At 44.5% G+C, this 72,089-nt stretch overlaps 1 pseudogene across 1 annotated transcript; it reads left to right on the forward strand.

The window, feature by feature from the left end:
• The first annotated feature begins 7,385 nt into the window (after positions 1-7,385).
• Positions 7,386-31,339, forward strand: LOC306938702 (annotated as a pseudogene). Its single transcript has 6 exons — positions 7,386-7,465; positions 8,065-8,475; positions 11,031-11,682; positions 27,036-27,142; positions 27,742-28,152; positions 30,643-31,339. The product of its transcript is annotated as an uncharacterized misc_RNA (transcript).
• Positions 31,340-72,089: the final 40,750 nt, after the last annotated feature.

Genomic DNA, 72,089 nt, shown 5'->3' on the forward strand with positions numbered 1-72,089 from the left:
ATTGTCATGTGAAGTGTGCACACAAGGTAAATTTGCTCAGAGCAGAAACAGAGAGCCAGGTCAAAAGGCAAACGCTGTACTTGAGCTTGTACACACTGATTTATCTGGACATTTAATTCCAACTACTAAAGATGGATTCAAATACACTTTAGCATTTACTGATTACTATTCAGGAGCTGTTTATTTCTTGAAATCTGAGAGTGACACAGTCAAGGCTACAGAGAAGTACATTGTTGATGTGTCACTTTATGGGAAAATTAAGTGCATCCGATCAGATAATGGTACAGAGTATACTTCTGGTCAATTTCAAGCATTGCTAAGTAAAAATGCAATCAGACATTCACCCCATCAGAATGGGACAGCTGAAAGAAATTACAGAACAGCGTTGGAAATGGTCAGATGCATGCCAATGAGATCACACCCCCCAATGTTTTGGGGGATGTCTGTCCCATTGTAAACAGATAGGTGATAATGGGTTAGGGTGTGTAACCCTATTGCTGAATGGATCGACCAACCAATTTGCATGTGATCCTTTTAGTATGATAAGTAGAGTGGATATAGCCTACTCCTACAGTATAGTGTGAATGGAGTGGAACATGTATAGGATTGATAATCATTTGCATTCAAATTATTTAGACTGGAAAATACTTAATCTCCTGCGAAAACTTCAGAAAGGTGACAACAACTGAATTGAGCTATTGGTCATCCCTACATTTGGACCTATGATCACTGTACCAACTGCACACAGCAATATATAGTCATTGTAAAGTCATTCTTTCATGGTCAAATAGACGCATGCAGTGTGAAGTTTAAACTCATGACAGGGTCGAATAGATTTTCTGTCCACACCTATTGTCCTCTCTAGTACTGCCAACTGCCATACAGAAAGATATTTCACCAGAACATGTTGAAACTACATGTGCAGAACATGTTAAAATCACATTTATTTAAAAAGATATGGCTTATTGCTCTTATTCATAATGTATATGCCTACTGTTCTGAGGCCAAATATTATTCATAATGTAAACTGTTCTGAGGCCAAATAATAAACCATAACCATATAAATAAACCCTTCCGTATTAGACATGTGCCATGTTATTCTGACAGTGAGTAAAAATGGCCTATAGGAAATTATTCTATACCTGATAGACTCAATGTTGCTAATATGTCAACATATTCATAAAACCTTACAAAAACCTTTTTTATATGTTCCTCTCCAAACTAGGCCTACTCCTACAACACCATCTGAAAGGTTAAATGTTTTTTGCAATTAGAAATATATTCGGGTCCTGCAGGGTTAATTATATTGAAACACAGGATGGAAATCAATCAAAGCCTTTTTTACATGTTGTGAAAAATCCTATATGTTTTGCATTATGTGTTATGATTGGTGAGATTAAACGCTCAAAATGTCAGGCCTGTAGAAATGGCGAAATATTAGGACTTCATTATTTATATAATATAGGAGAGTGCAAACAAAATGAACAAATTGTTTGTTTTTGGTAGTATTATGCCTATGTGTCATTAATAACATACTAAATGTTTACCAAAGTTTGACTACCCGGTGTTATTTTCAAGATGGTGTCCAAAATCATTACAATAGCTCCTTCATTATACACCCTCCTTCATTATTCACCCTAGCAAGTAGTCTTTTTGTGTCTATTGTCAGTTGATAGATAGTATTGCTTTTCCACTTCACCACTTTTGAGCCTACCATTAATTGGTCCTCCTCACTAATGTTCAAGATAAAATTACATAATTTTGTTCTACTCCTTTTCCCCCTCACATATCTTCCTGATTCCTGTCTCTAGTACACTCTATTATGACTAAAGCAAAAAAGAGGAAACAATAATTGAAAAGAAAACAGTACACAGTGAACACAGGGTATTTCTACAGTTATGTTGATTTGGATCAAGACAGCATGCTAGAGTATGTAATGTAATCATGCTAGTGCATTGGCTTTAAAGTTGTTACAAAACAAAAGGCTTTCATATAGTTCTGTCCTAATACAGTACATTGATGTTGTTGTTTTATTATATTAATAACTCCTGTAGTGTATTATTTTCAAATTGAGACATACAGCAACATCTCATTTTGTTTGATTGAATAATTGATTAGTCAAACATGTAAACATCACAGGATACAGTAAAACAATGAAGAAAAACTGATACTTAAACATGTATGTTTTGATGTATGCTTTGACTCTGACAGTGTCTGTTATCTTGGATTTATGCCCATTCATGCGTTGACTTCACTCAAGTTCAGACTAATAGGATGTACTTATTGTCCATACATCAATGTATAATTATGTATTGGATATAGTTTAGATGCATTAAATATGAAGCTTACAAAGCAATATCACAGTTAGTAGTTGATTTCTAGAATGTTGCATGGAGCATGTCCTGGGGGAGGAGAGAGGGGTGGAGCAGATGCAGCAGTTTGTTAGGTTCCGATTGGTTGAGAGATTGTTCTATTGTCCTCCTCTTTGGCCAAACAATCCCAGTTAGTGGTTCCAACTCAAGCTCTCTAGTATAAGAAGAGTTTGTAGTTGTCATTTGTCCACATCTCCTCCAGGATATCAATAGTTTCTGCTCACATCTGACTGACTGTGGAATCCAGACTTCAGGTGAAGATGACCTCTCTCAACCACACCAGGAACAAGTCTGCTCAACAGGATGATCATCAAGACCTCTGTAAGTTACTTACTATGTCTATATTGATATACAGCATGTCAATGACAACCTTACTTACTGTGCATGTAAGACCACTGTAAGTCAATTACTGTGTATTTGTTTTTGTTTTAATTAGCATAGACTAAGACAACCTGTTCTTTGTCTCTTTCTAAAATGCACAACAATGCACTTGCAAATAATCAAAAAATTAACATTTGTTTCATTACAATCCTATTAATGTAGAGTAAGCATACCCATATATACATGTAATGTTTTATAACAATTAAGCTTTCTTAACCCCGAGTATACTAACCCTATAACATATTTAGCAACGTTAAAGGGAGACAATAACTGTCTTCTGGGTGCATAGAATTTGTGCCATGACGGAGTGCCAGTCGAGATGAATGGGAATGATAAATGGCTGGTACATTTTTGTGAAGTTTGTTTTTTGTGAAGTACCTCTAAACAATATTTCCCATGTCTTTGTTTCCAATTCAGTGATGGAGGTGAATGAACAAAGGAGCTTGTCTAAACAAAAAGGCCACTGCTGTGATCAGTGTGGTAAATGCTTCCCTAAAATGTCCAAACTTAAAACCCACCAGAGAATCCACACAGGAGAGAAACCCTATGGATGTGATACGTGTGGACAACACTTCTCTGAATTGTCCAGCCTTAAAATACACCGGAGAATTCACACAGGAGAGAAACCCTATGGGTGTGATCAGTGTGGACAACACTTCTCTCAATTGGCCCACCTTAAAACCCACCGGATAATTCACACAGGAGAGAAACCCTATGGATGTGATACGTGTGGACAACACTTCTCTGTATTTTCCAACCTTAAAACCCACCAGAGAATCCACACAGGAGAGAAACCCTATGGGTGTGATCAGTGCGGACAACACTTCTCTCAATTGGCCCACCTTAAAATACACCGGAGAATTCACACAGGAGAGAAACCCTATGGGTGTGATCAGTGCGGACAACACTTATCTGTATTGTCCAGCCTTAAAACTCACCAGAGAATCCACACTGGAGAGAAACCCTATGGGTGTGATCAGTGTGAACAACACTTCTCTCAATTGGCCCACCTTAAAACCCACCAGAGAGTTGACACAGGAGAGAAACCCTATGGGTGTGATCAGTGTGGACACCACTTCTCTCAAATGAACACCCTTAAAAGTCACAAGAAAGTTCACACCGGAGAGAAACCCTATGGATGTGATCAGTGTGGACAACACTTCTCTGTATTGTCCAGCCTTAAAACTCACCAGAGAATCCACACTGGAGAGAAACCATATGGATGTGATGAGTGTGGACAACACTTCTCTCGAATGAACACCCTTAAAAGACACAAGAAAGTTCACACCGGAGAGAAACCCTAAGGATGTGATCATTGTGGACGACACTTCTCTCAAATATCCAGCTTTAAAAAACACCAGCAAATTCACACTGGAGAGAACCCCTATGGATGTGATCAGTGTGGACAACACTTCTCTGTATTGTCCAGCCTTAAAAGTCACCAGATAATCCACACTGGAGAGAAACCCTATGGATGTGATCAGTGTGGACAACACTTCTCTGTATTGTCCAACCTTAAAAGCCACCAGGAGGTTCACACTGGAGAGAAACCGTATTGATGTGATACGTGTGGACAACACTTCTCCCACATGGACAACCTTAAAAGCCACCAGAAAGTTCACACTGGAGAGAAACCCTATGGATGTGATCAGTGTGGACAACACTCTCAGCTGAATAAACTCAGATAAATAATTAGGAAATTATTAGGTATTGTGTAGCCTACATTTTGCAGATTTCCCACTACATATTTCCATCTAGTTTCTATATTTCTCTTTAATTAAATCTGACCATATTATTATCATCCTATTGTCTTAGTGGAATCTTAGCTGCAGGCACACATCACAATCGCAACATTCCTTTTATTCTCAATCTTATTCTTTGTTTCGCTGTAATTTAACCAGCAGATTTGCCTTTTTTGTGCATCAGTGGGCCACCCAGGAGTCAGCCCAGCTCCTAATCCAGACAACAGTCTTGTCAAAACTTGACTATTGTAACTCCCTCCTTACTGGCCTACCGGCATGTGCACTTAAGCCCCTCCAACTGATCCAAAATGCCGCAGCCCGCTTGGTCTTCAACCAGCCAAAATTCTCACACGTCACCCCCCTTCTCCGCTCCCTCCATTGGCTCCCGGTCGCTGCCCGCACAGAATACAAAACTCTGATGCTGGCATTCAAAGCAACCAAAGGCATGGCCCCCCCATATCTCACAAGTATGATCGTACCCTACAAACCCTCCCGCGCACTCAGATCAGCCAACGCAAGGATGCTGGAGGTACCTTCACTAAAAACGCCGGGACAACGCTCCACACGTCCCAAACGCTTCTCCCTTCTGGCTCCAAAACTATGGAATGCACTTCCCATCACTGTCAGAACTGCAGCCTCACTCCCAATCTTCCGCCGTAGTCTGAAAACCCACCTCTTCAGACTCCACCATGGCCCGTAGCACTTGCCCTAGACTAGCCCCTTAGATAGCACATTATGTTGACTTAGATAGTATTTTAAACAGACTTATAGCTTGTTACGTAGACAGCTCTAGAATTGCACTTTATGTAGTCATAGCACTTTATAGTACACATGTATAATATATTATATAGTATAGTATGTATAGTTTACATAGATACTCCACTGTTACGTTCTTAGTTTACGCATGATTCATGATAACTACTTTTTATATATGTGATGTATGCCATGCTTTTGTTATTGCCTAATGTAAATCGCTCTGGATTAAGAGCGTCTGCTAAATGCCTAAATTGTAATTGTAAAATTGCCTCCCCAGAGAGAGAGAGAGAGTCCCCCTATCTCTCTCCCTCCCTCCCTCTCTCTCTCTCTCTCTCTCTGAACAGAACTAACGACGAGTCGCGATGCGGCCCCTCTCCCCTCACACACACACACACACACACACACACACACACACACACACACACACACACACACACACACACACACACACACACACACACACACACACACACACACACACACACGCGAGGACTTATGTGCGCACTGGCACCGTTCCTCATCTCGCCAGAGAGATAGTCACTTAGGCTACTCACTTGTTGTGGAGGCTATTGTTTTCCATAAACATTTCCATGCGTCACAGTCAGGGACCTGCTGACGATTTGGTGGTTCACTATAGTTACCCTACTACTGCAGTCTGCTGCCTGCATATAACAGCGCTGCATTATCTCATGCAGATCGGCTACTTTGCCGTTGGGGAGGACGCACATATGCGCGCGTGTTATTACGCGGCGGAGCCGGGGAGAACATTGAGAGCCGACTTGGCTTTTTTGGCACATTATATGCCCCCCCTCGCCGTGCGTATTGTGCGTGCGTGAGAAATGGGAGGTGTGGCGTGGCCACATTGCGTGACTGTCACTCTCAAAGCATGAGTGTTGGCAGCATTGCCGTTTACAAATGTTGAACACTATACGATTATTATTGATGCTAAAAGTTTTAGTTAAAGCATTAACTATTGCATTAGTTAAAAATAGCATTTAATTGAACTGCAGTGCCATGATTGACGTCTGTCTGTCTGTCTGTCTGTCTGTCTGTCTGTCTGTCTGTCTGTCTGTCTGTCTGTCTATCTATCTGTCTATCTATCTATCTATCTATCCGCTCACAGCTGAATAAGATTTTAACAGGTGCAATCAAAAGTGTGCAAGGAAGCACATTTGGCTATCTATTATTATCATCATATAGGTTCATTACATATTCATATAGGCTATGAGGTTGTAGATCGGCTATCTGCACCCACACAGTGCGTAGCCATAACGCATCATTGAATAATGCGTTATTTTATCGATCAATTTAATTCTAAATTAATGATCTATTATCTTAGTGCTGAATCCGATTGCAATGTATGCAATGGCTATCATTGCGTCACACCCACACACCCAGCACTATATAAAGATATCGCTTAGAAATGTATTGTAAATAAATAAATTAAAACAATAAATTAATGTATTGTCTCCTCCGGTGACAATACACAGGACTGAAAAAAGATAGGCGATATGGAAACAAGGATAGGAACAGATATGATCAGGCACAAAGCATTAATTGTCTTGATGTTGTATTGTGTTTTTGTTTCTGTATAATAAAGTAGGCCTAGGCTATTAAAAAAAGGGCGATCATCATAATCAATAATCATAAATGGGGTGCAGCGGGAGATCCACGGCCGCGTCCGAGGGACCCGTCCTGTTCCGACGGTCCGTCCCGCACGCAAGATTGCTGTAGGCTACTATCTGTTGTCAATACATTTAGTATTAGTTTTAGTCAACATAGCTTAGTTTTCATTCAGTTTCCATTTAGTTTTGGTCAGTGAAAAAAGGTAGTCGACGAACATTTTTCGTCTTAGTTTTAGTCGACAATAACAACACTGCTGAGTGCATTGCATTGTTTCTGAACTGTTTCATTTGTCTAAAATTGTGATAAACGCAGATGTGTATAATAAAGAAGCAATTGCTTTTAATTTCATCCTACCCCTTTCCTTAACAAGCCACATGTTGGGAGGTTAGGGGAAGTTAGACCTATATTTTAATATATTTATTAAAACAGATTTATTGAACAGATTCCTTCAAGACAGGAGCCGTTGGTGAACACACACTAGACGTCACTTCAAGGTCCACCGTTAAAAATGAAGACCAAGTATGCCATCATCTTCATCTGCATCGTGGCCCTGGTCATCATCGAACAGGAGACCAACATCTTATCGAGGTGAGGGAGGTGGCCTTCATATTGAGATGCAGTGGAAGTTACGGGTCCATTTGGTTCCAGTTGTATACTGTTGTAAACATGTAAATGTCCAATCGGTTCCTAAACCTGTAAATGTCTAATTGGTTCCTAAACCTGTAAATGTCTAATTGATATGATATGATATACTACTTTATTGTCAATTCGCACTGAAATTTGTCTTGTGGCCCAGTGGCCTGGTATGCAACACATATACACACATTTGACATAACACAAAAACAGAAATAAAAATACAGTTACATACATAGAGACATAAGGGCACAGTTTTGCAGGTGCAATGAAATTACAATTTGCAGCACCCGACTCAACATAGACAAAAAGTAGAAAGAAATGAAAGACAAAAAATAAACTGCACAATTCAACCTGTCAAATCTAAACAATATAAAGTATAGGCCTCTACTGTATGTGTGATGAAGATGGAGATTTAAGGCCCACACATACCCCAGTTTTAGGTGATACGGTGACGACCGCGGTCACGGTGGTTGGGAAAACTACAACATTTGTTTGTACGCTGAATTAGTTTATATGAAATGTGAGCTAATCAATCCATCATGTCTCATCAGGGTCTCTGATGAGCTGATCCAGAGAGTGACTCCACATCCGACGCCACAAACCCAGCAGGGTCTGCCCTCCGAGGAGCCAGAGGAGGAGGAGGACATCATGGACGCCAACAGCCACAGCGGAGGCCACAAGCACATCCTAATCCTCGCCTCGACCAGGACGGGTTCCTCGTTTGTGGGGGAGTTTTTCAACCAGCACGGCGACAATATGTTCTATCTGTACGAACCCCTGTGGTACTTATAGGGATTGGCAGGGTTCCACAAGGACGTTCTCCAGGGACTGTTCCTGTGCGACTTCACCCCCCTGGAAGAATTAATTTCTCCACGGCCTCTGAACCATGTGACGCCCACGCTGTACGCTAGACATGCCAGCGCAGCTCTCTGTAAAAAGCCTGTCTGCACTCCAGGGGTCAGGTATGTGTGGTATTGCAGATTTTGATAACTTTTGTTTTCACGTAGAGCCAGTATTCGGCCAGTCAATCTATGCTACAAAGAGGCGTGACCCAGAAGATATTGCAATAGTAATGTGATATCGTTAATAATATCCTCCTACATCATATATTAAAAGTTTTCCTTCATGGATTTAGTGGAACATACTTTTTTTCCAGGTCAAAAGTTGGGGTACCGTACCATTAACAACCTATATAAGGCATTTAAATTCCTCATTATGCTTTAAGTAGCATGTGACGTGTCAAACTAGGGGTTTTTCATGATTCTGAATCCATTCCAAGCATTCAGTTTTGCACGGAAAAAAATCCTAAATTCGGCCATAGCCACTGATGACCTCATCACATTTGTGATGACGGCTATGGCCGTTTTTAGCCCCAAGGAGTGCAAAACGAATGCTTGCAATGGATTCAGAATCATGAAAACCCCCTAGTTCGTCACGTCACATGTTACTTAAAGCACAATGAAATTTAGAAATGTTTTGCCTTATATACAGTAGGTTGTTAACACTTAGCATTTATTGAAAAATTAGGATCTAATTCACGCCAGCATTTTTCCCAGTTGAGCTCTTATTTTGAAAAGCCACATACCGGAAAAAATATTATCCTAGGAAGTTGAACAGGTCCCGTTCAACTGTTGTTTACGATATGTACTGGGGAGCTCCACATCGCCGGCTCTGTGCCATCAAAGATACGCTGTTTTGACCAAAAATGCCATATGGGTCAAGGAATAGGAGATACAGGCGATTGAAATAAACGGATAGAATGGATTCTTATGGTGCCGATGATCTAAGATGGGCTCCGGAGTCTTGTTAGCTACCAGATGCTAACGTAAGTAGCATTATGGCTCGATCGATCGAATGCACTATAAAAGCGCAATTGCCATTAATCAACGACAATGGCGGTAAGCGTAGTATCAAACAATAGGCTTCAATTGACCTACATCTACGGCAATGGCGGTGAAAGAATTAATGGTACCCCAACTTTCAACGCCTGAATTAACCAAATATTTCATTTTTTAATTTTTAATTTTTAATATGTTCTTGAACGATTACTATTGCAATTTTATTTTGTGTCAAACCTTAGATTGACTGGCCTATACGGGCCAGCTGTGTAGAACAGGTTTGGTCTGTTAGTGTTGATTTTGACAGCAGTTTTTTCCGTGTTGGCTACAGAAGTGGGGTGTGGTTGTACTCTATGCTCAATCTGTACCAGCTCAGTGGCCTTGTGGTTAGAGTGTCCGCCCTGAGACTGGGAGGTCGGGGGTTCCATCCCCGGCCGGGTCATACCAAAGAATCTAAAAAATGGGACCCAGTGTCTCCCTGCTTGACACTCAGCATCAAGGGTTGGATTGGTGGGTAAGTCCCTGCGACATATTAGCGTCATGTCCAGGGGGTGTACTAGCTGCCTCATGCTACATAAACAGGAGATAAGCTCCTGCCCCTATGGGCCTCATGGCTACAGAAACAGGAGATAGGCTCCTGCCCTATGGGCCTCATGGCTACAGAAACAGGAGATAGGCTCCTGCCCTATGGGCCTCATGGCTACAGAGATAGGCTCCTGCCTTATGGGCCTCATGGCTACAGAAACAGGAGACAGGCTCCTGCCCTATGGGCCTCATGGCTACAGAAACAGGAGATAGGCTCCTTCCCTATGGGCCTCATGGCTACAGAAACAGGAGATAGGCTCCTGCCCTATGGGCCTCATGGCTACAGAAACAGGAGATAGGCTCCTGCCCTATGGGCCTCATGGCTACAGAAACAGGAGACAGGCTCCTGCCCTATGGGCCTCATGGCTACAGAAACAGGAGACAGGCTCCTGCCCTATGGGCCTCATGGCTACAGAAACAGGAGACAGGCTCCTGCCCTATGGGCCTCATGGCTACAGAAACAGGAGATAGGCTCCTGCCCTATGGGCCTCATGGCTACAGAGATAGGCTCCTGCCTTATGGGCCTCATGGCTACAGAAACAGGAGACAGGCTCCTGCCCTATGGGCCTCATGGCTACAGAAACAGGAGACAGGCTCCTGCCCTATGGGCCTCATGGCTACAGAAACAGGAGACAGGCTCCTGCCCTATGGACCTCATGGCTACAGAAACAGGAGACAGGCTCCTGCCCTATGGGCCTCATGGCTACAGAAACAGGAGATAGGCTCCTGCCCTATGGGCCTCATGGCTAAGCAAGGCTACTTACTTGAATCTGTATAGGCTTTTGAATGTCACCACAAAACTTACATTAGCATATTAGCACATTATTGCTGATGTACTGTATAGGCATTGTTCAGTCTATACTGTATAGGCTGTGCATAAAGTGCATATCACTGTATGAATGATGTAAAAGGATATATGGGAACGTAATTCTGTTTTGCCTCGTATTTGTTTCCGGTTCAAATTGGCTGCATGGAAATTAACCCGAACCCGAGTATGCAACCTTCTGGAAACCCTGGACTACAGTAATTCAGAGAGTCTTGTTTTGACTCCACACTAAGGACTTACAGCTAGATATGTCCCTCTCTTCACCCAGGTGTAATACGACAAGCTGCAGGCCTCTCAACCTGACCCTGGCATCCCAATCCTGCCTCACTAAAGAACACCGCGTCATCAAGACCGTCCGCCTGCGCCAGCTAGACATCCTGCGTCCCTTGGTGGAAGACCCTCGTCTGGACCTGAGGGTCATCCAGCTGGTGCGAGACCCCCGGGCCATGCTGGCGTCCCGCATGGTGGTCTTCCCCTTCTTCAAGAAGTGGAAGACGTGGGCGCGGCAGGGCAAGGTGCCCGAGGACGACGAGCAGGTGAAGTGGCTGAAGGAGCAATGTGACAGCGTCCGCATGTCGGCCATGGTGGGTCTGAGCCGGCCTCGCTGGCTGCGGCGACGCTACATGCTGCTGCGCTACGAGGACGTCACCCGCTACCCCATGCAGAAGGCCGAGGAGATTTACAGCTTTGCGGGGATACCGTTCAGTTCGCAGGCCAGGGAGTGGATTCTGAGGAACACGCAGACCACGCCGGCGAACAACGATCCTTTGTATCCTTGGAAAACCAATAGGAACTCCTTGGAGCAGGCGGACAAGTGGAGGTTTAGCCTGCCGTACGAGCTGGCCCGGGTCGTTCAGATGGTGTGCGGGCCGACCATGGAACTGTTTGGGTACAGCCTTGTGGACGATGAGAAGACGTTGGTCAATAGGTCCGTCAGCCTGCTTGACCCGTTGTACCTGATATAGCAAAGATTTAAGCAATATTACACGAGAGGGGGTGGTTTAACGTCATTAATGCACGCCTGCAATGCTGAAGGAACGAGCCCGCAAGGCAAGTTCCGAAAGCAACGCAGAAGTACATCAATGACGTTAAACCACCCCCTCGAGTGTAATGTTGCAATTATACAACAGTTACCCTTAAAACTAAGAAAATCACTGATAAAACATATTTTTTAATGACAGATGTAGTCACTATGACCACAAATGTCCCAATAAACTAGCTAGCCTAGCCACCGAGTTTGCTGCGCTCTGGGAGAACAGAGCAGCTGAATTCTTTGTTTTGATTAGGTGTGGAGTGGTGCTCGTTTGAACCACGGCTAGAAGGCTGTTTCAACCAATCAGATTGCTTCCTCGAAACGACCTGTTGTATAATGTGCTTTTAATTGTTGCTGGTGGATTGGTGGCCAAAAGGTGGCGTTTCCACACCCAAACTAAACGGGTCACGGGACAGACACGAGATGAGAATGATGCTTTACCAGTGATCAGACATTTGATCCACACACAATTATGTCAAATTATACACACTTACCAGTTATTTGCCTCAATGACACTTTTTTAGGATGTAAGGGATACAACATTCATTGTGCCATAATTGTATTGCATAGTGTGTACTGTGTATTGTGGATTTGCACAGTACTGCATGTATTGTTGTATGGGTGCATATAGGACCCCCTCTAAAATGAGATGCTGCATCTCAAGGGGCTATCCTCTATTCTGACCCTTATTCTCACCCTTATTATAATCCACAAGACAACCTGTTTATTGTAGAACGGATATATTTGACGATATGGCTTTAAATATTTGACTCAGGTGAAGTTGGCAGTAATGTGAAATTGTATTTTGTGACGTCTATGCTATTCTATGTGTTTTAACTTTGGTCTGCCTCGCGGGATACTGTGCCAAAATCATGTTCTTCATGTCATCAGACAAATGCCATCTATATTATTCTTTAATAATCATCATTCTTGGGCCATGCATTTTATGTAAAATATATACTCGAGCGGGGTATATTTTATACATAAATAATGTATGTAAGATAATCAGTCACATACAGCATATTATGTTTATATTGTTTGAACTATTCAACTTTAATTTTATATTAGAAGTCAGTGTGGTTCGGACAGGCCTTGCATGTCTTGTATGTAATGTCGACGATGTATGCAAATAAACGGAACTGAAAATACCCTCTACTTCTTTCACAATGACGGTTGCGTCATGACAAACTGATCGCAGATCAGATCTTCTACACTGGTGATGATCCTGTCTTGTCCATGTATGGCTATCCAGGGTTTGATGAGGTCAGTGTCGTGATCTTCATATGGAGACAGCCATATATGGAGCATGTTACGAGGCGTGACGGACTGACGGCCATACTGTATATGGTGGCGTGACGGATTGACTGACATGTTTTGCATGTTTCCATAGTAATCTGCGACCTAGCTATGTTAGAGCTATGTTACTCTCAACTTCCGCCGCTCGCATGAATGCAGACCAGCCTCTCCTCTTTAGCGTAAATAAAAAGAACGTTTTTGCTACTCACCAAAACAAAGGCGAGTTGTGTCATTAGAAAGCCTACTTTCCTTAGTGGACGCACTCTGAGCCCCCCACCACACGTATAAACTGTACTTTTTGGCCAAAAGGGGATTTTGTTTCCACCGGAAAACAATTACTTTTAGTTACTCCGCTGCGCCCTCTACCGATATTGCCCAGAGAACTGACTCATAGAGAATATTTTTCCTCCGGTGAAAAAAAATCCCTTTCTGGCCAAAAAGTACAGTTTATACGTGTGGTGGGGGGCTCAGAGTGCGTCCACTAAGGAAAGTAGGCTTTCTATTGACACAACCCGTCTTTGTATTGGTGAGTAGGTCAAACGTTTGTGAGATTTCCACAAAAGAGGAGAGGCTGGTCTGATTTCGATGTGAGCTTTAAAACTGAAAGACCCATAGCCTTATACTGAAGCAGTATAAAGGCTATGGACCAGAGCTATCTGCGACCTACAGTCGCAATATTTCTATTTAATCTTCTTGTGTTACATAACTGACTATTCTAAGTTAAATAAATTGTTATAAACGATTTCGGTGAAATATCATTTTTTGGGATCAGTTTTTTATTTTCCCTGAAAAAAAGATATATAGCACGCAAGCAAGCACGCACTCACACGCGCATGCACCAGTGGCGCAGCCAGAAATGCAGTCCAAGATGGGCCTGGCCACGGCTAGCTAGGCCGTCACGCGCGCGCACGTATTTTGGGGTCTCTTTCGGGTTATGTAGTGCTATATTGGATCACTCCAATATATGATAGTTCCTCCGCTAGGTGGAGCCATCGAGCGGACTTACCGATGATTCCCGTGCTATTACACGGGAAAGTGACATGCGAGCGAGCAGTCACTGCTGGATGAGGTCAAGGCGGCTAACACACTAAAGGTGTATGTTGCCGCTATCTCTGCATGCAATTCTGATGGCCCTGATGGACAGCTGCAAGGACCCGTTGCTGTCGATCTTTATGAAGGGAGTGAGGCACCTCCACCCAGCGAAGGCTCTTCAGGTCCTCGCTTGGGACCTTGGCTTGGTGCTCTCAGCACTCGGGAAGCCTCCCTTTGAGCCCCTGGATACTGCCTCTCTTCAGCACCTTTCATGGAAAATTGCGTTTCTCTTGGCAGTCACCTCTGCGGTTGGTGAGCTCCATGCGCTCTCAGTGAGAGCGGAGTGTCTTCAGATGGGTCCTGGTAAGGCCAGTGTGACTTTGCGACCCAATTCCTCCTTTCTGCCGAAGGTTCTGTCTGTGGGACATGTGAATCAGCCTCTTCACCTGTCAGCCTATACGTCCCTTCCATGAATGTGGAGGGCTCGGGTGATGCTCCTAACGTCCTCTGCCTGGTAAGGGCTTTGGACGCTTACGTTGGGATCAGGCTGACTGATCAGCTCTTCGTATGCTACGGTGATAGAGTCTTGGGCCAAAGGCTTTCGAAGCCATTGCTTGTGCTTACCGCTTGGCCAGGCGGGCTCTCCCGCCTGCGGTGGTGGCACACTCGGTTCGGGGCATGGCTACTTCTTGGGCACAGCTTAAGGGGTGCCCCTTTCAGACATCTGTGCCTCAGCCAGCTGGATGTCACCTAGTGCCTTCACCAGGTTCTACCGCGACAATGTGGTCCCTGAGAATCGGTTGGAACAAGCTGTTTTGGGGGTTGCCTCTGCTCCTTCGGAGACAGTGGGCTCCTCTCTGTGACTGAGCTGGGGCTGGCCGCTTCCACGTGGAGGGCTTGGCTCTTGTTCTCATTGATAGATGATTCTGACTGATGGACTGATCTGGTAGTGTACCACCATATATTGGAGTGATCCAATATAGCTTCATAACTAAGGTTACGTAGGTAACCACGGTTATGTGAGCGATTTGATCACTCCAATCTAGTCGCGGAGATCTATCGCGCCTCGGAGAAGGCACGAGGAAGGGGAAGTGACGTGCGGGGCAAAGTGTCCTCGGTGTAATAGCACGGAAATCATCATTAAGTCCAAGTCATCGGATGGCTCCACCTAGGGGAGGAACTATCATATATTGGAGTGATTCAATCGCTCACATAACCGTGGTTACCTATACGTAACCTTCGTTACGTATAGGTAACCAGAGTGACTGAACTGCCTAACAGCCTTGCAGTTACAGCACGCACGCACGCACGCACGCACGCACGCACGCACGCACACACACACACACACACACACACACACACACACACACACACACACACACACACACACAAGAATTAAAAGCATAATCCTTTAATTGCTATTGTCACCACCCGACCTCCTCCTCCTTCCACCTGTTCAATGGGCAGACAGAGCCAAGAACTGACATCATGTTTATTCATATTAAGCAAGACAACCAGAGCAGGTAAAAAAAAATAATAAAAAAATATATATATATTATAAATAAATAAATAAAGACATTATGAAAATGAATCTGATTCATGTGGTCTCACTGTGCTTGTTGAGACATCCATATTTAAATAGTTTATGTATTGTATTATAAACACAAGTATCACTACTGCACTGTAGAAATATAATTGACTTGAATAAAAGTACAAAAGTATTGCTATCAAAATGTACTTAAACCTGAGAACAGATTCTACAAATGTCTTCTAAATCCTGACAGTTTTCTGAAAAACCCTGTTTCTGTATCAGTGGATCTCAAACTATTTAATGTCAACGACCCCCAACAATATATGAAATTGGCCGCCGACCCCCATCTAAAAAAATGTTGTTCCAGGAACGCCTCCAGAAGCAAAGATTTGAGTTAAAAACGTTTGCTCTGAAAGAATATATATTCAAAGATCTGCGCCAAATTTTCATGATTTTTCAAAAAATAGCAGAGTGCTATATGAGCTTGTAGCTCTGCTATTTTTCAATAGCTAAAGTTATAACATAATGCTCAAAACACCAAAAGTCGTTCCCGTCCAGAATGGGTTAAAAGCACCAAAAGTAGGAAGTTCTCATCAGTGTTGTTTTTGTCGACTAAAACTAAGACGAAAAATGTTCGTCGACTACCTTTTTCCACTGATGAAAACAAAATGGAAACTAAATGAAGACTAAGCTATGACGACTAAAACTAAGACGAAAAATGTTCGTCGACTACCTTTTTCCACTGACGAAAACTCCATCAGGCGCCCCGGCTGGCCAGGGGGAGGCTGCGTCAAACTATTGTGACACTGCATTCCTATTAATCACGCCATGCCCTGCATTAAACACTCATCAATCATAATGATCTGTTTTGATAGGATCTGTTTGCATAGGTCCATTCTTTCTTCTTTTGAGGGCGTGACAAACTGACAACGACCTCAGATGAGCTCAGACACTCCACACTCCACACAGGTGTGTTTGTGAAGAAGCAGCGTCTTTTCTCCTGTGCAGAAGAAGGTAAAATGTCTATTATCTTCACCTGGATGTGAATTCCTATAGTGGGAATTTGACATGTTTGATCAATTTGTGTGCTTTGTATTAGTACCATTGTATAACAGTGTGACTTTAGATGTGTGAAATACTTGAATAAGTTGTTCTTTCTAAATCCATACTGCATGTCAAACTTACTGACAGATTATGTTGTATTAAAATAGTGGATCTACGAGCTAGTTCACAACGAGTTGCAGCGTTACACGTTGTGAGCTTGTAGATCTGCTATTTTCAGCATGCAGCGTACAATCTTGTATTACGGCGCTATCAAGGCCTGCCAACATATGTTTTGTTGGCAAAATCAACTGTAGATTTAGTTGACTTGCATCTTATGACATTTAGTCCACTAAAATTAGACTAAGGGCTATCTTGCGCCACCCCTTTAGCCTTATCCCTAGAATAGTTCAAATAGCTGATCTACAAGCTCACAGTGTGTAGATGTAGATCGGCTAGTTGAACTATTTTAAAATGTTTTTTTCAAAATAGTAAAAAATAGCGAAAAAGTTGAGGGATAAGGGCAGGCAAGATAAGGCCCTAAATCTACAACTTTTCAGATGACTAAAATGTGACTAAAACTAAATGACCTCAAAAGACAAAGATTTGTGTCAAAATCAACACTGCTGGACAATCAATATCTGTAGCCATCTTGGTGGATGTTAATATTGTGAGTATTGTAAGCCTGAGCGGTCTGTTGGGCATCTTGTGGTGCACAACACTATAATTCTGGTGTCCCAAAATTGAAAATCGAAAATTGGCTTGTTTTTCAATATCAGCTTTTTAACTACAGGGATGGAAAACGAAAATAGACTCAAATCGCGTTTTTCTTTTTTGTTAAACACAACTTCTTGCCAAGATAACAAGTATTCTGAAATCCAAAATCCAAAAATGCCCTTTTTCAATTTCCAATATCTGTCTTTCGTCTACATGAATGGAAAATGAAGTCCTCTTTCCGCTTGTAGTTCTAACACACCCGGAACCGATCCGGAAGCTTCCAATATGTTTTAGCTAGCCGACTGTAGGGCTAACAGATTAGCACAGTACTGTACTGTACAGTAGCCTACAGCAATCTTGCGTGCGGGACGGACCGTCGGAACAGGACGGGTCCCTCGGACGCGGCCGTGGATCTCCCGGTGCACCCCATTTATGATTATTGATTATGATGATCGCCCTTTTTTTAATAGCCTAGTCCTACTTTATTATACAGAAACAAAAACACAATACAACATCAAGACAATTAATGCTTTGTGCCTGATCATATCTGTTCTTATCCTTGTTTCCATATCGCCTATCTTTTTTCAGTCCTGTGTATTGTCACCGGAGGAGACAATACATTAATTTATTGTTTTAATTTATTTATTTACAATACATTTCTAAGCGATATCTTTATATAGTGCTGGGTGTGTGGGTGTGATGCAATGATAGCCATTGCATACATTGCAATCGGATTCAGCACTAAGATAATAGATAATTAATTTAGAATTAAATTAATCGATAAAATAACGCATTATTCAATGATGCGTTATGGCTACGCACTGTGTGGGTGCAGATAGCCGATCTACAACCTCATAGCCTATATGAATATGTAATGAACCTATATGATGATAATAATAGATAGCCAAATGTGCTTCCTTGCACACTTTTGATTGCACCTGTTAAAATCTTATTCAGCTGTGAGCGGATAGATAGATAGATAGATAGATAGATAGATAGAGACAGACAGACAGACAGACAGACAGACAGACAGACAGACAGACAGACAGACAGACAGACAGACAGACAGATGTCAATCATGTCACTGCAGTTCAATTAAATGCTATTTTTAACTAAAACTTTTAGCATCAATAATAATCGTATAGTGTTCAACATTTGTAAACGGCAATGCTGCCAACTCTCACGCTTTGAGAGTGACAGTCACGCAATGTGGCCACGCCACACCTCCCATTTCTCACGCTCGCACAATACGCACGGCGAGGGGGGGCATATAATGTGCCAAAAAAGCCAAGTCGGCTCTCAATGTTCTCCGCGGCTCCGCCGCGTAATAACGCGCGCGCATATGTGCGTCCTCCCCAACGGCAAAGTAGCCGATCTGCATGAGATATATGCAGATATATGCAGACTGCAGTAGTAGGGTAACTATAGTGAACCACCAAATCGTCAGCAGGTCCCTGACTGTGACGCATGGAAATGTTTATGGAAAACAATAGCCTCCACAACAAGTGAGTAGCCTAAGTGACTATCTCTCTGGCGTCTCTTGCGCGAGATGAGGAACGGTGCCAGTGCGCGCATAAGTCCTTGTGTGTGTGTGTGTGTGTGTGTGTGTGTGTGTGTGTGTGTGTGTGTGTGTGTGTGTGTGTGTGTGTGTGTGTGTGTGTGTGTGAGGGGAGAGGGGCCGCATCGCGACTCGTCGTTAGTTCTGTTCAGAGAGAGAGAGAGAGAGAGAGAGAGAGAGAGAGAGGGAGGGAGAGAGAGAGATAGGGGGACTCTCTCTCTCTCTGGGGAGGCAGAGAGAGAGAGAGAGAGAGAGAGAGAGAGAGAGAGGCAGAGAGAGATAGGGGGACTCTCTCTCTCTGGGGAGGCAGAGAGAGAGAGAGAGAGTGCCCACAGGTGTGTGGGCATGGGGAAATCATGAAATAAGAAAATGTAAAAAATAAGGCATTTTCCCAAATTTAGAATTTTTATTTCACAACATATTCCCCAATTTCCACTGAGGTTATGGGGTGAATGAATGTGCCAACACAGTGACATTGTCCTGCATCAGATCACATCAGAATACGTTTTTAAAAGTCTGACTTTTATATAAACCGATATGGATATTTAATAGGAGACATGCTGGGCACACATGGACACATGGACAAAATGTGGGTTATTATGTAGCATCATATGCAGATATCATTTTCTTTTGCAGTTTATAATTAAGCAAAAAAAAGGAAAAAATATCCACAAATATGTATGATTTTTTGAGTGGTCCAACCACTCCCTTATGGAGCTATGTGTGTGGCTGGCATGGCTGGCTGGCTGGGTCTGAGCACGAAAACATCATGGTTGTTTTCCACCACCTGTGCGCAACCTAACACACACACAAACACACACGCACATATTAACTGCATGTATTTATGATGATTTTGGGTGTGCCAGTACAGTACAGAAGTGGGACCCCGACACGGTAGCTCTGTCATTTCTCAACCGTTTCTGACTGGGTGGCACACCGGAACCGGCCCGGTCCCCCGGGCACGTTCCTGGGGGTCTGGATGTTCCGGGGACCCCGGGGCCCCTAACATGCATGGTAACTCTGTCATTTCTCTACCGTTTCGGACGCGGGGCGGCTCGCCGGAACCGGCCCGGCACCCTGGGCTCGATCCTGTGGGTCTGAACCCCCCCCCCCTCCCCCCACTCACTTCACATGGGTGTGATTTTATTTTCTAGGGTGGGATGTCTGTATTCCTCTAAATCAATGTTAAAAAAGGCCAAATCGACATTAAAAAAGGCATTTTTTTAAATAAATGTTTATAAATGCTTTATAACAGGTTGTTATTGTAAAGTGCTACCTTAAAATCTTATTCAGCTGTGAGCGGATAGATAGATAGATAGATAGTGATGCTTCGTTATCGTGCGAGAATTATCTGATAGTCCAATAAACAGGCTGTAAACATAAGTCATGGAATTATAAGAACTGGCATATTTTAATGATTGCTCGGGATACTTTATTCACACATCACAAATTAGATTGGATCATATCAGTCCGTTGGTCGGGGCGCCCCTTGAAGCAGGCCAGAGGGGTCGTCTGACCTGGAGAATTAGATTGGATCATATCAGTCCGTTGGTCGGGGCGCCCCTTGAAGCAGGCCAGAGAGGTCGTCTGACCTGGCCTGTCAGACGACCTCTGACAGGCCAGTGTGCACAGGGGTGTGCACAGGGGTGCACACTCTTATAAGTAATGGTAACTGCTTAAAATGTCTACTTTATCCCACCAACAGACAGACAGACAGACAGACAGACAGACAGACAGACAGACAGACAGACAGACAGACAGACAGACAGACAGACAGACGTCAATCATGTCACTGCAGTTCAATTAAATGCTATTTTTAACTAATGCTAATAGTTAATGCTTTAACTAAAACTTTTAGCATCAATAATAATCGTATAGGCTATTGGCCTACTTCCTCTTGTTAAACATTTGTAAAGTCATGATGGCACTTCTTTGAAGCCCTATGCTAAAAAGATAAGATTGCATTGCATTATAGAGAACAAGAAAAATTGTTTGCGTGCGTGCGTGCGTGCGTGCGTGCGTGCGTGCGTGCGTGCGTGCGTGCAGGTGTGTGTGATGTCGGCTTTGCCGCTTTGGTGTGAACTCTGACCGGTCTGTGTAATGTAATGGACTGCCAGGACTGGTGACGGTGTTTAAAACAATGTATCTGTTAAAGCTATTTATCTGTAAACATCTGTAAAATAAAAGTGGAAAGGATCGGACGACGACTTATCATTGACCTGTCAATCAAGGCGTGTGCAAATAGCCGTATAGCCAATAATCCTGTACCGCGGCGACAGAACATCAGGCGCAGTGCCGCACTGTGTAGGCCTAGGCCTACCTTGTGTTCAGCTGCAGCATCAGATCAGGATGTAGGCCTAATGTTTACAAAGACTGTAGGCATATAGCCAGGCATGACAGATGACATGCAGTTACTTGAGCTGAATAACACTAGTCTAAACCCACACTAATTATCCATAATATATAAATAAATGATGGATTAGGGGTCAGGACAGCTATGCCTTTTCGGTGTCAGAATAAATTATCGACTTCTTAGACTGTTATTTATCTCAACTGCTAGGCTTATACCAAAGATGTGTCACCCACGTTTGATTACTCTCTTGTGTTTTACAAAAATGTGTGAAACCAGAAATGTTTCAATGCAATAGGTGACTGACTGTGTATATGTGCTTGCAAATATAATGGCAAAACAGGATGTCATTGTGATTTGACAAATCAGCAGAACAGCAGAGGTTTGTATTCCTATAAAGTTGGTGTGCTTTTTATTCAAGTTTGGAGGAAGCTTTCCAACCATTAGGCCTACAAAGGCATGCATAGGCCTGCCCTAGACTATAGGACAGGTGTATAGGCAACCGTTATGAGATGAAGTGCATGTGTTTTTATTTACTTGATAGTCATATTAGGCCTGTAATATCAACATTAATGGCACTAAATAAAAAAACAACATGTCAGACTCAAGTGTATGACCTTGACTGATTAAGTTTATATGTGCATGAGTTGTTTACAGTCTATACATTCTGGACTTTTTTGGATAAACATTCAAGCACAGAGGCACATGAAGTATGTATTAACAGTTAGCTATCTATCTCCGCTCACAGCTGAATAAGATTTTAAGGTGGCACTTTACAATAACGACCTGTTATAAAGCATTTTTTTAATGTCGATTTGGCCTTTTTTAACATTGATTTAGAGGAATACAGACATCCCACCCTAGAAAATAAAATCACACCCATGTGAAGTGAGTGGGGGGAGGGGCTGTTCCGGTGTGCCACCCAGAGTCAGAAACGGTTGAGAAATGACAGAGCTACCGTGTCGGGGTCCCACTTCTGTACTGTACTGTACTGTACTGTACTGTACTGTACTGTACTGTACTGTACTGTACTGTACTGTACTGTACTGTACTGTACTGTACTGTCACTGTACTGTACTGGCACACCCAAAATCATCATAAATAAATGCAGTTAATATGTGCGTGTGTGTTTGTGTGTGTGTTAGGTTGCGCACAGGTGGTGAAAAACAACCATTATGTTTTCGTGCTCAGACCCAGCCAGCCAGCCAGCCAGCCATGCCAGCCACACACATAGCTCCATAAGGGAGTGGTTGGACCACTCAAAAAATCATACATATTTGTGGATATTTTTTCCTTTTTTTTGCTTAATTATAAACTGCAAAAGAAAATGATATCTGCATATGATGCTAAATAATAACCCACATTTTGTCCATGTGTCCATGTGTGCCCAGCATGTCTCCAATTAAATATCCATATCGGTTTATATAAAAGTCAGACTTTTAAAAACGTATTCTGATCTGATGCAGGACAATGTCACTGTGTTGGCACATTCATTCACCCCATAACCTCAGTGGAAATTGGGGAATATGTTGTGAAATAAAAATTCTAAATTTGAGAAAATGCCTTATTTTTTACATTTTCTTATTTCATGATTTCCCAATGCCCACACACCTGTGGGCACTCTCTCTCTCTCTCTCTCTCTCTCTCTCTCTCTCTCTCTCTCTCTCTCTGCCTCCCCAGAGAGAGAGAGTCCCCCTATCTCTCTCTGCCTCTCTCTCTCTCTCTCTCTCTCTCTCTCTGCCACCCAGGAGTCAGCCCAGCTCCTAATCCAGACAACAGTCTTGTCAAAACTTGACTATTGTAACTCCCTCCTTACTGGCCTACCGGCATGTGCACTTAAGCCCCTCCAACTGATCCAAAATGCCGCAGCCCGCTTGGTCTTCAACCAGCCAAAATTCTCACACGTCACCCCCCTTCTCCGCTCCCTCCATTGGCTCCCGGTCGCTGCCCGCACAGAATACAAAACTCTGATGCTGGCATTCAAAGCAACCAAAGGCATGGCCCCCCCATATCTCACAAGTATGATCGTACCCTACAAACCCTCCCGCGCACTCAGATCAGCCAACGCAGGGATGCTGGAGGTACCTTCACTAAAAACGCCGGGACAACGCTCCACACGTCCCAAACTCTTCTCCCTTCTGGCTCCAAAACTATGGAATGCACTTCCCATCACTGTCAGAACTGCAGCCTCACTCCCAATCTTCCGCCGTAGTCTGAAAACCCACCTCTTCAGACTCCACCATGGCCCGTAGCACTTGCCCTAGCCTAGCCCCTTAGATAGCACATTATGTTGACTTAGATAGTATTTTAAACAGACTTATAGCTTGTTACGTAGACAGCTCTAGAATTGCACTTTATGTAGTCATAGCACTTTATAGTACACATGTATAATATATTATATAGTATAGTATGTATAGTTTACATAGATACTCCACTGTTACGTTCTTAGTTTACGCATGATTCATGACGACGAGTCGCGATGCGGCCCCTCTCCCCTCACACACACACACACACACACACACACACACACACACACACACACACACACACACACACACACACACACACACACACACACACACACGAGGACTTATGTGCGCACTGGCACCGTTCCTCATCTCGCGCAAGAGACGCCAGAGAGATAGTCACTTAGGCTACTCACTTGTTGTGGAGGCTATTGTTTTCCATAAACATTTCCATGCGTCACAGTCAGGGACCTGCTGACGATTTGGTGGTTCACTATAGTTACCCTACTACTGCAGTCTGCTGCCTGCATATAACAGCGCTGCATTATCTCATGCAGATCGGCTACTTTGCCGTTGGGGAGGACGCACATATGCGCGCGCGTTATTACGCGGCGGAGCCGGGGAGAACATTGAGAGCCGACTTGGCTTTTTTGGCACATTATATGCCCCCCCTCGCCGTGCGTATTGTGCGTGTGTGAGAAATGGGAGGTGTGGCGTGGCCACATTGCGTGACTGTCACTCTCAAAGCGTGAGAGTTGGCAGCATTGCCGTTTACAAATGTTGAACACTATACGATTATTATTGATGCTAAAAGTTTTAGCATCTATCTATCTATCTATCTATCTATCTCTATCCGCTCACAGCTGAATAAGATTTTAACAGGTGCAATCAAAAGTGTGCAAGGAAGCACATTTGGCTATCTATTATTATCATCATATAGGTTCATTACATATTCATATAGGCTATGAGGTTGTAGATCGGCTATCTGCACCCACACAGTGCGTAGCCATAACGCATCATTGAATAATGCGTTATTTTATCAATTAATTTAATTCTAAATTAATTATCTATTATCTTAGTGCTGAATCCGATTGCAATGTATGCAATGGCTATCATTGCATCACACCCACACACCCAGCACTATATAAAGATATCGCTTAGAAATGTATTGTAAATAAATAAATTAAAACAATAAATTAATGTATTGTCTCCTCCGGTGACAATACACAGGACTGAAAAAAGATAGGCGATATGGAAACAAGGATAAGAACAGATATGATCAGGCACAAAGCATTAATTGTCTTGATGTTGTATTGTGTTTTTGTTTCTGTATAATAAAGTAGGCCTAGGCTATTAAAAAAAGGGCGATCATCATAATCAATAATCATAAATGGGGTGCACCGGGAGATCCACGGCCGCGTCCGAGGGACCCGTCCTGTTCCGACGGTCCGTCCCGCACGCAAGATTGCTGTAGGCTACTGTACAGTACAGTACTGTGCTAATCTGTTAGCCCTACAGTCGGCTAGCTAAAAACATATTGGAAGCTTCCGGATCGGTTCCGGGTGTGTTAGAACTACAAGCGGAAAGAGGACTTAATTTTCCATTCATGTAGACGAAAGACAGATATTGGAAATTGAAAAAGGGCATTTTTGGATTTTCGATTTCAGAATACTTGTTATCTTGGCAAGAAGTTGTGTTTAACAAAAAAGAAAAACGCGATTTGAGTCAATTTCTGTTTTCCATCCTTGTAGTTAAAAAGCTGATATTGAAAAACAAGCCAATTTTCGATTTTCAATTTTGGGACACCAGACAGAATATTGATTGAACACAAGATACACGGATTCCTTCTATCTGTACAGTAGGGCTGCACAACATTTCATATCTCTGTATTTATGCCAAATATTGTGATATCGATATGATACGGTATTACCGTTAACATTTCATATTCTATATTTTAAGTGTTGCAACATTGAAAATTAAATTATTATTATTCAAAAAGTGTGTTAGTGAGTTTGCTTACGCACTGGACCAGAGGAAACAACGTGATTCTGAATCCATCGCAAGTCAGCAGGGAGTCAAACATTCTGATATTTAATATACTGCGTGCTTGCGTGCGTGCGTGCGTGCGTGCGTGCGTGCGTGCGTGCGTATGCACATGCGTGTGTTTGGGCCAGTAGTTTTGGCTCTGTGGGCAGGTTGCCAAGTCCTGCTGGAAAAGTTAGATCAGCATCAACAAAAAGCAAGATATGGAAGCACACAGTGCTGTAGCTCTGGTCCATAGCTCTATAAATGCAACGCATTAGAGCTATGGACCAGAGCTAACAGTGCTGTAGCTCTGGTCCATAGCTCTATAAATGCAACGCGTTAGAGCTATGGACCAGAGCTAACAGTGCTGTAGCTCTGGTCCATAGCTCTATAAATGCAACGCATTAGAGCTATGGACCAGAGCTAACAGTGCTGTAGCTCTGGTCCATAGCTCTATAAATGCAACGCGTTAGAGCTATGGACCAGAGCTAACAGTGCTGTACAATATCATAATAGACGGTTGTGTTGAGACCCTGGACTTGATAAAACACAGTGATGATTTAGGCCATGTCATCTGCATGCTGTTGGTCCACTGACAGTGGAAGCCTTAGTATGTTGACAAGCTTTTATGGAGATGCTGATTTTCCTTTCCAGCTCGATTTGGCACCTGCCCACAGAGCCAAAACTACTAGTAACTGGTGTACTGACCATGGTATTACAGTGCTTAACTGACCAGCCAACTGGCCTGACCTGAACCCCACAGAGAATCTTAGTTTTAGTCACCTGGAATGTTTTAGTGTTAGTCTAGTTTTAGTCGACTAAATGTCATAAGATTTTAGTCGACTCAATCTACAGTTGATTTAGTCGACTAAAATGTATTTTGGCGGGCCTTGATGGCGTCGTAATGACTGATTTTACACTTGCTGAAAATAGCCGATCTACAAGCTCACAACTTGTCCCGCTGCGATGCGTTGTGTGCTTGTAGATCTGCTATTTTCAGCATGCAACCAAGTGTAAAATGACTTATACTGGATCTCTTGTCCACTAGTCCCTTCCTAACATGTTAGTCTAGTTTGTATCTGTTGTCAATACATTTAGTATTAGTTTTAGTCAACATAGCTTAGTTTTCATTCAGTTTCCATTTAGTTTTGGTCAGTGAAAAAAGGTAGTCGACGAACATTTTTCGTCTTAGTTTTAGTCGACAATAACAACACTGCTGAGTGCATTGCATTGTTTCTGAACTGTTTAATTTGTCTAAAATTGTGATAAACGCAGATGTGTATAATAAAGAAGCAATTGCTTTTGATTTCATCCTACCCCTTTCCTTAACAAGCCACATGTTGGGAGGTTAGGGGAAGTTGGACCTATATTTTAATATATTTATTAAAACAGATTTATTGAACAGATTCCTTCAAGACAGGAGCCGTTGGCGAACACACACTAGACGTCACTTCAAGGTCCACCGTTAAAAATGAAGACCAAGTATGCCATCATCTTCATCTGCATCGTGGCCCTGGTCATCATCGAACAGGAGACCAACATCTTATCGAGGTGAGGGAGGTGGCCTTCATATTGAGATGCAGTGGAAGTTACGGGTCCATTTGGTTCCAGTTGTATACTGTTGTAAACATGTAAATGTCCAATCGGTTCCTAAACCTGTAAATGTCTAATTGGTTCCTAAACCTGTAAATGTCTAATTGATATGATATGATATAGTACTTTATTGTCAATTCGCACTGAAATTTGTCTTGTGGCCCAGCGGCCTGGTATGCAACACATATACACACATTTGACATAACACAAAAACAGAAATAAAAATACAGTTACATACATAGAGACATAAGGGCACAGTTTTGCAGGTGCAATGAAATTACAATTTGCAGCACCCGACTCAACATAGACAAAAAGTAGAAAGAAATGAAAGACAAAAAATAAACTGCACAATTCAACCTGTCAAATCTAAACAATATAAAGTATAGGCCTCTACTGTATGTGTGATGGAGATGGAGATTTAAGGCCCACACATACCCCAGTTTTAGGTGATACGGTGACGACCGCGGTCACGGTAGTTGGGAAAACTACAACATTTGTTTGTACGCTGAATTAGTTTATATGAAATGTGAGCTAATCAATCCAACTTGTCTCATCAGGGTCTCTGATGAGCTGATCCAGAGAGTGACTCCACATCCGACGCCACAAACCCAGCAGGGTCTGCCCTCCGAGGAGCCAGAGGAGGAGGAGGACATCATGGACGCCAACAGCCACAGCGGAGGCCACAAGCACCTCCTAATCCTCGCCTCGACCAGGACGGGTTCCTCGTTTGTGGGGGAGTTTTTCAACCAGCACGGCGACAATATGTTCTATCTGTACGAACCCCTGTGGTACTTACAGGGATTGGCAGGGTTCCACAAGGACGTTCTCCAGGGACTGTTCCTGTGCGACTTCACCCCCCTGGAAGAATTCATTTCTCCACGGCCTCTGAACCATGTGACGCCCACGCTGTACGCTAGACATGCCAGCGCAGCTCTCTGTAAAAAGCCTGTCTGCACTCCAGGGGTCAGGTATGTGTGGTATTGCAGATTTTGATAACTTTTGTTTTCACGTAGAGCCAGTATTCGGCCAGTCAATCTATGCTACAAAGAGGCGTGACCCAGAAGATATTGCAATAGTAATGTGATATCGTTAATAATATCCTCCTACATCATATATTAAAAGTTTTCCTTCATGGATTTAGTGGAACATACTTTTTTTCCAGGTCAAAAGTTGGGGTACCGTACCATTAACAACCTATATAAGGCATTTAAATTCCTCATTATGCTTTAAGTAGCATGTGACGTGTCAAACTAGGGGTTTTTCATGATTCTGAATCCATTCCAAGCATTCAGTTTTGCACGGAAAAAAATCCTAAATTCGGCCATAGCCACTGATGACCTCATCACATTTGTGATGACGGCTATGGCCGTTTTTAGCCCCAAGGAGTGCAAAACGAATGCTTGCAATGGATTCAGAATCATGAAAACCCCCTAGTTCGTCACGTCACATGTTACTTAAAGCACAATGAAATTTAGAAATGTTTTGCCTTATATACAGTAGGTTGTTAACACTTAGCATTTATTGAAAAATTAGGATCTAATTCACGCCAGCATTTTTCCCAGTTGAGCTCTTATTTTGAAAAGCCACATACCGGAAAAAGTATTATCCTAGGAAGTTGAACAGGTCCCGTTCAACTGTACGATATGTACTGGGGAGCTCCACATCGCCGGCTCTGTGCCATCAAAGAAACGCTGTTTTGACCAAAAATGCCATATGGGTCAAGGAATAGGAGATACAGGCGATTGAAAGAAACGGATAGAATGGATTCTTATGGTGCCGATGATCTAAGATGGGCTCCGGAGTCTTGTTAGCTACCAGATGCTAACGTAAGTAGCATTATGGCTCGATCGATCGAATGCACTATAAAAGCGCAATTGCCATTAATCAACGGCAATGGCGGTAAGCGTAGTATCAAACAATAGGCTTCAATTGACCTACATCTACGGCAATGGCGGTGAAAGAATTAATGGTACCCCAACTTTCAACTCCTGAATTTACCATGATCCACTAAATATTTCATTTTTTAATTTTTAATTTTTAATATGTTCTTGAACGATTACTATTGCAATTTTATTTTGTGTCAAACCTTAGATTGACTGGCCTATACGGGCCAGCTGTGTAGAACAGGTTTGGTCTGTTAGTGTTGATTTTGACAGCAGTTTTTTCCGTGTTGGCTACAGAAGTGGGGTGTGGTTGAACTCTATGCTCAATCTGTACCAGCTCAGTGGCCTTGTGGTTAGAGTGTCCGCCCTGAGACTGGGATGTCGGGGGTTCCATCCCCGGCCGGGTCATACCAAAGACTCTAAAAAATGGGACCCAGTGTCTCTCTGCTTGACACTCAGCATCAAGGGTTGGATTGGTGGGTAAGTCCCTGCGACATACTAGCGTCATGTCCAGGGGGTGTACTAGCTGCCTCATGCTACATAAACAGGAGATAGGCTCCTGCCCCTATGGGCCTCATGGCTACAGAAACAGGAGATAGGCTCCTGCCCTATGGGCCTCATGGCTACAGAAACAGGAGATAGGCTACTGCCCTATGGGCCTCATGGCTACAGAAACAGGAGATAGGCTCCTGCCCTATGGGCCTCATGGCTACAGAAACAGGAGATAGGCTCCTGCCCTATGGGCCTCATGGCTACAGAAACAGGAGATAGGCTCCTGCCCTATGGGCCTCATGGCTACAGAAACAGGAGACAGGCTCCTGCCCTATGGGCCTCATGGCTACAGAAACAGGAGACAGGCTCCTGCCCTATGGGCCTCATGGCTACAGAAACAGGAGATAGGCTCCTGCCCTATGGGCCTCATGGCTACAGAAACAGGAGACAGGCTCCTGCCCTATGGGGCTCATGGCTACAGAAACAGGAGACAGGCTCCTGCCCTATGGGCCTCATGGCTAAGCAAGGCTACTTACTTGAATCTGTATAGGCTTTTGAATCCTCTAGCACCCCCTAGTGTCTATCTGTGCACGCCACTGTGTATAGGCATTGTTCAGTCTATACTGTATAGGCCGTGCATAAACTGCATATCACTGTATGAATGATGTAAAAGGATATATGGGAACGTAATTCTGTTTGTAAGATAAGATTTAGGCTATTATGCATAGGGGGATTCAACAGCCAGGCTAATTAATTCAGCAGTCTGAAAGCCATTGCAATTGCAGAGGGAAGCCACAGCGTTTTACAGTAGGCTCTGTGCGGGTTATCCAGAAAGTACCATTGTATGGTTAACTGATCCAGTTAACTTTCCCATAGCTTAGTTTGATTGGCTTATTGGCAGCAATGTAAACAAATATGACACCCCGGCCTCGTATTTGTTTCCGGTTCAAATTGGCTGCATGGAAATTAACCCGAACCCGAGTATGCAACCTTCTGGAAACCCTGGACTACAGTAATTCAGAGAGTCTTGTTTTGACTCCACACTAAGGACTTACAGCTAGATATGTCCCTCTCTTCACCCAGGTGTAATACGACAAGCTGCAGGCCTCTCAACCTGACCCTGGCATCCCAATCCTGCCTCACTAAAGAACACCGCGTCATCAAGACCGTCCGCCTGCGCCAGCTAGACATCCTGCGTCCCTTGGTGGAAGACCCTCGTCTGGACCTGAGGGTCATCCAGCTGGTGCGAGACCCCCGGGCCATGCTGGCGTCCCGCATGGTGGTCTTCCCCTTCTTCAAGAAGTGGAAGACGTGGGCGCGGCAGGGCAAGGTGCCCGAGGACGACGAGCAGGTGAAGTGGCTGAAGGAGCAATGTGACAGCGTCCGCATGTCGGCCATGGTGGGTCTGAGCCGGCCTCGCTGGCTGCGGCGACGCTACATGCTGCTGCGCTACGAGGACGTCACCCGCTACCCCATGCAGAAGGCCGAGGAGATTTACAGCTTTGCGGGGATACCGTTCAGTTCGCAGGCCAGGGAGTGGATTCTGAGGAACACGCAGACCACGCCGGCGAACAACGATCCTTTGTATCCTTGGAAAACCAATAGGAACTCCTTGGAGCAGGCGGACAAGTGGAGGTTTAGCCTGCCGTACGAGCTGGCCCGGGTCGTTCAGATGGTGTGCGGGCCGACCATGGAACTGTTTGGGTACAGCCTTGTGGACGATGAGAAGACGTTGGTCAATAGGTCCGTCAGCCTGCTTGACCCGTTGTACCTGATATAGCAAAGATTTAAGCAATATTACACGAGAGGGGGTGGTTTAACGTCATTAATGCACGCCTGCAATGCTGAAGGAACGAGCCCGCAAGGCAAGTTCCGAAAGCAACGCAGAAGTACATCAATGACGTTAAACCACCCCCTCGAGTGTAATGTTGCAATTATACAACAGTTACCCTTAAAACTAAGAAAATCACTGATAAAACATATTTTTTAATGACAGATGTAGTCACTATGACCACAAATGTCCCAATAAACTAGCTAGCCTAGCCACCGAGTTTGCTGCGCTCTGGGAGAACAGAGCAGCTGAATTCTTTGTTTTGATTAGGTGTGGAGTGGTGCTCGTTTGAACCACGGCTAGAAGGCTGTTTCAACCAATCAGATTGCTTCCTCGAAACGACCTGTTGTATAATGTGCTTTTAATTGTTGCTGGTGGATTGGTGGCCAAAAGGTGGCGTTTCCACACCCAAACTAAACGGGTCACGGGACAGACACAAGATGAGAATGATGCTTTACCAGTGATCAGACATTTGATCCACACACAATTATGTCAAATTATACACACTTACCAGTTATTTGCCTCAATGACACTAACAGGATGTAAGGGATACAACATTAATTGTGCCATAATTGTATTGCATAGTGTGTACTGTGTATTGTGGATTTGCACAGTACTGCATGTATTGTTGTATCGGTGCATATAGGACCCCCTCTAAAATGAGATGCTGCATCTCAAGGGGCTATCCTCTATTCTGACGCAATGCTCACCCTTATTATAATCCACAAGACAACCTGTTTATTGTAGAACGGATATATTTGACGATATGGCTTTAAATATTTGACTCAGGTGAAGTTGGCAGTAATGTGAAATTGTATTTTGTGACGTCTATGCTATTCTATGTGTTTTAACTTTGGTCTGCCTCGCGGGATACTGTGCCAAAATCATGTTCTTCATGTCATCAGACAAATGCCATATATATTATTCTTTAATAATCATCATTCTTGGGCCATGCATTTTATGTAAAATATAATGCCATAAAGAGTGTTGTAATGATCTGCAGGACGCGAGGGGATAAATACACATCTTCTTTCCTTCATTGTATTTGTCAGGTCAAGTGGTTTGTACAGTATGTAGCAAAGCTAAGTATCTGGGACTCTTAGTAGTCTATTGGCTATGGTGATGCCTATGATACTTAGTATCCTATTGGCTATATGGCGATGCCTATGATACTTAGTATCCTATTGGCTATGGCGATGCCTATGCTACTTAGTAGCCTATTGGCTATATGGCGATGCCTATGATACTTAGTAGCCTATTGGCTATATGGCGATGCCTATGATACTTAGTATCCTATTGGCTATGGCGATGCCTATGCTACTTAGTAGCCTATTGGCTATATGGCGATGCCTATGATACTTAGTAGCCTATTGGCTATATGGCGCTGCCTATGATACTTAGTAGTCTATTGGCTATATGGCGCTGCCTATGATACTTAGTAGTCTATTGGCTATATGGCGCTGCCTAACTTGTCAGGTATAATCGAGCGGGTATATTTTATACATAAATAATGTATGTAAGATAATCAGTCACATACAGCATATTATGTTTATATTGTTTGAACTATTCAACCTTAATTTTATATTAGAAGTCAGTGTGGTTCGGACAGGCCTTGCATGTCTTGTATGTAATGTCGACGATGTATGCAAATAAACGGAACTGAAAATACCCTCTATTTCTTTCACAATGACGGTTGCGTCATGACAAACTGATCACAGATCAGATCTTCTACAGTATCGTTGTTTCAACCAATACAAGCGAGGAGTCATGGTGACGGTGGCAGCGTACGTTGCCCAACGACGGCCCTCCATCGCCCACCAGATCAAATTGTCTTGTTGGTTCAGACGCTTCTCACTGACCACATGTGGGGCATGCCATGCAGTGGTGCTTTTGGCAGCACATTTTGATTTTAGTTTTAGTCGATTCTGACCCCTCCACGAAAAGGCCTCGTTGTCCTGACCCCTTATCTATCGTTTATGGGTGCATGTGTTTGGTCCGACATACCATTGGTCCGAAAAACGACAACCCACCTCAAACCCTAACCTAACCATAACCGCAAGCACGGGAGCACGGGCTAGTCCGAGGTGCGAAGCACGGGAGCAGGCGCTAGTCCGAGGTGCGAAGCACGGGAGCAGGCGCTAGTCCGAGGTGCGAAGCACGGGAGCAGGCGTTAGTCCGAGGTGCGAAGCACGGGAGCAGGCGCTAGTCCGAGGTGCGAAGCACGGGAGCAGGCGTTAGTCCGAGGTGCGAAGCACGGGAGCAGGCGCTAGTCCGAGGTCCGAAGCACGGGAGCAGGCGCTAGTCCGAGGTGCGAAGCACGGGAGCAGGCGCTAGTCCGAGGTGCGAAGCACGGGAGCAGGCGTTAGTCCGAGGTGCGAAGCACGGGAGCAGGCGCTAGTCCGAGGTCCGAAGCACGGGAGCAGGCGCTAGTCCGAGGTGCGAAGCACGGGAGCAGGCGTTAGTCCGAGGTGCGAAGCACGGGAGCAGGCGTTAGTCCGAGGTGCGAAGCACGGGAGCAGGCGTTAGTCCGAGGTGCGAAGCACGGGAGCAGGCGTTAGTCCGAGGTGCGAAGCACGGGAGCAGGCGTCAGTCCGAGGTGCGGACGCATGTCGAACCAATGCTCCGTCGGACCATAGTATGTCTCCCATCATTTATACATTATGGAGAAATAGTGTGGACTTTTCGTCTGTGGCAGTCTTTTAGTCTTAGTCACATTTTAGTCACCTGTAATGTCTCAGTGTTAGTCTAGTTTTAGTCGACTAAATATCATAAGATTTTAGTCGACTAAATCTACAGGTGATGGCTTGTAGCTTGTAGCACACACGCACGCACGCCACGCACGCCACACACGCACGCACGCACGCACGCACGCACGCACAGTGTATCAGAGTCCATCCTAATGTACTGTATGCCGTTGTTGGTTCTGTTGGTTTCAGGATGAGGTCGTTCTGCTCCGTGCTTCTGGTGCTGCTGCTGTTGGGGGCTCAGTGCTTCTGGTGCTGCTGCTGTTGGGGGCTCAGTGCTTCTGGTGCTGCTGCTGTTGGGGGCTCAGTGCTTCTGGTGCTGCTGCTGTTGGGGGCTCAGTGCTTCTGGTGCTGCTGCTGTTGGGGGCTCAGTGCTTCTGGTGCTGCTGCTGTTGGGGGCTCCGTGCTTCTGGTGCTGCTGCTGTTGGGGGCTCAGTGCTTCTGGTGCTGCTGCTGTTGGGGGCTCAGTGCTTCTGGTGCTGCTGCTGTTGGGGGCTCAGTGCTTCTGGTGCTGCTGCTGTTGGGGGCTCAGTGCTTCTGGTGCTGCTGCTGTTGGGGGCTCAGCAACCCGAGCCGGTGGAGGGCTGGATCGATGGGTCTGTTCAACTTCATTCCTCACGCCGTTAAGGGTAAGTCAACCACTTGGACAGCTCTTTATGGCTGTCTACAACCACATCACTTGGTGACCCACAATAATAATAATAATAATAAACTTTATTTGTATAGCACCTTTCATACATAAATGCAACTCAGTGCTTCACAGGGCAGTACATAAAAATAGCAATAAAACACAGGCAAGCAGTTAGACGGATAAAACAATGGTAAAGAGCAAACAACAAAAAAAGCATAAAAACATAGATGGACGAGAAACAAAGCACACCGCAAAAGGTCAGAATAGAGAACTCAACTAAAACTAAAACTAAAACTCAATTAAAAGCAAGAGTAAAAAGGTGAGTCTTGAGTTGAGCTTTAAGAATGTCTACAGAGGGTGCGTGTCTAAGTTGAAATGGAAGTCGATTCCAGGCTGTAGGCCCATAGAAGCAGAAGGCTGCCTCACCATATTTTTTTAGGCACTTCAAGCAGGCCAGCAGTGGAGGACCTGAGGGGGCGGTTAGGAACGTATCTGGGTAGGCATTCGCGGAGGTATGAGGGTTTAGGGATTTATAAACAAATAAAATAACAATCCTAAAAACCACCAGGAGCCAATGTAGTGAGTGTAAAACTGGAGTAATATGATCTCTCATCTTAGTTTTGGTTAAAACCCTAGCAGCCGCATTTTGAACAAGTTGGATTCTGTCTGTTGACTTCTTTGGCAGGCCCGAGAGGAGGGAATTACAGTAATCGAGACACGGAAAAACAAAAGCGTGGACCAATGTTTTTGCATCATCTAGGGACAGATTCTGGGCCCGATTAAGCAAGTCGAAAAACCCATGCGGTAATACAGATTTTGGCCTCGCTCTGCGCCTTTTCGTATTATGGAAGCCGTGGTGAACGCTCAGTCATATGGAATACCACGTTCCTGAATATTTTAGCATTGGGGGAGTGTCCATATGTTAATTATTTTCGCTTTGCGCTATTTGCTATTAAGCCCCTTGACCTAAAAACACTCAGCGCATACCGATTCCACCTGGGTCTGACCACGTCTTAAAAGCAAAAAGCACTGTTTGATTTTACACTTGAGCGGCTCTGGAGTGTTGCCATGTCTGTTTGCTGTTTATTATAAGCGGCTTCTTTTTCTGTAAAGTTGCTTGTAAATATTGGTAGTTGTGGTTGCTTTTCTTGTTTCTAAAGTGCTTATTTAGGCTTTTCTCCTAATGTTGTTTAAACCAGTGATCCTCACACAGCGACATTCCCATGTCAAGGACCCCCAGATGAATGCATTTGCCCAACTAAGCCAGTGACCCCCATGACAGATTTGTGTTTTTAAATGTTTCAATAACATTTTTCAAAAATATTCGACAATTGTCACTTTTTTCAAAGATTACTTTTGAAAATAGCAGATCTACCAGCTCACAATGCATCACATTCATTCATTAAAACTATGAACTCTGACTGCAGGGGGATATATATTTATAATGATCATTATAACAATGTGCAAGAAAATATGTAAAAAGAAGGAAGAACTTTATATTTGTGGACAATCAAAATATGCTGGAAATTGTAATGTGGTGTCATTAAAATGAATCTTGATATGGCAGACTCACTATCTAGAAAATAAAAACATGGCACTTCATTTAAAATAGGTTGCAGACCCCTGTTATATGCGATTCTTTAGGGAGTATGTTTATAGACCTATTTACTTGTTTCTATGGGACATGGCAACAGCAGGAGACCTTTCTGTCTTTCTGTTCAAACGTTGAGATTGTAAAGGGTCATATATCGCTCATTTCTCAACCTTTTTTAAAGATTAAAACATCTCCATAATCATTGGGAGTTTGCTTTCATACGCTGTATCACACCCGACTCAATTCTTCTTCAATAAAATGCTGCGAGCGAAGACCATAACATTGGGGCCGCAGCAATACGCATGGCGCACGTATGGCATTTCAACTCATTCCTTCGTCGTGACTCGAATGAAATAAAATAAAAATAAACGTTATTTTACTGGTGTTTTTCAATAGAAACAAATAAAGAGCGTGTGTGCAACAGTGCATATACGTGCAATGCACTATAGGCTATATTTCCTCCTTGTCGGGATGGTCACAGCCCGTTTGTCTTTCATATTATTCTTATAATATTTGATATTATAAACACTCATGGTTATCTGATTTCTCAACCGTTTTTTAAAATGTAAAAATCCCCATATTCCTTAGGAATCTTGCTTTCATTCGCTGTATGGTACATGGTTCTATTTTTATCGAATGAAACAATATCAAACGAACTTGTATGTTCGGGGGTTAGACGATTCTGCGGAACATTACGCATGGATTGCCAATTTGCCAGCCAATGCTGCGTATCTACTCGCAGTTCCATTCCGATCTGAAAGGTATAGGTAGGTGCCATTTCAAAGGCTTAGTTATTCATTTATGAATCAAATCAACTAGAATAAAGATTTTTATTGCTGCAGCTATAAGAAAAATTGCAGCTGTTTTTCATGCTTAGAACAGAAACAAATGAAGTGATGATATGCGTATATCTCCCTCCCTTAGCATATGGCTGCGCCGCTGTAATTACTTTCCAATTAACACGGCAGGTTACTTAACAAAATAGAGACATAGGCCTATAAGCTATGCACATCATGGCTGTGACAGCTTGTGGATCTGTTCTTTTGAGGCATAAAGGTGACAGCATGCAGTGCAATAGGAATAATTAACCCAAATGTGACAAAGTCATGTCATGTCTATGGTGCCAGTCTGCAGAAATGTAATACCACTTGCCGAAAAGGGCGCATTCCGTATGAGGACATCAGCTGACTCGTAAAGAGAATAGTACGGACATGTTCATTGGGTAAGCCTCAAAACTCCCTGAAAGACTCCCATGACTAATTCAAGGCCGTTTTGCTCACACCACGGGGTGTCAAAAGCGCTTCTTACCAGGCCCATTATTGTAATATGACATTGCCCACGCATCCACGTCTTAAAAAATGTAATATGATATGTAATTAGATTTCACCTGCTTAATCGGGCCCATAGGCTCTAATGTATATATATATATATATATATATATATATATATATATATATATATATATTTCCGAACGTGTGCCATAGATTGGTGATTGGTCATTTCTGAACCATTTTTTAATATACAAAGTTCTCCATATTCCTTGATAATTCTACTTTGCTATATCAGCCATCCTTCTATTATCTCCCAATGAAACAATATCAATTATTGAAGACCTAACGTTGGATGAATGCCACATTACATGGGGGGGGGGGGGGGGGGGGGGGGGGGGGGGAAGGGCCACTTAGGTGAATGGGTGCGTAGGATACTTGAGAGCTACACATTAGGTTATTACAGTAGGCCTAGATAGATAGATGGCTTCTCAGAGTGTTATTTGAGGACAGGAGGATTATTTGAGGACTTGTTTGTCAACATAGCTTAAGTTGTGGTTCCATTAAGGTGCGGTGCTGTAGTCTATGTTGATGATAAAGAATGAACCTATGCATGACGACCTGACAGTCAAAACAGATCATTATGATATTAAGTGCTTAATGAAGGGCATGGCGTGATTTCTAGGAATGCAGTGTCACAATAGTTTGACGCAAAGGTGCCTAACCCTGATCAGAGGTGAGGAAGAGGTCTGATGGTGAGCCTGTGGACCCTCCGAGGGTCTCCATGAGTTATGTTGAGCCCTTACCCGTTGTGAGATATTGCCCCCCCATAAATATCTTTAATTGCCGTTCATTAAGAAAAATACTTGCAGCGAGGGGGTACTGCACCCTGGGTGCGTTTTCGCATTTTTTATTCACTAATAAATTCATTATTAATTTATAATGTGTTAAATTGGAAAAAGGGCTTCGTGCAGACCTCCATGTTATTATGGTCAATGCCTGTGCCAAAAGTGGGAGCGATTGTTGCAGGCGGTGAGGAGATACGTGTTTCTGACATTCATTCAGACATTGAGTTAATTATAGTATGATAGTTAGTTGGCGGTCCTTCTCAACAGATGACATGCCATGTTTTCATCTTTTCCACTGTGGTCACATACCGTTGAGTTGACTCACACATACTGTACGACGTAGTGCTGCAGGTAGGTATCACGTACAGTACCACATACTGTACGACGTAGTGCTGCAGGTAGGTATCACGTACAGTACCACATACTGTACGACGTAGTGCTGCAGGTAGGTATCACGTACAGTACCACATACTGTACGACGTAGTGCTGCAGGTAGGTATCACGTACAGTACCACATACTGTACGACGTAGTGCTGCAGGTAGGTATCACGTACAGTACCACATACTGTACGACGTAGTGCTGCAGGTAGGTATCACGTACAGTACCACATACTGTACGACGTAGTGCTGCAGGTAGGTATCACGTACAGTGGTAGGTATCACGTACAGTACCACATACCGTACGACGTAGTGCTGCAGGTAGGTATCACGTACAGTACCACATACCGTACGACGTAGTGCTGCAGGTAGGTATCACGTACAGTACCACATACCGTACGACGTAGTGCTGCAGGTAGGTATCACGTACAGTACCACATACCGTACGACGTAGTGCTGCAGGTAGGTATCACGTACAGTACCACATACCGTACGACGTAGTGCTGCAGGTAGGTATCACGTACAGTACCACATACCGTACGACGTAGTGCTGCAGGTAGGTATCACGTACAGTACCACATACCGTACGACGTAGTGCTGCAGGTAGGTATCACGTACAGTACCACATACCGTACGACGTAGTGCTGCAGGTAGGTATCACGTACAGTACCACATACTGTACGACGTAGTGCTGCAGGTAGGTATCACGTACAGTACCACATACTGTACGACGTAGTGCTGCAGGTAGGTATCACGTACAGTACCACATACTGTATGACGTAGTGCTGCAGGTAGGTATCACGTACAGTACCACATACTGTACGACGTAGTGCTGCAGGTAGGTATCACGTACAGTACCACAAATCATCCTGACACTTTATTTAAAGGAGCATTCAGTGATTTGGGTGATTTGGAAACCCCCCCTTGTCCGCCCCGGCACTACAGTGGGGGGACCCACCAAGGCCCGCCCCCGCTCGATCATGATTGGCAGAAGGCCACCTAGCCAACAAAGGTTTTTTTTCACCCCCAGGGGTTAACTGGGGACAGGGAGGAACTCCTTATATGGTCAGCACACTCTATAGTAGGGAGGATGATCACAACAAAACAAAAAAAGGGGGGGTAGTACCCCAGTAGTGTCATTAGCTATACTGTATATATATACAGTAGATATACCCCAGTAGTGCCATTAGCTATACTGTATATATATACAGTAGATATACCCCAGTAGTGCCATTAGCTATACCGTATATATACAGTAGATATACCCCAGTAGTGCCATTAGCTATACTGTATATATATACAGTAGATATACCCCAGTAGTGCCATTAGCTATACTGTATATATATACAGTAGATATACCCCAGTAGTGTCATTAGCTATACCGTATATATACAGTAGATATACCCCAGTAGTGCCATTAGCTATACTGTATATATATATACAGTAGATATACCCCAGTAGTGTCATTAGCTATACTGTATATATATACAGTAGATATACCCCAGTAGTGTCATTAGCTATACTGTATATATATACAGTAGATATACCCCAGTAGTGCCATTAGCTATACCGTGTATATACAGTAGATATACCCCAGTAGTGCCATTAGCTATACCGTATATATACAGTAGATATACCCCAGTAGTGCCATTAGCTATACCGTGTATATATATACAGTAGATATACCCCAGTAGTGCCATTAGCTATACTGTATATATATATACAGTAGATATACCCCAGTAGTGTCATTAGCTATACTGTATATATATATACAGTAGATATACCCCAGTAGTGTCATTAGCTATACTGTATATATATACAGTAGATATACCCCAGTAGTGCCATTAGCTATACTGTATATATATACAGTAGATATACCCCAGTAGCAGGCGCGCCTGAGCCATGGAGCAAACGGAGCAGCTGCGACACCACATTCATGCTTTTTTATAAATGATAGAATACAAATTATTTTAGTCTTACTCGATGACTAAAGCAAACTGCCTATATATTTAGTTATACGATGTCTCTAATGCAGACATTTTTTTTTCTTCGACTTGTTACTTTCCTTAGTATATAATTAAAATGTACACTTGATCTGTGTAGTGACACATTATTTTGTGTTTATTCCTTTATGTCTTTGTTAAATGTAAATAATGGTTGTGCAGGTTGTGCAGTCACAAATAAAGATACACATTCAAAGTCAAGAGGTGTTTTGTGAGCTTTTTTTAATAACATGAAATACCCATTGGAAGGCAATAACACACCATGTAATGTAGGAGTAGCATAACAGTTTTGAAAGATCAATTAAGATGCTGCTATGAACACACAATATCACAAACAACTGTTCCTTAACCAAAGCTGAAAGGATGTCACCCCCCACCCCCTAAACCGGGAATATGCACTACTGCCTTCCGGCCAGTGGTTAAAGACCCCTGTCACTGCCCGGACGGTTAGCGCAACCGTCTGGGCACCTAGGCTGCTGAGCCAGCCTGACGGCGTGACTCCCGATCCCGACGGCCTTTGCCGCGTGTCACCCCCCCCCCCCATCTCTCTCCCCATTTCCTGTTGGCCTTATGTCATAAGTAGTCCTTATGATCCTATATACATGGTTGCCATATGACGTAATGTTCTACAGCTATGCATAGGAAACAGGGCCACAAAGAGCTCATGACACTGCACCACCACCACCTATCCTCATCTTCTCCAGCCACTCCTGAACAGACATGCCCCCCGCTTAGAGCAGAGGTGTAATATCTGGGTGGGGCATGCATTTCCAACTTGCAACGTTACAAGGAGGCCAGTGCCCAACAGGCTGTAGAGGAACCGCTGTAGTGTTGTCTAAAGCCACAGAGAGCTCATGAATCCTCACCACCACCTTTCCTCATCTTCTCCAGCCACTCCTGAACAGACATGCCCTCCGCCTTAGAGCAAAAGTGTACTTTCCTGCCATTTTGGGTAAACTGACTGTGGCCAAATTCCTTTGTCTTTGGCTGGTTACACCTTGAGCAGGAGTGGAAATGTACACTTTTTTTGGCCTGTACAGGAGTGAGGAGTCCCTTGAGCTGCTGCAGCCTCCACCTCCTTCCTGCGCCACAAAGTGGTTCGGGACATGTGTGGGAGGGACAAGTGGCGCATGGAGCTGGGGAGCGATGGGCTGGAGTCCTGGCTGGATAGGAGGAAGAGGTGTGGGTGTAGCAGGAGGCAGCACAAGGCTAGGCTGGTGGATGGTGAGCGGAGGGAGAGATATGGCAGCCATTGGACGGTGCTGGTGTTGCGGCAGCTGCACTGGCTTGCTCATAGCAGCTGTGAGAGGCGAGACACTGGGCTGGTCCACAGTCGGGTGAAGGACATCCCGCTCCTGTCTCTTCTCCCTGACTTAATTTGTACCTGCAGGTGAAATGCAGACAGGAATTATTACTCCATTTTTCTTTTTACTTTAAAAAAAAGTTATTTCAGCAGTTTTAAAATAATGTGTTAAAATTCACCTCTGCCTCAGTGTCACTTCATTAAGCTCATACAGCTGGATGTTGGTCTGGGCCTTGAGGGTGGGGTTGGCCAGGACTAAGTCCCTGGCCTTACAGTAGTGGTCCCTCTTCACCAAACCCCACCGGTTCGCCCTTACACCGCAGATAGTCCTGCCAGCAGGGTAAATGCGGCTCAGCTCTATGCATTGTGGCCTCAACTAGGCGGCTACAGTCGGGCCATTGAGCATGACTCCCAGAAATATAAACAACCAAAGAAAAGCACAAGTAATTAGAGACCTAATCCTTATACATATCGGCAGTAGAGTGTCGATCATGGCTATGCAGATGTAACCCGGTTGGGTATATAATATGTTTTGGTTTCATGTTTACTGTTTAAAAAAGAAAGAAAAAATAAATATACCTACCATGTATTTATCTGTAATGTTTTATTTTACCTGTTATTGTAAAGGGTTTTATTTTACTTACTTGAAGGAATTGTGTGTGTGTGAGTGTGAGTGTGTGAGGGATGGAGTGAGTAGATTGGGCACAGGTGTGGGGCATTGAGTAATGAGGAGTGGAGAGAGCAGAGCAGCACAGAGGGACAGAGTGAAGAGAGGAGAAATGTTTGTGAAGAGAAATTAATGTAACACACATTGTTTTATAAATCTTGACCAGATTAGTGAAACGGTAATCTGTAGAGTTGAGTTGCAAGTGTTGGACTGGTTGATGGACAGTGATTTCAACAAGGAGTTACAAGGATGTTTTCCAGCTTCACTGTGACTGCATGTGTATGCTGTTAGCATGCTAGTTGGCTAAGCTAGTTGGACAGTGTATCATGATAGTGGGAGGAGGAGGTAGCCTGTTTAGCTAAAGCAGTCAACTCATAAGCTACTAAACCTTCCTGAAGACGTCGCCTGAAGCAAGACATCCCAGATAGCGGGTTGATCTACCAGGCAGCGCTCTAACCTTCCTCTGGCAACGTGGGACCTGCCCCTCATCTCTTCTTCATCTCTGCCCAGCTAAGTCCATTGTTCACCATCCACCTGCATGTGTAGGCCGCACATGCATCAAAGACTTCTTCTTCTTTTAGGGTTTCCGGCAGTGTAGACGCTACTAGGCGTATTACTGCCCTCCACAGTTCGGTGCTCTATATCCTCTTATAGCCACTGTAAAGTTAGAATAATTCCCCTCTTTGTACACCAGAAAGTGACGTGCCCCCATTCCCTCATTATTCTTCCCTTTATTGCCTTTCACCCGGGCCCAGTTGCCTGGGTAGGGCGAATCCTTCCCTCAGGGTGTTGTCCAGTTCTTCTCCAGTTACATCCATCACATTCAGGAACCTCCTGGCTGCGTCTAGCACCATCTTGATTCTCTCAGATTTTGTTTTGATCTCTGCCGCACAGTTAATGACCATCGCCACGAATGCTAAGAATTGTCTCTTGTCCATGAATAGCACGTTCTTATCTGCCGACCTTTCTGTGTTCTCCCCTTCTGGATGTGCTGGTTGTGCTGTCACTCTCTCGTTCACTCTCTTAACCGCTTCCGCGTACGACATTCCCCTGGATTCTTCTCTCATTCTCTTCACCTTAACCTCCGTCTCTTTCCTTGGGCACTGTGGTGCCCCTGCATAGTGCTCACCACTGCAGTGAAAACACCTAACTCCTTCCTCTTGTTCTTTACACCCTCCCTCACAATTGTCTTTCCCACACCTCCCACATCTTCTGATTCCCCCACACACCGCAGCAACATGCCCGTACTCCTGGCATTTGAAGCACCTCAGTGGCGCCCTTTCGAATGGCCTAACCCTGTAACACAAATAGTCAACATATATTCTCTCTGGCAAAACACTTCCCTCGAACGTCAGTCACACTGACTTCGTTTCCTCCCGCTCTCCTTCTCGGTACCTGCTTAGCCTTCTTACTTCATTTATCCCCCCCACCTCAAGGAATACCTTTGTGTCCGTTGTCAGAGGGACCCACTGATTACTCCCCTCCTTATTTCTCTTTCTCCTAGCCCGAAGCACCTTACTGGGCACCCCTCAAAGTCGACCATCTTTACTGCCCTTCCCTTCTGGTCCTTATCCCTGCACTCAATGATGACCATCCCAGTCCTTGTTACCCTTACCAACTTCACCTTCCCAATTTGTCTCTCTACAAACTGCCCCACTTCACTTGCATTGCTAAAGACGCCATCCTTCTGTCCTTCAGCAATCATCCCCACAGCAAACTTTTCTATTCCCCCGACTGACCCACTTGACTCGCTCTCTTTCTGTTGCTTTTCACTTCCCGAGCTATTCTTGTCAACTCCTCTCTTGTCTTCTTCCATTCCCCGTCTTCGTATCTCGCGCTCCGTCTCCGACTCGTCAGATACGGTCGGGTTGTAATACGGATTAATTGTTCTCATTTGTCCCAGATCCTCGTCGGTTATAGTCGGGTTGTAGAACGGACTCCTGGACCTCGACGGCTGGGGGCTGGATGGGTTGTACCCCCCCTCGTTCTCCGCCACCTTCCTCGATCGCCCCTTCTTCCTCTCTTTTCGCCTACCTCCTGTGTCCTCCGCCATCCCTTCGTATCAGCCTCACTATTATTAATATCACGCTTGACATGCTATGACCAAATTCAATTTTCCCGCAAGACGCAGCGTCACATGACAGCAGCTGCTCTCTGGACGCATAAAGCAACAACCGAAATGAGACTCCTGCATCAAAGACAGTGCTCTCACAACAACAACACCACCACCATTCTTCGGAACTGTAAGTTGCCCTTTGACTCACAAGAGTGAAGACACAGGCCTGCAACGGGGGGTTTTGAGTACTCATTTTATTTTGTTTATTTTTACATGCCGGCTTAGATAGTTGTGTTAAAGATTATAAGGTTTTATAATGTGAATACACAAGAGTTATCTGAAATTGTATTGTAAAGTGCATTTGCTGAGTGAAACTAAGTATCATCTACTGTACCAGTGAGAACTTTATTCTGTTTTTTATTTTAAGATCATTTTATTTGAATCCATATTTTTAAGTAAAATTATAAAAGACATCTGATTGTTTTTTCTATTTGCTTAGATAAGGATTTCATAATAAGGTGTGCATTTAAAAAGGTTTAAGCTAAAAAGGTTAAAGACGAGTGATTTCATGGTAATTAGTTAATAAGGGAACTCAAGTTTATATTTAAAAGATTAAAACTGCTAGGTAATTTTAAGTTAAAATAACTTAGGGGCCCTGCCCATAATTCATAAGGGGTAAAAGGGGCTACACAGACATTAAGCACATGTCTGTGATTGGGGCCGCCCAGTGTGAAGTCGACGTAATGACTGGCCAAGTACAAGAAATCCTGGTATACTGCCCGGGGGAGGCATAACATCTGCTGGCTGCCGATCACTAGACAACGGATGTCATATTCGGGTTCCTGCAACCTGCTGGATCTGGCCCAATAATAATCGTAATAATAATAATCGTCCATTTGTTCATTCATCTATTAGCTTATTGGAATAACCCAAGGCTCCATCAGGGCCCACGGCATCCTAAACAAAAATAGCAACAAAAAAAGGAAATTCTAAAATTGTTAAGATGTTCCACATATGAACTCGTTCCTATACTCATCAATTATGATGCTGTGTACATACATCGTCCGGCTCCCCGGCTCGCTCCTGGGGAGCGGCCTGGCTGTCAGGGACAGTGTTCTGCTCGGCTGGCCCAGACCGTGGCACGTCGGCACGATCCGATTGGGTCGGCGTAGGTGCTTCCTTGGTGGAAGACTGCGCTGCCTGGCGGGCAATGGGTGGCAGCGATTCCTCCAGGCTGTAGAGGGACAGGGTGGGGTCGTCGTCCACCAACGCAGCGTCCTCAAAGCCCTTGTCCTCCACCTCGCAGTCCTCGTCGCCGATCCCATCCGGAACATCGGGATCCCTGCCGATGTGCATTTGCAGCACTGCCACAACATCATTTCCTTCCTTTCCTACTAGGCTGAGGAATATATCCCACCCCACAAATGCACCCAAACGGCCAAATGTCCAAGTTACAGTAGTAGTGCTGACTTAACTTCAGTAGCTAGAGTAGTTAGAGCTTGAATTTTAACAATTTGTTTGTATCAGGCAGGAGCTCTGCACTCACACGTCCTCACATGTCGTAGCTCCCCCTTTCACCATGGCTGCGTCTCTGCATCCTTTGCCTAGAGAGTACACAAGGTCCAGCTGGTCTAAAATGTCCTGTGTCCAGGCTGCCCACTTCCCTTTACACCGGTGGCACTCGAGGCACTCCGTTCCCATGAAATACCAGCCATTGGTGTCCAGGAACCTCCACGTAGTGGTCCTCGTCTCCGATCCCATCCGGAACATCAGGATCCCTGCCGACGTCCATGTGCAGCACTGCCTGTGTCTGGGAGTACAGGTACTCCAGCCCCAACAGTTCACCTGTGTACTCTCCAGGCAAAGGGTAGTCAATCTTCCAGCTTGAGTCCCAGGACCTCCTGACTCAGCTGGTTGTGGAAGTGCTGCATTTGGCCACTGTAGCAGATCTCAGAAACGCCATCCACATCCAATGCTGCTGCCATGCGGTCGTCATTCCACTGGGGCCAACCCCTCTAACAGGTACGCCTGGAAGTGCATGGCGATTGCACTTGTCCCTAAAACATGACAGGCGTGAGGGTAAAACAAATAGTGTAAGACATGCACGCACGCACACATTTCGATTTCTTTATTTGAATCCACAAATTACAATTAATTTGACAAGGAAACAAATGTAACGGTGTTGACAGTTCATGTTCACTTAAGGATACACATGGCACCTCCTCCTCCACACAGACAAACTGCCTATAACAGCCGAAACAGAACAGTATTTGGCAAGTTGTTTGCCTTTCCTTTTTGTCATGCCAGCTATTCTTAGGCCACTCATGGTCAATTTATGCACATGGCCCAGGCTTCCGCTTATCAGTATGGCAAATCTACAGCGATACCCCAGGTTTGCCATACTTCCAAGTAATGGTTGATACTTAGAATGTTTATCTTGGAATGCCTGGTCCATGTACAGATCAAAGACACAGCCCACCTCCAGAATCAGGACCTCCTTGTGCCTGGTGTCAAGTCAACAAAGACAACATCAGGTGTATTTGGGATGTTATTGGCAAAGACATCGCATGCACAGCTAAACCAATCTGGTAACACTCTTGAATGTTTATACATTACTGCACTAGATTCACATACTTTCGAACTGCATCAGACACTAGGTCAACAATCCGGTCGTGGCGAGCAATATACAGATTTTTACACACACACACACACACACACACACACACACACACACACACACACACACACACACACACACACACACACACACACACACACACACACACACACACACAATGCCTCGATTCAGCCAGCCAAAGCTCCACTAATTTGCAGACATACATTGCACAAAAGCGCCCAGTGCCACGCTGGTTGCTTTACCCATATAGTCTCTCTGTTTGGGCTGTCTGCACAGCTGGCAGGCACAGCTATCAGCGTTGCTCTTCCCCATTTTCTTTCTCCAGGCGGCAGGCGGTGGTCCTAGAAAGCCTAGCGTCGTCAAATGTTCCTCGTTCCTGCAGCCACTTCACGGTGCCTCTCTGAAGCATGTCCGTGTTCTTGCAGTAAAACTCGCCCTTGTAGTAGTCTCTGCCCTCCTAGGAAGGCCACATTTGTCGCAGGGGTCAGCGGCCTTCAGCTCTGCACGGTTTGGGTGCTGAGCGAGGACCGCCCTGTCCTTCTCCTCCCTCTTCTTCCTCCTGTAGATGGTGCATCTGGTGGGGAGAGCAGAGGAGGTGGGGAGAGCAGAGGACGACGAATGTTAAATTGACGGACCAGCCTCTTCCTTGGTGGCAGGGCGAGGCAGGTGGCAGCGGGGAGATGGAAGACGCTACCTCTTATCTAAGAGGACGGCGGTACCTAGAGTAGAGAGATGACAATAAGATTACATAAGGCTAAAATAAAATTTGTTCTGACCGAGTTTAATAGAAATAAATGCAGTTACTTCTGTCAACTTCATTCACAGCTTGACTGTGTCCAGATATACACACCTTTGTTTTCCTATATTATATATTATTTTTTTATTGAATGTTGTATGATGACAAGAGCGCCCCTCACTCCACAGGTGGGATTTTTAAATTCAACAAACCAGAAACATAGCAAAAAAAAAAAACATAACTTTGCGGGAAGAACTCCTCCACGTGGGGGGGGGGGGGGGGTTCCCAAACGTCCAACTCCTCCACATTGCATCTTCAATCTTGTGCTAGGTGTTCCTGACAGGCATCCACCATACCCATGAGCGCTCCATGAATCCTGCCATCGGCATGGACATAGCCTCTGAGTTCAGCCCAGAGCGGCCCCTCGTTGCCTGAGCCAGCGGCAGCAATGCCCTTGGCAATGGTGGCATGTGCACTTTGCATAAACTGCACTATCTGGGCATAGTTGTTCAACTGCTGGTTCGCCTGCAGGACCTGATTGACCAAAGTCGTCATATTAGGGGGCATTCGAGCATGGGGCTAAATATGTATTTTTTTACAACATTTTATAGCGATTTATTTTTTAATTATTTACTATAGTCCTAATAAACCCCAGGAAATTCCATCTGGCCACAAAACATCACAAGATCTACTGAATGTGTCAAACTGACATTGAGCCTATGACACACAGTGTGGCTTCCCCCCAGTGTGAATGTGAAGTACCTTCACATTCAGTAGATCCTGTGATTTTTTTTGTGGACAGATGTAATTTCCTGGGGTTTATTAGGACTATAGTAAATAATAAAAAAATAAATCGCCATCATATTTTGTAAAAAAAATACATATTTAGCCCCATGCTCGAATGCCCCCGCCCCCCTGTCAAAAACAGCTAAAATCCCTAAAACGAAAGAAAGCAGCAAATGAAAAAAAAATGACACGAATCTTTTACTTTCTCTAATAACATCCTAAAACATGAACCTTGGTTGAAAAAAACTAAAGTTGTCCTTTAACTTTGATTACACAGAATAAGTCAACGCGTGCTTTGTTGACCGTGGTGGACCGCTGTCTGTACCTGCATCCCCTTCTCCCCCACACCGCCAACCACATGTCTTTTTGCCGAAAATAGCCGGTCTACAAGCTCTCGACGCAACAGATTCTGAGCGTGTAGATTGGCTATTTTTGCTAGGGTGTCAGGCTTAACGTGAGTGATAATAAATGCTGTTATAATGAAAGCTTGCCTTCTTGGTGGAGTCCATATTCAGGTTCTTCAGGCTGGTGCAGGCCTCTCTGACGTAGGCAGAGAGGAGCCAGGCCACGCAGGGAACCGGGTGCATGGGAGGTAGGGCCACCGTCCCCTGACGGACACACAATCCCTCCGGAAAGAGAGGTAGACTCTCTGTACTTCATTCTGAATGAATGAATGGATTTGGTGCTAACAGGAAAGAGCAGAGCAGCACTTCCATACATTCAACAGCAGACACAATATATGGCCCTTTCTGAAACCAGTCCCTTGACTTGAAGTGCTCTCGGGAGGTTCCCTCTCGGGAGGTTCCCTCCAGCTGAATCAAGTTCCCTTGATTAGGGTGCTGGGTATAAAAAACAGTTTGAAATACACTCGCCCTCCTTGTGCAGAAACAGGAAACAGACACCATTCGTTGCCATGGTTACCTGTTATGTGGATTTCATTAATATGGAAAAAGGAAATACAGCTTGACTGTCAAAAATGACATGTCATATACATCCATGGTGTTTATAAATCATTGTGTTAAAAGTTGTTTTGTTTGTGTGGTTTCATTTATAGTTTTTCACGGTGGGGTAAATAAAGAGCCCTTGTGAACATCAGTTGGAGCGTTGTCTATTCTGCATCAGATGAAGATTGTTTAGGAGCAGTTTATTTATCATTTATTTGTGGTGGTACTTACATTTGTAGGTCGCGGTTTCCATGCGGACAGAGAGCAGGGCTGCACAAGGCAATCGAGTCTAGATCGGCACAGACTCGCTCTTGAGGGCTTTATAAGCCACTTCCACTCAAGGCTGCTTGGTTTCGGACGACACTTAATATGGCGCAGCCTCGCGTGAATGCGCATATCGAGGGAAAGTGTGTAGAGCGAGTGGCGAGGAGCTGGTTTCAGAAAGGGGGTAAGGGTTATTCCCATTGAGGGCCCTCTGTGCCCTGATGATATTCCATGTTATTAAAAGATATTCATCATTTGTGGGAAGATCTGGGCATAGAACCGGAGGGCGTCATTATTGGCCATGAGGGGAGAGTGAGATCACTATGATGATCATCATCATCATAATCATCATCATCATCATCATCATGCAGAGGAGAGTATATAGTCCGATAGGGAGAGGTGGGAGAGTTGTCTTGTGACAGGTAGGCACGAGGAAGAGGATCAATGTCAGGAACATGAAGCTTTTAGCAAAAGGCCGATGCACACCTCAAGGCTATTGACAGGTGCGTAGGGCAATAAAGTATACTTAAAAGGGTATCTTTGAAAAACAAAGAAGGGTCCCGCACACTGTCAGAAAACTATTCGACCTTCGTCACCTCGTCGCCTGAGCCAGCGGCAGCAATGCCCTTGGCAATGGTGGCATATGCACTTTGCATAAACTGCACTATCTGGGCATAGTTGTTCAACTGCTGGTTCGCCTGCAGGACCTGGTTGACCAAAGTCGTCATATTAGCCCAGTCGCTCATTCTCGTTTGCCGAAAATAGACGATCTACAAGCTCTCGACGCAACGGATTCTGAGCGTGTAGATTGGCTATTTTTGCTAGGGTGTCAGGCTTAACGTGAGTGATAATAAATGCTGTTATGATATAATGAAAGCTTGCCTTCTTGGTGGAGTCCATATTCAGGTTCTTCAGGCTGGAGTCTCCTCCAGCCTGGTGCAGGCCTCCCTGAGAGGAGCCAGGCCACGCAGGGAACCGGGTGCATGGGAGGTAGGGCCACCGTCCCCTGACGGACACACAAGCCGAGAGAGGTAGACTCTCGGTACTTCATTCTGAATGAATGGATTTGGTGCTAACAGGAAAGAGCAGAGCAGCACTTCCATACATACAACAGCAGACACAATATAAGTGTTATTCCCATTGTGTTCTCAAACTTACGTTCAACACTCTTTGTCGGTGGACTCGTACAGTGATTGAAGGTGTGATGTCTGTCCTTTCACTGTGCCTGGTTGACCACCTCCCCATCATCGGCCCTCGCTGGCAAAGAGCCCTCCAGGGCCCTCTGTGCCCTGATGATATTCATCATTTGTGGGAAGATCTGGGCATAGGACCAGAGGGCGTCATTATTGGCCATGAGGGGAGAGTGAGATCACTCTGATAGGGAGAGGTGGGAGAGTTGTCTTGTGACAGGTAGGCAGGATCAATGTCAGGAACATGATGCTGAAACAACAACATGGCATCACGTATTTCAGTCAGTCAGCACACACTACATGTTTCTATTCAGATTCTCTGGGTTGACGGAACGCAGGACATCATTTCCGCTCATAACATTACTTGCTACCATACCCCGCTTAACCAACAATTTACCGCAAGTCATGACACTGATCTATAGCTCCTGTATGTGGAATACTGTACCAACTGTATGTAACAACAGAGACATTCTAGGGCTAGGTTGTGTACAGTTTCTAGTAGTACACAATGTCGCTTTACTTACGGTAACTGCTGCTCTATCTTTCTCCCGTGCAGCGTTCATATTTTGTTTTACACCTGCACTCCACTCACAGCTGAACTTCTCCAGTTTGGCTTGTTGTTTGACTTTTGTAGGGAGGCTTCCTTTGCACTTAAAACAGGTTTTTCTGTTTGCCACGTTTGGTTCCTGGCATTGTGGACAGGGCTTTTTTGTCATGGCGACAACTTGACAAGATCTGCAAGATAGAGACAACTATTACGATTTTAACACCCTACATTGACAAGAGCTGCTTCCCAAGAGCTGCATATGTGACACTTACAAGTGTGGACTTCCTACACCCACACTTTCTGATATGAACAATAATGCCATCACACGGCTAGCACTTTCGATATCAAATGACACTGATCATCCCCTGTATCGCTTCTTTAACCTCATGCCATCTGGACAAAGATACAGAACCTTGCCATGGAAAAAGGTCCGTTTTAGTAGGAGCTTTGTCCCCTCAGCCATCGCGGCTTTAAACAAACTGCCCCGCCGATAGGATGGTTCTGTACACAGTGGGGACCTCATGTTATTGTTTTTGTATTGTCTTGGTGTTATGTGCTCTGTGTTGTTTTGATGTGGGTGTTGAACAGATTGTGAAGACAAATATCCTTCGGGACAATAAAGATTATTATTATTATGTGCACAATTTTTATTGTGTTTTTATTTTATTTTATGTATTTGTATAGAGCGTCGCAGTCCCGCCTCCTACCCTGGACCAGGAAATGAAACCCAATGCATTATTCTCAAATTAAAGTATTTATTTAAAGACGGTTACGCCGCGGACAAAGCCAACTCGAGTCGTGACAACTCATGACAACACAAACAATATTTTGGACCAAACAAATAATTAGAAAGAAGAAAAAAACGGCAGGTTACAACACTTTTTTTGTTGTTTTTCTTCTTTGTAATTATTTGTTTGGTCCAAAATATTGTTTGTGTTGTCATGAGTTGTCACGACTCGAGTTGGCTTTGTCCGCGGCGTAACCGTCTTTAAATAAATACTTTAAGAAATGTCTATGAGAATAATGCATTGGGTTTCATTTCCTGGTCCAGGGTAGGAGGCGCTCTATTGAGAGAGGCCAATTCCAGTTGTGTGTTGTGTTCAAACTATACTAATAGTAGTTACTGAGTCACGCCACCAGGGGGAGATCGCCCTAGGGTGAGCCTGGTTTGTGTGGTATATGGACCACGGAAGCTTCCGTTCCTCAGACAGATTTGCAGCCTGCTCTGATGAACGCAACATAAATCTCCTGTCTATATTTTCAGGTTAGCAAAGTGTGCAAAAGCATCATAACTTATAACTTATATCAAAGGACTCATAAGCCTTTCTTCTTTTGTTTGGTCTAAGACTGATACAGAAATGTTGTGTTTTGGTTTAGTTTGAGACTTGGGAAATGTACAAGTGAATGAGTGACTGATTCTAAAATGGAGGCCTTGTTTATTGTCTGTAAAAAACGGAGCTTACTGACATATGTGTCTTAACACCACAGTTTAGCATAGGGTTTGGTGTGATAATGTACAAATGTTTATTGAATGTTTTGTGATATTTTGTGAACAAGTGTTTTGATTAATTCAGAGCATTGTGTGTTTTATAAAAAACGTTCTGTATGCAGTAAGACTGACTAAAAAAGTAAACAAAGCAAGGTTTAAACAGTATTACAGTATTGACTGGAAAGGTAAAGTACAGAGACTGGTTAAAGTAACAGTATTATAAATGTGAGTTTTGGAGCACATACAGTACAAATGTATTTTATACAGTATTTGTGAAATGTGACAACAGAAAAGACCAAATGTGTAAAGTTGTATTATTCTACAGTAACAGTTTATTGTGAATTGTGAAATATGAATGTGAATATGTGATTATTGAATGTGATATGAATATGATGGTTGAATTCAAAGAGAGAAAAAGAGAGAATATGAAAATAAGATTCTGTGAATAAAGACAGATTTGCAGCCTGCTCTGATGAACGCAACATAAATCTCCTGTCTATATTTTCCCTGTACAACAGGACTTATCTTCTGCCATCAGGCAACTCAATCGTGAGGCCTGTAACAGAATTTTGGAGGCACTGCTGGAGATCAGCACCAGAACAGAGGGAATGCTGATCTAACCTACAAACCCAGGACAGACATCACAGTACCAGCGTGGTGGAGTACCAGCGTGGTGGAGTGACGGGTGTGCGACTGAGGCAGCTAAGGGACCACGTGTGAGAGGGACCCTAGCAGGAAGAGTGCAGCACAGCTCGTCCAACATCACAGAACCAGAATGCTGGAGCGGCAGACATGCGACTGAGGCAGCCACGGGACCACTGCGTGTGAGATGGATCCCAGCTGGAGGAGTGCAGCGTGCCTCTCCCTACAGTACTGAACTGTGTAACGTGCCGGAGAGCTGGACGAAGACTACTGAACTGTGTAACGTGCCGGAGAGCTGGACGAAGACTACTGAACTGTGTAACGTGCCGGAGAGCTGGACGAAGACTACTGAACTGTGTAACGTGCCGGAGAGCTGGACGAAGACTACTGAACTGTGTAACGTGCCGGAGAGCTGGACGAGACTACTGAACTGTGTAACGTGCCGGAGAGCTGGACGAAGACTACTGAACTGTGTAACGTGCCGGAGAGCTGGACGAAGACTACTGAACTGTGTAACGTGCCGGAGAGCTGGACGAAGACTACTGAACTGTGTAACGTGCCGGAGAGCTGGACGAAGACTACTGAACTGTGTAACGTGCCGGAGAGCTGGACGAGACTACTGAACTGTGTAACGTGCCGGAGAGCTGGACGAAGACTACTGAACTGTGTAACGTGCCGGAGAGCTGGACGAAGACTACTGAACTGTGTAACGTGCCGGAGAGCTGGACGAAGACTACTGAACTGTGTAACGTGCCGGAGAGCTGGACGAAGACTACTGAACTGTGTAACGTGCCGGAGAGCTGGACGAAGACTACTGAACTGTGTAACGTGTCGGAGAGCTGGACGAAGACTACTGAACTGTGTAACGTGCCGGAGAGCTGGACGAAGACTACTGAACTGTTTAACGTGCCGGAGAGCTGGACGAAGACTACTGAACTGTGTAACGTGCCGGAGAGCTGGACGAAGACTACTGAACTGTGTAACGTGCCGGAGAGCTGGACGAAGACTACTGAACTGTGTCGAAAAGCGAAACAAGGAAAGACCTGACATGGAAGATAAAGAAACGGCTTCACAAGCTGACAGCAGCGGAACTCTTTGATGTTGTCGAGAACATCACACCAGTATCAGATGTTGACCCTACAAAGGTAACTGAGGGTGATGAGGAGAGTTGTTTTGATTATATCTGTACCTACTTGAATTGTAAAACACTGCTTGATTCTGAGGATCAGGGTCTTTCACATTTACTTGCTTTGAGAGATCTAGTTAATGAGATCATTGCTCTTCGTTTCACAATAGCTACACCTGCTAAATTAATTAATCAGGGTACGGGGGTAAAAGTGCTGACACATCTCCTACTGAGCCTGCTGATCCACAGGCAGCCGAGTACCAAATGCTAATGGGTAATTATGAGGCTTTGGGCAAGAAATTAGCTGAACATAGGACCACATCAGCCCAACACACACCTACCTCCACTGTTTCACCACAGCCAGACCTCAGTGCAGGGACTAACTATTCTACCACAGACCCAGCACACAGACAGCCATACTATCAGTATGGTTTCCCTTAGAAACCTAGAGAATTTAAAGTTCACGGGGGTCAGGTGGGAGACAGCACGTCAGACATCAGCTACCATGGGTTGTGTAAGCAGATTGATGGGGGGCTGAAAGCAAAGCATTCAGAGAGTGAGATTATCCATGGGGTTCTACGTATTGTCAAGCCAGGACAGTTTAAGGACATGCTTATTAATAAGGATGACTTAACCCTTAGTGAGCTCAAGAGCTTCATGCATTCACACCTGAGTGAAAAGAGTGGAAGTGAGTTATTTCAGGAGTTGATGAGCACTAAACAGTATGAACAGGAGAGTCCCCAACAGTTTCTGTACAGAATGATAGGACTGAAGCAGAAAGTCATGTTTGCATCCAGACAGGGTAACATGGACATTGAATTTTGAGCCCCGCACAGTCCAGAATGTGTTCTTGCGTACAGTTCACCAGGGCCTTCTCCCCAAGTACAGTGATATCCGCACTGAACTCAAACACCTTTTGTCTGACAATGCTGTGTCAGATGAGTCACTGATAAGGCAGGTGAACAAAGTGTGCAGTGAAGAGAGTGAGAGACAGCGAAGACTGGGACATGGCTCTCGTCAAAAGGTAACACATGCTCACAGTGCTCAACTCGAGAATAATGACACTGAAAAACAACCGGAAAACAAGACAAAGAGTAAGAATAATGTAATCGAGGAACTGAATGCCAAGGTTGATGCGCTAACTAAATTGGTTGAATCTCTCGCAGCTGTTAAGACCCCAGGACACCCCTGTGAGTGTGCTTATCCAAAGCCAAAACCCAAACCAACAGCAAGGCAATACGGATGTCCAAATTGTATTGAGAAAGGCTCAAGCTCATGCAACCATTGTTTCATATGTGGGGAAGCACATTTTTGTGAAGTTTGTTTTTTGTGAAGTACCTCTAAACAATATGTCCCTCTTTGTTTCCAATTCAGTTATGGAGGTGAATGAACAAAGGAGCTTGTCTAAACAAAAAGGCCACTGCTGTGATCAGTGTGGTAAATGCTTCCCTAAAATGTCCAAACTTAAAACACACCAGAGAATTCACACAGGAGAGAAACCCTATGGATGTGATACGTGTGGACAACACTTCTCTCAATTGGCCCACCTTAAAACCCACCAGAGAATCCACACAGGAGAGAAACCCTATGGATGTGATACGTGTGGACAACACTTCTCTCAATTGGCCCACCTTAAAATACACCGGAGAATTCACACAGGAGAGAAACCCTATGGGTGTGATCAGTGTGGAAAGCTCTTCTCAGTAATGTCCAAACTTAAAACCCACCAGAGAATTCACACAGGAGAGAAACCCTATGGGTGTGATCAGTGTGGACAACACTTCTCTGAAATGTTCACCCTTAAAACCCACCAGAGAATCCACACAGGAGAGAAACCCTATGGATGTGATACGTGTGGACAACACTTCTCTGTATTGTCCAACCTTAAAAGCCACCAGAAAGTTCACACTGGAGAGAAACCCTATGGGTGTGATCAGTGTGGACAACACTTCTCTCAAATGAACACCCTTAAAAGTCACAAGAAAGTTCACACCGGAGAGAAACCCTATGGATGTGATCAGTGTGGACAACACTTCTCTGTATTGTCCAGCCTTAAAACTCACCAGAGAATCCACACTGGAGAGAAACCATATGGATGTGATGAGTGTGGACAACACTTCTCTCGAATGAACACCCTTAAAAGACACAAGAAAGTTCACACCGGAGAGAAACCCTAAGGATGTGATCATTGTGGACGACACTTCTCTCAAATATCCAGCTTTAAAAAACACCAGCAAATTCACACTGGAGAGAAACCCTATGGATGTGATCAGTGTGGACAACACTTCTCTGTATTGTCCAGCCTTAAAAGTCACCAGATAATCCACACTGGAGAGAAACCCTATGGATGTGATCAGTGTGGACAACACTTCTCTGTATTGTCCAACCTTAAAAGCCACCAGGAGGTTCACACTGGAGAGAAACCGTATTGATGTGATACGTGTGGACAACACTTCTCCCACATGGACAACCTTAAAAGCCACCAGAAAGTTCACACTGGAGAGAAACCCTATGGATGTGATCAGTGTGGACAACACTCCTCTCAGCTGAATAAACTCAGATAAATAATTAGGAAATTATTAGGTATTGTGTAGCCTACATTTTGCAGATTTCCCACTACATATTTCCATCTAGTTTCTATATTTCTCTTTAATTAAATCTGACCATATTATTATCATCCTATTGTCTTAGTGGAATCTTAGCTGCAGGCACACATCACAATCACAACATTCCTTTTATTCTCAATCTTATTCTTTGTTTCGCTGTAATTTAACCAGCAGATTTGCCTTTTTTGTGCATCAGTTTGTTCATGCTTTTTTATAAATGCTAGAATACAAATTATTTTAGTCTTACTCGATGACTAAAGCAAACTGCCTATATATTTAGTTATACGATGTCTATAATGCAGACATTTTTTTTTCTTCGGCTTGTTACTTTCCTTAGTATATAATTAAAATGTACACTTGATCTGTGTAGTGACACATTATTTTGTGTTTATTCCTTTATTTCTTTGTTAAATGTAAATAATGGTTGTGCAGGTTGTGCAGTCACAAATAAAGACACACATTCAAAGTCAAGAGGTGTTTTGTGAGCTTTTGTTAATAACATGAAATACCCATTGGAAGGCAATAACACACCATGTAATGTAGGAGTAGCATAACAGTTTTGAAAGATGAATTAAGATGCTGCTATGAACACACAATATCACAAACAACTGTTCCTTAACCAAAGCTAAAAGGATGTCACCCCCCAAAACCGGGAATATGCACTACTGCCTTCCGGCCAGTGGTTAAAGACCCCTGTCACTGCCCAGACGGTTAGCGCAACCGTCTGGGCACCTAGGCTGCTGAGCCAGCCTGACGGCGTGACTCCCGATCCCGACGGCCTTTGCCGCGTGTCACCCCCCCCCCCCCCATCTCTCTCCCCATTTCCTGTTGGCCTTATGTCATAAGTAGTCCTTATGATCCTATATACATGGTTGCCATATGACGTAATGTTCTACAGCTATGCATAGGAAACAGGGCCACAAAGAGCTCATGACACCGCACCACCACCACCTATCCTCATCTTCTCCAGCCACTCCTGAACAGACATGCCCCCCGCTTAGAGCAGAGGTGTAATATCTGGGTGGGGCATGCATTTCCAACTTGCAACGTTACAAGGAGGCCAGTGCCCAACAGGCTGTAGAGGAACCGCTGTAGTGTTGTCTAAAGCCACAGAGAGCTCATGAATCCTCACCACCACCTTTCCTCATCTTCTCCAGCCACTCCTGAACAGACATGCCCTCCGCCTTAGAGCAAAAGTGTACTTTCCTGCCATTTTGGGTAAACTGACTGTGGCCAACTTCCTTTGTCTTTGGCTGGTTACACCTTGAGCAGGAGTGGAAATGTACACTTTTTTTGGCCTGTACAGGAGTGAGGAGTCCCTTGAGCTGCTGCAGCCTCCACCTCATTCCTGCGCCACAAAGTTGTCCGGGACATGTGTGGGAGGGACAAGTGGCGCATGGAGCTGGGGAGCGATGGGCTGGAGTCCTGGCTGGATAGGAGGAAGAGGTGTGGGTGTAGCAGGAGGCAGCACAAGGCTAGGCTGGTGGATGGTGAGCGGAGGGAGAGATATGGCAGCCATTGGACGGTGTTGCGGCAGCTGCACTGGCTTGCTCATAGCAGCTGTGAGAGGCGAGACACTGGGCTGGTCCACAGTCGGGTGAAGGACATCCCGCTCCTGTCTCTTCTCCCTGACTTAATTTGTACCTGCAGGTGAAATGCAGACAGGAATTATTACTCCATTTTTCTTTTTACTTTAAAAAAAAGTTATTTCAGCAGTTTTAAAATAATGTGTTAAAATTCACCTCTGCCTCAGTGTCACTTCATTAAGCTCATACAGCTGGATGTTGGTCTGGGCCTTGAGGGTGGGGTTGGCCAGGACTAAGTCCCTGGCCTTACAGTAGTGGTCCCTCTTCACCAAACCCCACCGGTTCGCCCTTACACCGCAGATAGTCCTGCCAGCAGGGTAAATGCGGCTCAGCTCTATGCATTGTGGCCTCAACTAGGCGGCTACAGTCGGGCCATTGAGCATGACTCCCAGAAATATAAACAACCAAAGAAAAGCACAAGTAATTAGAGACCTAATCCTTATACATATCGGCAGTAGAGCATCGATCATGGCTATGCAGATGTAACCCGGTTGGGTATATAATATGTTTTGGTTTCATGTTTACTGTTTAAAAAAGAAAGAAAAAAGAAATATACCTACCATGTATTTATCTGTAATGTTTTATTTTACCTGTTATTGTAAAGGGTTTTATTTTACTTACTTGAAGGAATTGTGTGTGTGTGAGTGTGAGTGTGTGAGGGATGGAGTGAGTAGATTGGGCACAGGTGTGGGGCATTGAGTAATGAGGAGTGGAGAGAGCAGAGCAGCACAGAGGGACAGAGTGAAGAGAGGAGAAATGTTTGTGAAGAGAAATTAATGTAACACACGTTGTTTTATAAGTCTTGACCAGATTAGTGAAAAGGTAATCTGTAGAGTTGAGTTGCAAGTGTTGGACTGGTTGATGGGCAGTGATTTCAACAAGGAGTTACAAGGACGTTTTCCAGCTTCACTGTGACTGCATGTGTATGCTGTTAGCATGCTAGTTGGCTAAGCTAGTTGGACAGTGTATCATGATAGTGGGAGGATGAGGTAGCCTGTTTAGCTAAAGCAGTCAACTCATAAGCTACTAAACCTTCCTGAAGACGTCAACTGAAGCAAGACATCCCAGATAGCGGGTTGAGCTACCAGGCAGCGCTCTAACCTTCCTCTGGCAACGTGGGACCTGCCCCTCATCTCTTCTTCATCTCTGCCCAGCTAAGTCCATTGTTCACCATCCACCTGCATGTGTAGGCCGCACATGCATCAAAGACAGTGCTCTCACAACAACAACACCACCACCATTCTTCTGAACTGTAAGTTGCCCTTTGACTCACAAGAGTGAAGACACAGGCCTGCAACGGGGGGTTTTGAGTACTCATTTTATTTTGTTTATTTTTACATGCCGGCTTAGATAGTTGTGTTAAAGATTATAAGGTTTTATAATGTGAATACACAAGAGTTATCTGAAATTGTATTGTAAAGTGCATTTGCTGAGTGAAACTGAGTATCATCTACTGTACCAGTGAGAACTTTATTCTGTTTTTTATTTTAAGATAATTTTATTTGAATCCATATTTTTAAGTAAAATTATAAAAGACATCTGATTGTTTTTTCTATTTGCTTACGGCCGGGCTCCACCGGGAGCGTCAGCGTCGCGTCTCCGTCACCGTCAGGGAATGTTCCCTTTTTAATCAATGAAGGGTGGCTCCACTGCCCGCGTTGCGTTGCGTCGACGCGTGCATTAAAATTGAACCGGCGCGTTTTTTGACGCACGCGACGGAGACGCAACGCGCCCGGTGGAGCCCCGGTGTAAGATAAGGATTTCATAAGGTGTGCATTTAAAAAGGTTTAAGCTAAAAAGGTTAAAGACGAGTGATTTCATGGTAATTAGTTAATAAGGGAACTCAAGTTTATATTTAAAAGATAAAAACTGCTAGGTACTTTTAAGTTAAAATAACTTAGGGGCCCTGCCCATAATTCATAAGGGGTAACACAGACATTAATCACATGTCTGTGATTGGGGCCGCCCAGTGTGAAGTCGACGTAATGACTGGCCAAGTACAAGAAATCCTGGTATACTGCCCGGGGGAGGCATAACATCTGCTGGCTGCCGATCACTAGACAACGGATGTCATATTCGGGTTCCTGCAACCTGCTGGATCTGGCCCAATAATAATCGTAATAATAATAATCGTCCATTTATTCATTCATCTATTAGCTTATTGGAATAACCCAAGGCTCCATCAGGGCCCATGGCATCCTAAACAAAAATAGCAACAAAAAAAGGAAATTCTAAAATTGTTAAGATGTTCCACATATGAACTCGTTCCTATACTCATCAATTATGATGCTGTGTACATACATCGTCCGGCTCCCCGGCTCGCTCCTGGGGAGCGGCCTGGCTGTCAGGGACAGTGCTCTGCTCGGCTGGCCCAGACCGTGGCACGTCGGCACGGTCAGGGTGGGGTCGTCGTCCACCGACGCAGCGTCCTCAAAGTCCTCGTCCTCCACCTCACAGTCCTCGTCGCCGATCCCATCCGGAACATCGGGATCCCTGCCGATGTGCATTTGCAGCACTGCCACAACATAATTTCCTTCCTTTCCTACTAGGCTGAGGAATATATCCCACCCCACAAATGCACCCAAACGGCCAAATGTCCAAGTTACAGTAGTAGTGCTGACTTAACTTCAGTAGCATAAGAGTAGTTAGAGCTTGAATTTTAACAATTTGTTTATCAGGCAGGAGCTCTGCACTCACACGTCCTCACATGTCGTAGCTCCCCCTTTCACCATGGCTGCTTCTCTGCATCCTTTGCCTAGAGAGTACACAAGGTCCAGCTGGTCTAAAATGTCCTGTGTCCAGGCTGCCCACTTCCCTTTACACCGGTGGCACTCAAGGCACTCCGCTCCCATGAAATACCAGCCATTGGTGTCCAGGAACCTCCACGTAGTGGTCCTCGTCTCCGATCCCATCCGGAACATCAGGATCCCTGCCGACGTCCATGTGCAGCACTGCCTGTGTCTGGGAGTACAGGTACTCCAGCCCCAACAGTTCACCTGTGTACTCTCCAGGCAAAGGGTAGTCAATCTTCCAGCTTGAGTCCCAGGACCTCCTGACTCAGCTGGTTGTGGAAGTGCTGCATTTGGCCACTGTAGCAGATCTCAGAAACGCCATCCACATCCAATGCTGCTGCCATGCGGTCGTCATTCCACTGGGGCCAACCCCTCTAACAGGTACGCCTGGAAGTGCATGGCGATTGCACCTAAAACATGACAGGCGTGAGGGTAAAAAAAATAGTGTAAGACGTGCACGCACGCACGCACACACACACACATTTCGATTTCTTTATTTGAATCCACAAATTACAATTAATTTTACAAGGAAACAAATGTAACGGTGTTGACAGTTCATGTTCACTTAAGGATACACATGGCACCTCCTCCTCCACACAGACAAACTGCCTATAACAGCCGAAACAGACAAGTTGTTTGGCTTTCCTTTTTGTCATGCCAGCTATTGTTAGGCCACTCATGGTAATTTGCAGACATACATTGCACAAAAGCGCCCAGTGCCACGCTGGTTGCTTTACCCATATAGTCTCTCTGTTTGGGCTGTCTGCACAGCTGGCAGGCACAGCTATCAGCGTTGCTCTTCCCCATTTTCTTTCTCCAGGCGGCAGGCGGTGGTCCTAGAAAGCCTAGCGTCGTCACATGTTCCTCGTTCCTGCAGCCACTTCACGGTGCCTCTCTGAAGCATGTCCGTGTTCTTGCAGTAAAACTCGCCTTTGTAGTAGTCTCTGCCCTCCTGGGAAGGCCACATTTGTCGCAGGGGTCACCGGCCTTCAGCTCTGCACGGTTTGGGTGCTGAGCGAAGACCGCCCTGTCCTTCTCCTCCCTCTTCTTCCTCCTGTAGATGGTGCATCTGGTGGGGAGAGCAGAGGAGGTGGGGAGAGCAGAGGACGACGAATGTTAAATTGACGGACCAGCCTCTTCCTTGGTGGCAGGGCGAGGCAGGTGGCAGCGGGGAGACGGAAGACGCTACCTCTTATCTAAGAGGACGGCGGTACCTAGAGTAGAGAGATGACAATAAGATTACATAAGGCTAAAATAAAATATACTTTGAGTCATCAGCACTTTGTTCTGACCGAGTTTAATAGAAATAAATGCAGTTACTTCTGTCAACTTCATTCACAGCTTGACTGTGTCCAGATAGATAGATTTTTTTCCTTTTTAAAAAAAAAGAAGTATATTATTTTTGTATTGAATGTTGTATGATGACAAGAGCGCCCCTCACTCCCCCTCAAAACGTGGCAAACAGAAAAACCTGTTTTAAGTGCAAAGGAAGCCTCCCTACAAAAGTCAAACAACAAGCCAAACTGGAGAAGTTCAGCTGTGAGTGGAGTGCAGGTGTAAAACAAAATATGAACGCTGCACGGGAGAAAGATAGAGCAGCAGTTACCGTACGTAAAGCGACATTGTGTACTACTAGAAACTGTACACGACCTAGCCCTAGAATGTCTCTGTTGTTACATACAGTTGGTACAGTATTCCACATACAGGAGCTATAGATCAGTGTCATGACTTGCGGTAAATTGTTGGTTAAGCGGGGTATGGTAGCAAGTAATGTTATGAGCGGAAATGATGTCCTGCGTTCCGTCAACCCAGAGAATCTGAATAGAAACATGTAGTGTGTGCTGACTGACTGAAATACGTGATGCCATGTTGTTGTTTCAGCATCATGTTCCTGACATTGATCATGCCTACCTGTCACAAGACAACTCTCCCACCTCTCCCTATCAGACTATACTCTCCTCTGCATGATGATGATGATCATCATAGTGATCTCACTCTCCCCTCATGGCCAATAATGACTAGCCTGGCTAATAAGCCAGACTCAAATCACACTGTCGTGTGGTATTTGAGTCAATTGGTCAGAGCTACTGTCAGTCAAAGGTCTCAAGCATTGAACGTCACTGTACCAAAGCCCGCCCATATTGCATACCGTGTCCCGATTGGCCACACCAGTTCTCTGGTGTAGGAAATGGGCGTCCAATTGAGCCTCTCCAGACCGTAATCGGCCGGCAGGCAATTTTTTTTTTGCCAACGGCTGATTTGGTCTGGTTTATTAGCCAGGCTAAATAATGACGCCCTCTGGTCCTATGCCCAGATCTTCCCACAAATGATGAATATCATCAGGGCACAGAGGGCCCTGGAGGGCTCTTTGCCAGCGAGGGCCGATGATGGGGAGGTGGTCAACCTGGCACAGTGGAAGGACAGACATCACACCTTCAATCACTGTACGAGTCCACCGACAAAGAGTGTCGAACGTAAGTTTGAGAACACAATGGGAATAACACTTATATTGTGTCTGCTGTTGTATGTATGGAAGTGCTGCTCTGCTCTTTCCTGTTAGCATCAAATCCATTCATTCAGAATGAAGTACAGAGAGTCTACCTCTCTTTCCGGAGGGCTTGTGTGTCCGTCAGGGGACGGTGGCCCTACCTCCCATGCACCCGGTTCCCTGCGTGGCCTGGCTCCTCTCTGCCTACGTCAGAGAGGCCTGCACCAGGCTGGAGAAGCCTGGTGCAGGCCTGAAGAACCTGAATATGGACTCCACCAAGAAGGCAAGCTTTCATTATAACAGCATTTATTATCACTCACGTTAAGCCTGACACCCTAGCAAAAATAGCCAATCTACACGCTCAGAATCTGTTGCGTCGAGAGCTTGTAGACCGGCTATTTTCGGCAAAAAGACATGTGGTTGGCGGTGTGGGGGAGAAGGGGATGCAGGTACAGACAGTGGTCCACCACGGTCAACAAAGCACGCGTTGACTTATTCTGTGTAATCAAAGTTAAAGGACAACTTTAGTTTTTTTCAACCAAGGTTCATGTTTTAGGATGTTATTAGAGAAAGTAAAAGATTAGTGTCATTTTTTTTTCATTTGCTGCTTTCTTTCGTTTTAGGGATTTTAGCTGTTTTTGACAGGGGGGCGGGGGCATTCGAGCATGGGGCTAAATATGTATTTTTTTACAAAATATTATGGCGATTTATTTTTGTATTATTTACTATAGTCCTAATAAACCCACAGGAAATTACATCTGTCCACAAAAAAAATCACAGGATCTACTGAATGTGAAGGTACTTCACATTCACACTGGGGGGGAAGCCACACTGTGTGTCATAGGCTCAATGTCAGTTTGACACATTCAGTAGATCTTGTGATGTTTTGTGGCCAGATGGAATTTCCTGGGGTTTATTAGGACTATAGTAAATAATTAAAAAATAAATCGCTATAAAATGTGGGCTAATATGACGACTTTGGTCAACCAGGTCCTGCAGGCGAACCAGCAGTTGAACAACTATGCCCAGATAGTGCAGGTTATGCAAAGTGCACATGCCACCATTGTCAAGGGCATTGCTGCCGCTGGCTCAGGCAACGAGGGGCCGCTCTGGGCTGAACTCAGAGGCTATGTCCATGCCGATGGCAGGATTCATGGAGCGCTCATGGGTATGGTGGATGCCTGTCAGGAACACCTAGCACAAGATTGAAGACGCAATTTGGAGGAGTTGGACGTTTGGGACCCCCCCCCCCACCTGTGGACATCAGTCTGATGTTCCATTGGAAATGCATTGGGGCAAGATGTAAACAAACCCTTTGTTTACATCTAGCATGCATCAATGTTGTATGCTAGATCGAAAGGTGTGAGTGAAGCCTTATACAGTTAAACCCGACATGTATGGTACAGAAACAGAATACAGATTCAAGATGTATTTGTATTTTGTATATAAACGGACGCAAGGACGCAATTGCATTGTTCTTCTTCTTCGTGGGGTTTTATGGCGGCGCAATGCATTGTTCTTCTTCTTCTTCTTCTTTTAGGGTTTCCTGCAGTGTAGACGCTACTAGGCGTATTACTGCCCTCCACTGGTTTATTTGTTCACCTACTCAAATCCTCTTATATACACCAGTACTATGCAGGAACTGCAGTACTGCCTTTGTAATCAGCTGGTGATTCTCACTGTGGCCAATTAAAGAGCAAATAGAAAGAGCCTCTATTCCTACCTCTGTCATCCTCGAGAAGAGCACCTGTCTTTCTGTGTTAAACATCCTACACTCTAAAAAGATGTGCCGCACTGTCTCCGGCTGCCCACACTGGCATAACCCGGTGTCGTGTTTCCCTATTAGCCGTAGGTTTTTGTTTAGGCCACAGTGCCCCAGCCTCATTCTACACACTTTAACCGCATCCCTGCGTGGCGCAAAGTTACACCCACACTCTCTGTTTACAGCTGGCTGGACATGGTGAAAATGCCTACCCCTGCCCTCCTTCTCCCACCCCGCCTGCCACTCCTTCACCAAACCCTCTTTGCTTAGCCCCCTAAGCTCCACCCTCCCCAGGGGTAGTCGGACGTCTACTTCACTGCCCAGGCCTCCCTTAGCAAGGAGGTCCACCCTCTTGTTCCCTCCTACCCCCGCATGCCCTGGGACCCAGCAAAAGGTGACCTCACTCCCCCCCCCCCCCCCTACTCTACACATGACATTTACTATTTCTCTGACTAGGTCTGGGCGGGCCTTGCTTCTGCTCCCTTTCAGGGCTTCTAGTGCTGCTGCAGAGTCGGAGCAAATGACCACCTCTTTTGGCCTCCCCTGTTCCACCCATCTAACCGCCCACAATATTGACATAAGTTCTGATGTGAACACCGAGCTGTTGTCTGAAATGCGGACACTGTACTCTAGCTCCAGCGCAATGCATTGTTGCCAACTCTCGTGAGAGATATAGGCCAACCCACCTCGGAAAAACAAGCCAAAACCAGCCCTATAATATGGCCATATAGTTGTAATAAAATAAAATCACACCCGTGTGAACTGAGTGGTGTAAGGTCTGTCTGACGTAATGAAATCATGTCTGACGTAATGAAATCACACCCGGGTGTGATTTCATTACCTGGCTTTGTTTGTGCAGAAAAAATGAGCATGGTTGCTATGTTCACCCTGTTCACCCGGGTGTGATTTCATTACGTCATTACAACAGGGTGAACATAGCAACCATGCTCATTTTTTTCTGCACAAAAAAGCCAGTTGTAGGAGTGGTTTACACCAGACAATTGCACGAGTCTCTCCGATCCGAGTCCGAGTCGAGTAGCAAGTCATTTGGTCCAAGTCTCAAGCAAGTCTCAAGTTTTTCTGTTGTTGGCAAGTCAAGTCAAGTCGAGTCTCAAGTTTTTACCCTCAAGTCCAAGTCGAGTTGCAAGTCGTCAAATCAATGACTCGAGTCGGACTCGAGTCGAGTCATCGAGTCTCGAGTCCAATACTCTGCCGGACAGGCCGGTTACTTAAGTTGTCCGAGTCAGCTTGTCTCAAGTCGAGTCGAGTCTGGAGTCATTGTCTTCCAAGTCAAGTCGAGTCTCAAGTTTTTACCCTCAAGTCCAAGTCGAGTTGCAAGTCGTCAAATCAATGACTCGAGTCGGACTCGAGTCGAGTCATCGAGTCTCGAGTCCAATACTCTGGTTTACACCACTCAAAAAGATTTGATGCAAATCAAATATAAGTCATTATAAATACTATGACTATACTAATGAATGTTTTTGTCATTTATTATACTATTACACACATACTAATAGCCATGGCTTAATAAGTAGAGACAACAGGCCTGTTCTGTCACTCAATGTGATTCACACTCTCCCAAACCAATGGCAATTTGTAGTATAGGCATCAAAGAAGGCATCAAAGAATCGAGCGGCTTAATCTCAAACGCAACCACGTTTAAATAAACGTCAGAGCGTGACCTTTTTACATTGAAGTCACGCCATGACGTAATATTTATCCGATATTACGTCAATAGGTGAGGTAATGAATGTTCCTGCCAAACCTCACAAGTGGACGTAATATTATGAGACTGTGTTGTTAATATCGCTGAGCTGCCATTAATTAATACTAATAGGCAGCTGTAGCTGTACCACAGCTACAGCTGCTGTACCACAGCTACAGCTGCTGTACCACAGCTACAGCTGCTGTAGGCTACTACTGTAGGCTCAGCATCAAACTTACATTAGGCTATGCCAAGTGCCAACTAACGCCAAATGTCCCGCGAATCATTTTAATAATGACGACATCATCAAAGTAATTATTAACCATTCATGAGACCAACTTGAATACCTCTGACGAGGAAGCATATCCGTACGTATGGTTGAAATAGCTTGAAGAAAAATAATTCTGCTCCCCGTCCTCTTTATTTCAACCTATAAAGCCCTTGCCACACCTAAGCGCAAAACGGTCGACAGCTACGCACTTCTTAAGCTCTGCGCAGCTTAAATTCCGAGTTTTTAGACAGCTGGTGGATGGAAATGAAGCTCCACCTCCGCGGACTTTTTGCGCGGAGGAGAGCGTTTCCGGGAATCTGGCCGTCGCGCAAAAAGTCAGCGGAGGTGGAGCCTCTTTTCCATCCACCAGCTGTCTAAAAACTCAGAATTTAAGCTGCGCGCAGCCGAGAACGTGCGCGGCTCTTTCCATAGTGTGGCAGCACCTTCTAACAAACAACAAGCCCGGAGGGGCGGAACGTTGTTGAGCAGAATTATATCCTGTGCTGACATTCCACTGTTTTCTTCATTAATTGTGATCGCTTTTTGGGTCCAACACCGTATTAAAAAACTGGCATGTGCATAATCGTTTTCCTTCTTTACTTATGAAATAGACCTACTGTCCAGAACAAATTAATTCCCCAGGCATGATTCAGATATTAATCAGAGCTTCGTTAATCAATGCAGCTCAGATAAAAATATCCGATATATTTTTTACCTCTGCAAAGGCGAGTGTGCAATTGTTCAATAGAATATAATATAATTGCCAAGTAGGCCTAGGCTATAGCCTTGAGCTTGAACTTAAATCAATAAATGAACGAGTTGGTTATGAGAGTATAGCCTATACTTTATCACGTTCAGTCCGTTGATATTGCTGTCAAAATCAACTGCTCTACAAGTTCATGCATCACGGAGCACCGCGTTCACTGTTGTGTATAACTTATAAGCTTGGGGATCTGTGCATTTTGCAGGCTGTAATGAGGGAAAGTGGCCAAAAAGTGCATTTTATACATGCAGTGGGGCACTGGGGGGCTCAGAGTGCGTCCACACAAACCGCCTTTGTATTGGTGAGTGGTAAAACGTTTTTTTTTATATTTCCGCTACAGACGAGAGGCTAGTCTGCATTTCATGCGAGGGCTAGAAGCAAAGAGTGGCAGAGCCGGCAGCAAAGGGCATTAGGGCTATGTCTGATCATCCTACTGTTAACATGACATGAAATGAAAGCAGTCATTGCAGAACGGCTTAGCTGAAGTTTAAACTATTTGCTGCCATTTGTGTAGCTTTTGCAGCAGCTACAAACATTGGATGCATCTTTGCATCTTCATGTTGCTGGCTTCCATTGACAATGATCAATGAATGGTAGACTGCATCTTTGCATCTTCATGTTGCTGGCTTCCATTGACAATGAATGGTAGACTGCATCTTTGCATCTGCCCCGGGGCATGTGAACGCCAGCATTACACTACAAAAAAATAACAACCACCATCAACACAGATATATCAAAGAGTGAGTTTTAATGCAGTAAAAGCAACAAGGTACAGCAATCAAACTCTCTGAGGTACGTTGAGAGCTCCGTCGCCCTGAGTCCAACAGGTCAATAACAGGACATCATACAAAACTAAAGTATTATCAACAATGTTGACAGGGACAGATGGTACACAATGCAGTGAATACTGTAAAGCAAGCAATAAACAGTGAAGGGTATATCGTCGCCGTCGAGCAGAATCTCCGTATTTTAACCTTTTGTGGGGTTGTTCCCCCCCATAAATTAACGCTCTACTTCAGTGGTTTTCAACCAGTGGTCTGGGGACCACCGGTGGTCCCTGAGGGGGTTCCAGGTGGTCCCCAGCTAAATGATGGGAGGGTTGGTAACCAAATGTACCCTTGGATCTTTAACTCTTGAGAGTGTAAAATGAAACCAAATGGAACCATAATACAGGTCCATTTGGTTTCATTTTTTTTCAAGAGTTACATTATTGTTAAACAGCCGCATTACCAAAGTCTACACAATTAGATAATGTAGAATAATTATTAGTTTGATCAACGTTTGCCAACAGCGTGGACAAAATATTCTTTGTTTTTGGGTCTGAGGCTAAATGTCATCAAATGGTGGTCTGTGGATCAAATGGCATATAAATAAATAATGGGCCTTGATATGAAAATGGTTGAAAACCCATGCTCTACTTGATCTACTTTTGCATAACACAAAAGCAGCAGATCCACAAGCTCAAGGAGGCAGCGGTGGCCGAACGGATTGTGGAGCAGTCTTGATACCGGAAGGTCGCCAGTTCGAATCAGCGGTCCGACACGTTAAAATTACCACCGCTGAAGTGCCCTTGAGCAAGGCATTGAACCACTACCATGAAATGTTCTATGAGCAGGGCCTGGCTGGAAACAAGTTCTTGAGCTTAGCCCAGATACCCTGGGTAAATATAGTAACTTTGCTTTGCTTCAAAACGTGTCGCTACGTGCTACGTTTTGAGCTTGTAGATCTGCTACTTTTGCTACGTTTTTTTTAATTTGAATCCTGAAAAGTAACTTTAGACTTAACTTAATTTTAGAGTTATGAGGTTTCCACCCGACAGAGACGATATATCAAATGTATACGAAAACCATGTTAGAGATTTAAAGAAAAGTCCTCCTGATCAATGTGGATGGTCAGTTATTCTTGTCATATACAAGGCTTAGGCAGGTGCGCCTATTCAGTGTAAACAACAAGAAAATTAGTCCCTTTCTATAAACAATAATCCATCATGATCATCTCGATTACATCAACTTGTGAGTGTGTGTGGCTGTGTGTGTGTGTGTGTGTGTGTGTGTGTGTGTGTGTGTGTGTGTGTGTGTGTGTGTGTGTGTGTGTGTGTGTGTGTGTGTGTGTGTGTGTGTGTGTGTGTGTGTGTGTGTGTGTGTGTGTGTGTGTGTGTGTGTGACAAAATAACGTTTTAGGTACAAAAACTGTGTGTTATACGATAGTACTGCCGCATTCTATGCACATTTTGTAAACAGCTACCAATGAGCCTTATTTTAGCCAGTGGCATTGTTAAGATAAAGTCGTACAAATAATTTCTGAGCAATAAACTAAAGTAACAAACTAAATTCAATTTATATATAGAAAGGTACTCTTCAAGTAGTGTAGAAATCAAATTAATATATAGTTTTCATATAAATGTAATTTTTAGAAAAGAAAGAAATATAAAATAAATCCCCCTTTCACAGATGTCTTCAGCATGGCTTTGGTGTTGGTTTCCAGCACCGTTTTACGCAAGCAGAGAGACCCCAAAAGCGAGAACCATGAGAAGGCAAGGCCTGCCACAAATTACACTAAATGGGGGGTCTTCAACAGGGGGTCCGGGACCCCTACCTAGGGCGTCCTCAGAGTTACTACAAGGGGTGGGGGGGCAGCCAAAAGTTTGCCTGATGGGAACTTGCCTCATTTCATTTTTTCTACATTAACCACTTCAACCCCATATTCTGAGGGGAACATTAGCCGAAAATGTTTCTCTGAAGAGGTTTGGTGTAGAGGGGAAAAACCACAGAGCCAACTGTCACGTTAACCGAGTATCACGGATTTAAGCTAAATCCAACATAGAAAAGAAAGTGTGTAAAAAAAATAAACAAAGACAATAATTTACACAACA

This window comes from Electrona antarctica (assembly GCF_951216825.1).
Source record: "Electrona antarctica genome assembly, chromosome: 15".
NCBI classification, from domain to species: Eukaryota; Metazoa; Chordata; class Actinopteri; order Myctophiformes; family Myctophidae; genus Electrona; species Electrona antarctica.